Below are 72089 nucleotides of genomic sequence, written 5' to 3'. Positions count from 1 at the left end.
TGTTATAAGCTGTCACATCATTGAATGACAATATCACCATGTAATTAATCAAAATATATGAATTAAAAAATAAAAGGTCGTAACCAGTGGGGGGCAACTTTTGTTTTTTAGAAGGTTGTAAAAAGGAATTCTGAAAAGGAGTGACCAAGGTCTGAATAAAGGAACCGAATTGTCTGCCTCCCTGGGGGCAGGAAATTACTGTCTCCTTCAGAGTCATTGCAGAGTGGGTCTTCATTAAAACCTAAATCCAAAACTATTTTAACTCTAAACCCTTTAACAGTAACCGGGCCCACTCCGCAGTGACTCTGAAGGCAAGAATTTCCTGCACTCCAGAGGGCAGGAGATCTGATTCCCTGAATAAATCCCTTTTCTTTGTAACTTTAGGTAGTTGGCACTTTTAAAAAAAAGAAGTAAAAAATAGTAGAAAAAAGACTTGATTTGGAAAATAGCGCCTATAAAGAGCATTTTTCTTGTTGCATGTCCCACAATGAGTCATGCCCTCAAAGCGAAGCCATTGATTTTTTCTTTGGATGAAATACTTTTGAACTTAATTTTTTTTTCCAATTTTATCCCTCTAAGTAGGAGGCTATTTTTTTGCAAAACATTTGATATTTACATAATTATTTTATATCCATTTGATATTTATATAATTATTACTCACATAAGAAACTTAAAATGAGTATGACTAATATAACATCAGTGTCATTTTAGTCTATATAACACCAACTCCAAAATTTATCAAATCGAGTTTAAATGGTGAATCTAAACCGTTCAAACTAATTTACTTTATGAGTGATGCGTTTACATACAAACTTTCTATATTTTTGATTTATTTTAGTATCAAATCAAGCGGCAAAAATATTGAAAAATGAATGTATTAAAATTAATTTAAAAACTCACACATTTGATCGCTTGACTTTATACCAAATAAACTCAAAAACCTATAAATTTTACATGTAAACGCACAACTAATGAAGTAGATCGGTTTGAACGATTTGGATTCACTATTTGAATTCGATTTGATAGGTTTTAGAGTTGGTGTTATATATACTGAAATGACACTGATGTTGTATATATTAGCCATACTCACTTAAAAGATTTAGATATGTCCATGAAGTTTGGATAGATTTCAAAATATTAAGCTTTTCATAAATAAATTTAAAACATTTTGATGGTATAACTTTATAATATATGCTCAGTCAGATTTTAAATTAAATTAAATTTGATATGGATTCTTTCTAATAACTGAGATTACATCTATAAATCGACTTCTTAATTTAAATAATATTTTCAAGATTTAAAATATGTATCATAAAATTTTCATATTAAGTGGTATTGCAAAACAATAGCACTTAAACCTTGGATTAAGATAAAACCAACCCAGAAGACCAAGCTCAGAATACAAATTTAAAATATAAAACCACAGAAGATAACAAAAACATTATAAATATTGAATCTCTTGACAACAGAGTATATATATATGTGCACTTCGTATTTAATTTTAAAAAAAAAGGTTAACATACCGTCTCCATTTTTGTCAAAGAGAGAGAAGGCTTCTTGGAAGTCACCAATCTGCTCTGTGTGTAGCTTCTCCATTTCCTCTATTTGTTTTAAGTACTTGGTGTGTCTTCTTTGGTTGTGACAAAAAAATGTTGGGGTGTTTGTTTGAGAGAGAGAGAGAGAGAGAGAAGTGTGTGTTGAGGTCTTGAGGAAGTAGGAACTGGGTTAATATAAAGAAAGGAGAGAGAGGGAGGAGAAAGAAAGAAAGGGACTTTTGAATACTTTTGAATTATTCTAAGTCAAATCTGCGCCTTTATGATGGTGAGTAGAGGCTAAGGAATGGAACCCATATCCAATTCGCATCCCCTGAAATATCTCAAAATTTGAGGGATACGTGGAAAATCCAAACCGTTCAATTTTTTTCTACACGACCTTTAAAGCACAATAATACTGGACCAAAATTTTTTGTTAATCCTTTAAACAAATAAGAATATACAAGTATATTAAAATGTGCTCGGAGATCAAATTTTATATTTTCAAAGTTAAACAGTCGATTCAAACCGTTCAATATTCAATCTATATTAAAATACGTTTTAGTTTTTACATTTTCAAAGTTCAAACAATCAATCCAAATCGTTCAATATTCAATCTACGATAAAATGTGTTTGGAGACCAAATTTTATATTTTATTAAATTTTTTTACTATTTATTAAGTGAGTTTTAAAATCGTTGTTTTCAATGATCTAGAAATGTTTCAATGTTTATTAAAATCAGCGATTTTAAAACTGACTCAATAAATAGTAAAAAAATTAAAAAAATGTAAAATTTGGTCTCCAAGCACATTATAATATAAAGATCACATCTAATGGTTTGGATTGACCATTTGGACTTTGAAAATCGAAAAACTAATTGGTTGCACCACGGTTCCGGAACAAAATAGCACTTCGACCTAAGTGCTTACGGGTCAAATTTTAGTATTTGATATTCAAACAACAAATCCAAACCGTTAGATGTTCAATTTATATTAAAATGTGCTTGAAGACCAAATTTTACATTTTTTGGTCTCCAAGCACATTTCAATATGAAGATCATGTTGAGCAGTTCGGATCGGTCGTTTGGATTTTCAAAATAAAAATATAGTGTCATAGAGCACTAACTTATTTTACTCCATAGCTCCCCGTAACCCATCCCTCTCTCTCTATATATATATATACACACACACAATATTGTATAAAACTTCATTAATTTGTAAATTTGTATCTATATATATAATGAGCTTCGATGTCAAATGGTACTTAAAATTAATTTAATTGTTAGCACGCTAATATCCAGCAACACAGACTTATAATCTTATATTTTTTATTTTTTAATTGATCTAAAAATATTGTTAAAATTTCAAAATAATTTTATGAGTAGAACTAGGGTGTTCTTAACTTCAAATTCTATTGACATGACTTTAAACTATGTATCCAAAATATTGAAATCAATCTACTTCACGAGTGATGTGTTTACATACATAATTATATATTTTTTAATTTAATATAGTATAAAGTCAAGCAAATTTTTTTTAATTAATTAATTATAATGAATTATTATTTTCTAATTTTTTATGGTTTGACTTATACTAAACTAATTAAAATTTTATAGATTTTGATTTTACATGCATAACTCGTGAAGTAGATAGTTCGGCTTCAACTGCTTAAATTTGTTGTTTGAAATCAATATAATATGTTTCAAAATAAAACTCATCAAAAAACGTAATAAGCTCAAAACGACTAAATTTTACTGTCAAACATACTCTAATTTTTAATTAATAGTGCTTGAACTACCTTGAGCTAGTGTTTTTATCTCGGGTAGGGGCCAGGCATATATACCCGGGCACGGGCACGGGTAGAGGTCGGGCACGGGTATGATGGGTAGACGGGTATCTCGGGTAGGGTATCCTGGGTATTTTTTTTTTTTCAAAAACCGTGCCCTGCCCGTCCTATACCCGTGCCCGTTGTACCCTTGAGGGGCAAGGCGGTCCGGTCCGGTCCGGTTTATTTTTATTTTTTCTTTTTTTTTAACAGTGCCGGATGGAGGGAAGGGGGGAATTTTGAATTTTGATTTTTAAATTAAAGTGGGTCGGGTATAGGGGCAGGGCACGGGTACGGGTACGGGTACGGGTATAGGGGTACGCGGGTACGGGTATGGTCGGTCCGGGTTGGTTGGGTTTTTGTCCAAAAAAGGGTGACCGGCCCGTTTTTTGCCCGTACCTGTGTACCCGACCTATACCTGGGCTCGAGAACAGGTACCCCGGACATAGGGTACGGGCGGGCAGGGCACGGGCTACCCGCAGCGGGTATAATCAATACTCTACCTTGAGCCAATAAGTCTACAAAAGTACGTAAACGAAATGATATGAAAATTATCAACATGGTTTTGACCAAGATTGGATTATAAATTATTATAATGACTAGTGTTTCATTAATGTAATCATCATTAATTTGTTTCCTTTTGACATTTCCCCTAGCTATATATCATAGCATTTTAAAAATATTTAATAGAAGAGGCCCCTCTATGCTCCAACCAAGGGACAGCTGGATGGTACATTAAAGAGAGAAAATGTGGCTCTTAAAGTCTGATCTCATGAATTAAGTACTCATATTGTGTTTTCTTTTATGATAATTTTTTATGGTGTCGGTGCAATTTATATCAAGATTTATTGAACGGATCTACTGCATTTATTTTTACTAACTATGTGGATAGAATAATTAAAGAATGAGCATTGTAAAAATGCCTAACAATTTTTTGCATCCAAAAAATGCAATATAATTGATTAATTGCCTAATCAAAATTAAACTATTTACAATGCAATTTAATCATTTAATTAGAGAATACACATACACAAACGCAATCACTTGGTGTACACATATTAATAAACTAGAATGAATTTAAATTCATTATTCCGAGCATAATTCGAATTGATATCATAATGATAAATTTGAATTATTGAAACTGATTTGTTGATAAATGATAGCTTCCATGTAATATTAATTTATGAATTTTCAAATTTTAGTCAAGCAATTTAAAAATAATAAAACATTGAATTCATCAAATAAACTTCTTAACCTTAACATTATTTTTGCTACTTTGAGAATATACTAATTGCATGAAAATTTACAAATTTAATATATAAATGTATCACTTGCAAAGTAAATTAAATTTAATAATTCTGATTTGTTGTTTGAAAGTGATTTACTACCACATAAAATAATCAAAAAGAAACTGAGGGAAACAAAAGAAAATGATAGACATTGTGCAACAAATTAAAGAATCAGTTTAGATAACTGTACCACCTCTTTGTATTCAACTTCTAGTACTGATGAAATTGTATATGTATGAGATTTTTTTTATAACTTTTTACTTCAAAAATAAATAAATAAACAACCTAATAAAATAGTAATTGCCCATGCTATATATATTTTAAAAAGTGTCTCAGAACATTGACTAGTTACCATGGAGTTGGGGTCATCCAAAATGATGAAAGAAGTTCATCCTGAACTTTTTCATTGTAAAGGCAAACAGATTTCTTTGCAATATCATACATACCAATATAATGATCACGATCGTAAAGGTGACGACGATCCGTGAAGTAGATGCAATTTGCTCGACCACTGAGCCTTTGTGCTGGTAGAGAGAATGAGCTGTTATTTCCTATGAATAACAATTGATCATCTATGGAGTCTATCTCAACCCATTTATGGTGTGTTTTATAACAATGAGGATAAGGCAAATAGATAATCGGAGGCCATGTCTCATGAGACAGCTGATTGCATTTCTGTAGTGAATGAACATCAAAGCTATATTCTCCATATATTCTTGAGACTAGTAGTAGGCGTCCCGATGCCATGACCAAGTTGTTCCTACCATAGTAAAAATTACATGTCTTTCCCATAGCAATAATTTCTATGAAATTTGGATCTATAATGTTGCAACACATTAAAACACCCCAACCGTCAACAGCATACAATTTTCCTTCGTCATATATAACATCACAAAGTCCTGGTAAACAACCTTCCACATTAGTCCATTTTTTATCTCCTATCTTACAATAGTTGAGTCTCCTATATCTTCCAACTATTGCAGTTATGATGCAATCTTGTTCCGATATTGCCGGATTCGTTGATAAGATTGCTTTGCATATATAACTAGAGCCTTCAATAACATCTGGTTTACCATTGCGAAGTAAACGTATGATTAAAGTGTCGACCGAGGGAAGACATATAACACGCCTCGTCAATGGATTTAACAGACTTACTTCTCTATCATCAATACCTTCTAGAACAAGCCAACCCCATGAAGATCCACAAACCCACTTGTTAGCTGCCTCTGGCATAAACATTTCATTACTTGCTAGGAATTCTCCACTCATTTTAATAAACTTCCGTGAATGTGAATCTGGATTGCAAGTATTGAGCAATAATATTGGAATTCCGAGTGATATATTTCTAGAAAGACAACAGAAATGATTGATGTACATCAAACGCCACGATTTGCAAACTACACTAAATGTTATAAGATCAACAGAGCATACCCTTTTCATAATCTCATCCAATATGTCATCAGGAAGATTAGCCCAATCGCTCATGGGCAATGCTAAACAACAAATTTTGAGTTCTTATTAATATTTTATCTTGACTCTAGCTTTGAATGAATTAAACCATAATTAAGAAAAATAATTGAACAAAACCAACTGATTTAAAATGAGAAAATGAACATAATAAAAATAATCAAGGAAAAAATCTCACGTGGACTAGAGGATGACTTGGTGGCCAAATGCTCGGCGCATTGGAGTTTCTTTTTCCACAATTTCAGCTTTAGTTTTACTAGCTTGAGCATTAGTTTTAACATGATTTGTTGGTGCTCCTAAAATTTGATAGGCTTTAATAATACAGGAAAGAGAATTATATTCAGGTATCAAGATAAACAAAGTTTTTGATAGCCTTGTTAATAAGGCAGCAATCTTTGCTGCAGATTTTGTTTCTATAGAATAATTTTCCAATTATGTTTTGACAGCTAATATTTCCATTTTAACCTTTAGACCATGTACAAGCTGTAGGCCTATATTAAGGCGTGTAATATTTCTTCTTCAATGCAATATACAAAAGAGAAAATGTTTTTGTCTACTGAGTTTTGTCCACCATTTGTCCACAGATCTTATCCACTCTCATTTAACTAATTTTAACGGCTTGATTCCACCTTCTAACGGATATTCAAATCTTTTTCCAAATTTCGCTATTTAAATATTCATTATTCTTCCGATCTGATCATCTCTTTCTTTTTATAATCTCATTTTCAAAACAAAACCTCTTATCTCTCCTCTCTCTCTCTCGCCTCTGTTGATTTTGCTTTCAATTTACCATGGACGAAGGAGGGACGATTTGAATTTACCTTCTCTCCTGAAGCTCTGATCGTGCGGTGCGAACCCCACTATTGTCTTTTTTAACTTGACGAAATGAATCTGATGGCAAGGAATCTCGCACCTGCTTTGCATTTGACTTTGATTATTTTGGTATCAGCGCCTGTAACAAATTTTTTTCCTTATCCTTCTCTTTTTAATGCTTTTTTATCTTATTTGGCCATTCCTCTTTCTGCATCTCCCTTTTTCTTAGGCCGATGGACCTAGACTGATCGCCTCTTATCTCTCCTCTCTCTCACCTCTCTACTGATGGCCGCGACGGCAACGAGAGTGGATAAGAAAGAGATAATCGGATTGGATCGGAAGAATAATCTGGATCGATCGCGACGACAACGAAATTGTAATTGTTGTTTTTTTGTATTTACCTTCTCTGATTCATTTTTCCTTTGCAATGTCGATTTTAATTGAGATTACTGACTCGATCTCGTTTTTTTTTTACATGATCGCAATGAAACCTTCAATTGTGGAGCGCGATCGAATAGAAGTTGTTTTTGTTGAAGATCACGGCAAAATTCAAATCTAGTAAGTTATTTCTGTTGAATTTGTTGTTTTCGTTGTATGCAGTAATAAATCTAGCATTTCAAATGAAATATGGAGGAAATAGATGATAGAGAGGCGATATGGAGTATTGATCTGTTAATTTTACTGTATTGTCCCGTTAATTTTACAGTATTCATCTTGTCATTTTACAGTATTCGTCTTGTGAAAATCTGGAGGAAATAGATGATAGAGAGGCGATATGGAGTATTGATCTGTTAATTTTACAATATTGCCTTGTTAATTTTACAGTATTTATTTTGTCATTTTTCAGTATTCATCTTGTGAAAATCTGGAAGAAAGAGATGATTTGTTAATTTCACAGTATTTATCTTGTAATTTTATAGTATTCATCTTGTAATTTTACAGTATTCATCTTGTGAAAATCTGGAGGAAAGAGATGATAGAGAGGCTTCTTACTCATCCAAACAATGAACACAAGAGGTTTTTAATGTAAAAGTTATTTGCCCATAGTTTTTTTTGTTGCTATTATGCTATTCTGAATGTTGCGGTGAATATTTTTATCTTGTGTTAAACAGATGTTGTTTTGTGGTGAACATATGTTGTTTTGTGGTGAATAAATTTTTTGTGTGATGATGGATGTATGTATAGATTTAGCAATTTTAGAGTATACATGGTATTATTTTATTGCAATTTTACAGTATACATGATTATTTGTAGGTTGTAGTTTAAACTAAAATGTAGCATTTGTTACATTTTATCTTATAGTATAGATGGTATTATTTTATGGTTTAGTTTTAGAAATTTTACAGTATACAAGATTCAATGAAAATTTACAGTATTATTTGAAAATTTTATAGTATACAATATTCAATTTTACAGTATATATTTTACAGTATACAAGATATAATTGAAAATTCTACTGTATATAAGATTTAATTTTTACAGTATACAAGATTCAATTGAAAATTCTATTGTATACAAGATTCAATTTTACAGTTCTGCTGATTCAATTTTACAGTATACAAGATTCAATTGCAAATTTTACTGTGTAGAAGATTCAATTTTACAGTATGCAAGATTTAATTAAAAAATTTACCGTATACAAGATTCAATTTTACAGTATACAAGATTCAATTTTACAATATATAAGATACAACCCAATGCGGACGCTAATAATTAACTTTAACTGCCAATAACCGCTAATAACTAACTCTAACTGCCAATAACTTCCTATAACTGTAATTTCTGAAGTACAGTTTGAAAGTACATTTATTTTGTCCTATTGTGCAAGTTGCAATCTTTTTCTAACTATAATGGGACCACTTCAAATAGTTGCTGGATGTTTTGTAATTAACTGATATATTGTATGTGATATATTGTATAATTATACAGCTTGTAGAAGTAATTTTACAGTATTCGCTCAAGTCAAAGCTGTGGACAAATGGTGGACAAAAGGCTGTGGACAATTAGACGCTTCCTATACAAAAATCTGAGAACGAAAACCTAAATACAAAAATCAAATAGCTTCTGATTTTATTTGTCTTAAAGAAAAGAAAAAAAAGCAAGATGACACCTACTAATATAAAAATATATTTACTATCTTGGGCCTATCTAATAGGCTCTAATTTTAGAGAACTATTTGAAAGTACTTCAATTGTTTTTTTATATAGCACGTTTATCATAATAATATGGTCTTCATAAATTATATATGTTCATAGCGTATTGCATGCATTGTCATGATTTCTATTATTCTAAATTGAGGAGGGTTCCAATATGCCTCATGTCTTTCATACTTTATTATATCTCATATTTTATATTTTTGTTATCAAAGTCTAAATTGTCAATCCAAACCGTTCAATATGATATATATACTAAAATATGGTTAGGGATGAAATTTTATAATTTTTGAAATTTTTTTACTATTTTTTAAGATGAGTAGAAAATCACTATTTTTTGAACGGTTCAAAAACAGTGATTTTGTACCTATCGTAAAAAAATAGTAAAAAAATTCCAAGAAATTTCATGCATATTTTAGTATAAATAATATGTTGAACGGTTCGGATCGACAATTTAGACTTTGAAAATGAAGATATAAAATATGAGGTATGATGGAGTCTGGCTAGCTAGTATAACATCAGTGTCATTTCAATCTATATAACACTATCATCAAAACCTATCGAATCGATTTTAAACGGTGAATCCAAACCGTTCAAACCGATCTACTTCATTAGTTGTGCGTTTACATGTAAAATTTATAACTTTTTGAATTTATTTGGTATCAAGTCAAGTGGTCAAATGTGTGAGTTTTTAAGTTAATTTTAATACATTCATTTTTCAATATTTTTACCGCTTGATTTGATCTAAAAAAACTCAAAAATATAAAAATATTGCATATAAATGCATCACTTATAAAGTAAATTGGTTTGAATGGTTTGAATTAGTAATTGAAATTCTATTCAATCAATTTTGAAGTTAGTGTCACGTGACACTGATGTCATACTAACCGGACTCAGTATGATGAGGTATGAAAAAGATGAGGCATTGGAAACCTCCTCTTCTAAATTTTACTACAAGTATTTTGACAAGAATATGACGATGCAAATCTGAATTGTTTGATATTATTAATTTAAGCTCACATGAATCTCTTTCATGGATTTAAGATGATACTGTCTGTACTTTATATATATATATATATGACATATTCTAAAAATGATATATTAATCTCAAATAATGGTATACTTTTGTTAAAAAAAATAATTTGACAATTATCATCTTCCCAATTAACTATGTAATCAATGAAAATGACAGTCGACTGTGTATGGTATAAAATTTAAAATATTTATAATTTATGACCTTTTCATCTGTAGAATGTTTTTTATTAAAAAAAAATATTGACACTTAATTAAATATTCATAATACCAAGAAGTTTACTATTTTATTTTTTATCCTACAAGTATTATTTTATTATTACGGAAAATATATAATTTTCCATAATTAATTAATTATTGACACTTAATTAATTATTAATAATATATACCAAGACGTTTACTATTTTATTTTTTATCCTACAAGTATTAGTTTATTATTATGGAAAATATATAATTTTATAAATAATTCAAATTTATAAAATCATTTTTTCATAAATAAATAATAGCAAACTTAGTGATATGAAAAATCACTAATGATTTACAAATAATATTATAAATTTCCCATCCAAAATTGGTCCCTTACACGGTCACACCTCACTCGGTCACTCCCCATTAAATGTGATGAGGCGACTCGCTGTCGCTATTCACGTGTCAAGTTTGACTCTTAGCAGCCTTTGCCCTTTGGAACAATTCACAGCTAACAAAAAATAATTACTGTGACCAAAAACACCTGACATCATATATACATATAGGTGCTCAATCGATCTCCACCGTCCGATCTGGATCTTGCTCTCTTAGCAACGGATGGATTGAGCGATGGGCGATGGCTTTTCTCTTGGATTCCGTTTTATTCAACGGGAAAGGAAGCAAAGACTTGAACGGGTCACTTGTACGAGGTGGACCAGGTCTAATTTTTCTTGCAATAATTTTGTTATGGGGCCCCCAATTGCAATTCACATTCTGTATACGGAGTATCCCCTCCGACACTGCATCTATATGAAGAAAATTTCAAACTAACAATTTTTCCTCGGGTCGGCTATAGATGCATATTTGTGTTAAGTTAAAATAATAAACTGTCTGAATCTCATTCAATCAGATCAGATATTGCAGTGGATCTGAATTTTTATATGACTTGATTTCTTGTTGAATCTATTTTCATATTTTTCTTTATTAATCTTTTATCTGCAAATATCTTATAAATGGTTTTCTTTGTCTAGTAAAAATTATATCAGCTAAAATTAGTCATAAAAAATATAATTACTTATTTGATAATTGGGTTGTTAAGAAATAATTTTAGGTATTTGATATATAATATTAAAGCAAATCATAAATATAATAGAAGTTTCAAACGTCAAACAATTATTGCAAAATATATCTTATTTACAAAGTTTGGAGAAAATGAGGTTTTTTTTCTTACCGAAGTCAATAGTTTATAGTAAATTAATTTTACAAAGACGTGAATAGTAAAAACTGAAATATAAATATATAGAAGTTTCAAACGTCAAACAATTATTGTAAAATATATCTTATTTACAAAGTTTGGAGAAAATGAGGTTTTTTTTCTTACCCGAAGTCAATAGTTTATAGTAAATTAATTTTACAAAGAAGTGAATAGTAAAAACTGAAATATAAATATATAGAAGTTTCAAACGTCAAACAATTATTGCAAAATATATCTTATTTACAAAGTTTGGAGAAAATGAGGTTTTTTTTCTTACCGAAGTCAATAGTTTATAGTAAATTAATTTTACAAAGAAGTGAATAGTAAAAACTGAAATATAAATATATAGAAGTTTCAAACGTCAAACAATTATTGTAAAATATATCTTATTTACAAAGTTTGGAGAAAATGAGATTTTTTCTTACCGAAGTCAATAGTTTGTAGTAGACTAATTTTACAAAGAAGTGAATATTATATATGTTTCTTGCAAGTCATAAATATACAGAAGTCTCAAACGTCGAACAATTATTGTAACATATATAGTCATTACAAAGTTTATAGAAAACAAGGTTTCTTTTTACAGAAGTCAATAGTTTGTAGCAAACCAATTTTACAAAGAGGTGATAGTAGAAACTGAAAAATAAATATGAAAAATATGCTCACATAAATAAAAACTCAAAGTAAAAGTATAAATAATAACATTAATAATATTTTTTGATGTCCGTTCGGAGCTATTTGATCCGATGTAAGACTCGTGCGGACAATTTATAATTAAATATGTTCAAGCAATCTAAACCGAAGCGCGACTCTTAAAACATATTGAATGATTCCAAGTGAGCATATGACTGAATTTGGGGCATTCATATTCTCTGTATCTTTTTTTTTTTTAAATTTCCACAGAGACTACAAAGTCGTGAGAAGAAATCAAACACTTAACTTTTAAGTAACCAATAATCTTATAACTTTTTGACAGTGAACTGTGCTACCTCCTTTTTCTCTGCATCAGACCATTCAAATTTGTCAAATAGAAAGGTACATGTGCAACTTGGAGCGCAGTAAGAATTCAGCTTAAGAGTTTTGCATTGTAAACAACGCCTCTAGGCTCTAGGGATTTAGCCATCTAATTAATAGGTCCAAGTGTTTGAATTTTGGTCTGGACCATCGGTCTACAGTCCACTAAAAGCAAGACGCATCCGCGTATTTGTGGAAATTAATAGTTTAATACTACTTTAATTTGAGTTTCTATTCTTAGTCTTAAATCAAAATAAAATATTTAGGTTCACAACATTTGACTTTATAATATATGAGGAGGGTTCAAATGCCTCCATATTTTTGTGCCTCCATCTCTCTCTATCATTTTCAATGTTCAAACAGTCGATCCGAACCGCTCAACCTAACCTCCATACTAAAATATGTTTGGAGACCAAATTTTATATTTTTAGGAAATTTTTACTATTTTTTTAGATAGGTACAAAATCAGTAAATCTGAACCATCTAAAAACAGTATTTTTGTACCTATCTAAAAAAATAGTAAAAAAATTCCTAAAAATATAAAATTTGGTCTCCAAACATATTTTAGTATAGAGGTTAGGTTGAGCGGTTCGGATCGACTGTTTGAATTTTGAAAATGATGAAGAGAGATGGAGGCATGATGGAGGCACAAAAACATGGAGGCATTTGAACCCTCCTCATAATATATATATGTAGTTCTGTCTCTTGAAAACATCAAGGGTTGACTATAATTTTCTCTGGTAAAAATTATCTAGATTAGATGAAAGAACTGTAATTTTTGGGTCTTAAAAGGTGGATAGTCAAAATTTCCGAATTTTGTTTCTTGGCTGTTAATAACAATCAAGGTACTTCCTATTAATTCTTAGTCAGCAGAGGAGTACTGTCTTTTTCCCTTAAAAGATAAAAAATATATTTATATTTCTAATTTTTTTATTTCAAAAATTATAAAAATATATGTATGATTAAAAAAAATTATAAAGTTATGTTTCAACCTGGAAGTTTTCTCCACAATATGCTTCTATTTTTTATGCTTTTTAAATAAATATAAATATATACTTCTTTTTTTTGTAAAATATATACTTTAGTTTTGAAAAAGATTATAAAATCAGTAGGGTTCAATTGTATTATATATGTCTTTCATATCTCATATGTATCCCACGTTCTAATTATTGTTTTCAAAATACAAACAGTTAATCGAAACCGCTAAATATGATTTTTTATCAGATTTTGGACCATCCCAAAACAAAAACAGTAATTTTGTACCAACTTAGAGTTGATCTCCTTTTCATACAAATCAATATATAGAGCTAGCAAGTTGTATAAAAAAAAATAAACAATTTATTAAAAAAAATTTGGTCTGCAAATACTTTTAAAATGAAAATCATGTTGGTCGAGTTAGATTGATTATTTGAATTTTAAAATAAAAATAAAAATGTGATGTACGAATAAAAGTATAAAAAACACAAAGCATTTGAATCCTATCTTACAAAATTATGTCTCCCTAAACTTTTTTTTTCCACCGTACTAAATATCGAATTCGGATCCCATGAAGTAACTTAATATTTGAGTCTTGATCCAGACCGTCCAAGATTTTCTAATACAAATTTTAAAGGATCCGAACCCTTCAAATACGATATTCCGAATAGGCACCGGACACGTGTGAACTTAGAAATTGTGTTACTTTAAGGGATATCTTGACTCCACTTCTTTGTTGATTTAATGTGACATTCTAGAACAAGTGAAGGAAATAAAATTATGAGATGGTTCACACTTGACAGAGACTCTTTGAATTTTGAACTATTTGCACGTGAAGTTGGTCGATCATTAATTTCAAAGGGATGCAAATATGTGGAGAACTAAAATCTAGTTTTATTTTCATTATTCTTTCTCAAAATTTCAACTTGTATATGTATCCTTTTATTAAATTAATAAAATTATTAAGTAGCTGTCTTTGATCAACTTCAAAATATAAAAAATAAAGTAGAAAAGATAATGTGCATGAAGCTATAACTATTGCTTGAATAAATTTAGAGATATATGATTCTAATAATTAGAAACTATCAAGGATATTTCGAATAGATCGGACCATGGGATAATTTTTAAGAAAATTCAAAGTTACATGGTCTACTGGTATTGGACACGTGCCTACCAGTGTCGCCGGGAATGAGGCGTTGAGTCCGAGGATTGCTTATGTGTGCGCGAGAGGATGTAGCGGCGTCAGGGAGTGAGGTGGCTTCGGTGCACGAGATGAGGGGTTGGGCGGAAGAAGGGCGGCACGGCCACACGAGAATAGCTTTCTGGCGATTAAGGGAGAAATGGTTCCAGCCGATGAAGAAGGTAGAGCCGGCAAAGTTGCAGTCGTCAGAGAGAGCCGGCAACCCAGCGAGAGAAAGCGAGAAGAAGCAGGCGATGTGGTGCGGATTTAATCTCTCTGTCGGGTCTATATTTTTTTAGTGGACTAAATTTGTTTTAAAAAATTTTGTTAATTTATTGGACCCTTTAATCATATTTCAACGACGGACAAGATCCAACGGTAATGCCGCCCATCGAAACCAAAATGGTTCCGATAGACATCAAACCCAAGCTACTCCCTTAAAGAAGATATAAATTTTATTTATAGACTCAAAATTAAATATCGATAAGATCAAACGTTTGAGAGTTTAAATACCTCCATTTTATATGTATCCATGTTTTCTCTGTTTTATTTTTATTTTTAATAATATATTTTTTAAAATTTATATGTCAAAATAAAATATTTACATATAATTATATTATTTTCTCTACATTCACATAAAAAATTATCAATTGTTAGTGGGTATTTCTTATTGTAAGTGAATGCAACTAATACATTTAGAAAGAAAAAATAATAATAATAGAAAGTTCATTTATAAATATTTAGTGTTTATTTTCAGAATTTCAACTCAAAATGTGTGGGTCAAGAGATTTGTATTAAAAAAAATAATGACAAATGATTTATGTTGGTTGATTATTCAATGTTCAATTGCACCATATTAATTTGCAAATCGTCAAAAGCCTACTTGAATTTTCTTATTCAACTACATCAAATTTCAATTGCTAAAAGTTTTGACATCATTCATGATTTGTGATTTGTGAGGTGTAGACACAAAAAATTCATGATTTGTGATTTCATCAAATAAGTTTCTTCAGCTACAAGCAACAGAAAGTAGAATTGTTAAAGGGTATGACTAGAAATGTAAATTACATCACCTATTATGTCATGCTGTGATCAAATTTACTTGGTATATATTGTACTGTGTGATGATTAAAATTTTTGAAAATAGTCATGGCATGTTAGTCACGATATGATCTAATTACGTTGTGACAAGAGTGACTAATCAAGTTTGATTATGTTTTTTTTATTTTATTTAGTTTGAAGTTTATTTAAGGAGAAAAAAAACAAAAAAAAAACTAAAACAGAATGAAAAATATAGATTCATGAAATAACATTATAGAAAAATAGTTATGTAAGAAAATAATTTTTTTTATTGTGTCTTGTGTTGTGCCTACCATGACATTTTTACATTCTTACATTTGACTTTTTGTCATGGTATTATGTACCAAAGCAGTTAACTTTTAATTTTGAATTTGGATTTTGCAATTGGTTCAGATAAATCCTATCACGTGCGACAACGGCCCCTCTCACATGACACGCGGTTTCCTGCACGCGTATTTGAGAATTGACATTTATTTGGCAGCCATGTGTACTCACACGAATGGCAGGCTTTGTTAATTTAGTATTATTTTTGTTTTCTTTTAATTTATAAGTACCATGTATGCGCTGTTTCTAGTCTGGATTATTGTTATTATAAGCAGAGCAATAGACTTAAGGCTATCACTTGATCTTCCTAAAAGCGGCCATTTTTATTAATATCCCTGAAAAAAAAGAAAATTTTAAAAATAACCCTGTTCCTCATTTTTTTTTAAATATGCCCTGACCGCCTGGACCAGGGGCGGCCCAAAACACCAAGTGAGGCGCCCCAGGGCCCGGCGGCCCATACCCCAAGTGAGGCGCCACCCCCTGGGGCGCCCCATTAGTAATTTGGTTTTTTTTTTTTTTTTTTTGAGAAATCTTAGTATTTTGATTTGAATAATTTTGTTGAAAAAAGTGTTGGGTTTATGTATATGTGTATGTCAAAAAATAAAATATTATGTATATGTGTATGTGTATGCCAAAAAATATAATATTTGATATATTTACGAAGTGATGTCGTAAATTTTTATAACTTTAATTTTTATTTTTATTTCTTTGGTGAACTATATGTATAATATACACACATACACATACACACATGCACATACACATACACATACACATATACACATACATATATACACATACACATACAAAAAAACTCACACATACACATACACATACACATACACATACACATACACATACACATACATATACATACACACATACACATACACATACACATACACATACACATACACATACACATATACCAAATAAATCAATTCGCATAAGCAAAATAGCAAGTTTATCTGCCACCACGTCTGAATAAACCTAACAAACGACTAGTTCTTCTGGTACCAGTGGCAGGTGCGGCATTACTTGTAGAGGCTTGGCTACTAGATGATTGGCTTACAGGAGGAGGGGGTTGTGTTCTACCGGTTGCTTCAGCGACAACTCTGGCATTTTCTCTTTCGTTGTGTTCGTTTATTGCATCTAAATGTAACAATGCAATTCAGTTAGTAATATAATTAAAGCATAAATAAATTTTGTACAATTCTACGTACCTGCCCTGCGCCTGTCGGAAACAGAACGGCGAGCCCGATTTCCCGACGGTCGCCTACCACCCATCTCGTCCATGGTCATTATAATACGCTTGTGTCTCCTCCTTCCCTTTCTTATCCATCCTTCTGAAGGTAATATTCTATCTCCGACATATGTAGGCCACTCATGCTGATCAGGATAAGAATGGAAAGATCCACCCCAAGTGGAAGCAAGGTAATCGGTACGGTACATGTCAGCAACATAGTGATCCTCACAGTAGTTCCTCACTCGGCATACCGCCATCACGTGACTGCAGGGTATGTGACTTAGCTGGGGTCCTTGGCATGTACAGGTTACCGCCCTGGCATCTCCGAATTTAACCACGTACTTGCAAGCCCTCTTGACAAACGCCATAGTGCCGTCTGGTTTACGGGTGGTAGGAACGTACTCATTTGGATTTTGCACTTCGAATTCTGTTCCATCGTTACCCATCGGGATCACGGTCATGGTTGCACCTTTGTCTCTGTGTCGTCTTAGTTTCTCCTCCACCCTTGTTGAAAATGACTGGTTCATCCTTATTAATTCTGCGGCCTTAGCACGCCGTTCCTGAAACCAGGCATTTAACTTGTAGAATGTGTCCTCTACAACTGCAGCCACAGGCAACATCCGGCTCTGCTTGAATACTGCATTCAGCGACTCGGATCCGTTGGTGGTCATAATTCCCCAACGCCAACCTCCATCCCGGGATTGATATATTTTCTCGTATGCTGGATCTTCGTTGACATCTCGGGGATTATTTTTCCCCACATTCATTAAGTAGAGATTTGCCTTTGGCATGTACTACATAGAAAATAAGGAAATAGAATAATGTAAGTAAACAATTGTAGTAAAAAAAAATTGTTTTCTTAAAGTACAATAATATATGTAAACAATTGAAATGCATGTACCCTTGCAAAACTGCTAGTCATCTCTACCACCCTTCTCGGCTTTTTCTTTCTGCAATTCCATCTAAATGTATCAGTAACCCACGTGTCGCCTCCGGTTGCCTTGGAAAGGTTCTCCGCAACGTGTTGCATACACAACCTGTGCACACACTGGCCAGTACGTGTTGACCAACCGTAATCTTCACGATCAAAAACATATTTTATTCCTTTGTGCTGGTCTGATATCACACAGAAAAACTTCCCTTCCCCAATCACCCGTCTTCTTAAAAACTGCATAAAGAATCCCCAGTTCTCGCCGTCCTCTTTACGAACAATTGCAAACGCCAAAGGCAACAGCTGGTTCTCAGCATCATATGCGCATGCTATGAGTAGTCTCCCCTCGTAACGGCCAGACATGAAGCATGCATCAATGCTGATAACAGGTCTGATGTATGGCACAGCCTGGATACAAGGACCAAAAGCCCATGCTATGCCCTTGAATTGTTTAGCTCCCTCTATTAGTACACCGTCTTTATCAAAAAAAGGGCCATGCCATCGCTCATATACGGTGCCGACATTTGTACTTGCCATGGCCTGGAGCAATGGTGCCAGATAGCCATATGAGTCCTTCCAACTACCAAATATCCTGCAAATCGCAAGTTCACGACCTCTCCACAGCCTGTTGTATTTTGGGATTACATATTTGTATTTGTGTCTGACGGTCATAGCCACCGCCTTGATGCTCATCGATGGATCCAACTTAATGTCCTCCTCAATTGCATCGGCAATTAGTGATGCTGTCAGATTTGAATGGTCTGTCCTTGTGGACGCAGACTTGCATGTATGAGGTGGTTCGCACTTCTTAATCATCCATGCTTCCCCTGAACCCGCAGGGGTTGCAAAAAGGCGGAACTCGCAGTGCGGGTGAGTTGAACAAAACACAACTAACCTTGTTCGGTCCCTTTTGTGTATTATACATTCCCAGTTGCCGTGAACATGAGTCTCATATATTTTCTTTACAAGCTCGTCTACGCTGGTATAAACTTGCCCTGCGGCAAGTTCTTTGTTGTATACAACACGAGGACCAAAGAAACTAATGTCTGCCTCTTCGAAAGCTGTGGTGTCGTTGAATGTGGCAACCGGATACTTATTCCCCCGACCTCTAATCGGGAATTTTTCTGCCCTGGACAACCCTGCTACATTTGCATCACCATCTGATAAGTCATCATCTTCCCAAACCCCTTGGTATTCATCCCCCGTTTCCATTTCTCTTTCTGGTACGGCATCAATAGCATCAACATCAACATCAACATCATTTCGATTAACGGGTACCGGTCCTGACTCTGGCATAGTTGGAAATCTAGGGATTATGGGTGTCTGTCTGGGTGGTAGTGGTAACTCTTCAGTATTTTCTGGGGAGTTGTGGTACCCCTGGTTGTCATTACCGGGGCTGTGATACTCCTGGTGGTACCCCTGGTTGTCATAAGGGGATTGCTGGTGGTACTCCTGGTGGTCATAAGGGGAGTGCTGATGGTACCCCTGGTTGTCATAACCTGAAGGTCCAGCCCCAGCCGAACTTGAAGGTCCAGCCCTCGTGCGGGGAACCCTCTTCGAATATATGTCCATTACCGGGACCCCACAAGCTACAAATTGAGTATACACAACTCTCCACAAATTGGCATCTGTTATTGGAAACTTAACAAAGTAAGGTCTACCCCCCCCCCACGTGAGTTGTCAATCCGTGTAGCCAACTCTATTTCATACCTGTTGGGGTTTACATATGTCTTTTCGTATATTAGCTGCTTCAGTTCCTCAAATGTGGTATTTTCATTAATCTCGAAGCCAAATGCGACTTCTTTCGTGTAATGCACGCCATCTTCATCCCTTTCTAGCTTGCCGCCGACATACAGTGCAACTAACATCTCTTCTTTAACAAACTACATTTTAAAAAAAAAATTTACAAGTATTACATGACATAATAATGGGTACATTAATAAATGACTAATTGAAAAATAAATAAACAAAATTAAAAAAAATTACAATTTTTCTACAGTAGGTGTACAGCAATTGCTACAGTAATTGTACAGTACGCTGCAGTAAATACCAACAATAATGTACAGTACGATACAGTACAGGTCAACAGTAAATGTACAGTACGCTACAGTAAATGTCAACAGTAATGTACAGTACGCTACAGTAAGTGCAACAGTAAATTTGGAACAGTAATTACTAATTATTATAATTATAATTACTAATTATTATAATTATAATTACTAATTATTATAATTATAATTACTAATTATTATAATTAAAAAAACATACCTATTTTCCCCAGTTATCGCCTCCAGAGAAGATCTGAGATCGGGAAGTGACAGAGGCAGAAAATGCGTTTAAATCACAGGACTAGTGGGGCGCCCCAGGGGGTGGCGCCTCACTTAAGGTATGGGCCGCCGGGCCCTGGGGCGCCTCACTAGCTGTTTTGGGCCGCCCCAGGCCCAGGCGGTCAGGGCATGTATGAAAAAAAATTAGAGAGAGGGGCATTTTTAAAATTTTCTATTTTTTTAAGAATATTAATAAAAATGGCCGTCCTAAAAGCATTGGATTTTATTTTATTAATTCAATACTGTTGGATTGATGAGTGCTAACAGTATTTTAGATTTTTCGCTTTCCTTTGATCTCCTTATATCTATTTTATTATAGAAAAAAAATTATAGCTAGTCTGTTTTGTCCACTCACCACACCACTCATTTATTTATTAACACACAATATTTATATGTTATCGGTGTATATCTCTTACCTTTGCAAAGGTAGTGTAAAGACGGTGACACACTTATTTAGTAAATGTGCTTTCTCTCTCTCTTTATTATTCTTTGCAAATTGTAATGCTATCATTGCTTTTATATAGATTATAGTAAAACAATAATTGTCAGAATAAATATCCTATAATAATGTTGCGAAGAGTTATTATAATTGCTATATTTATATTATGGATAGAGAGATGCAATTGAATATTTATAGACAATTCTTATTCTATTTTTAATTTGGTTGGTCAAGTATTATTAGAGACGTAACTTTTTCATTTTTTTCATTTTTGATTCTAGCTCAATACTCATTTAGCAATTTCATGTTTTTTTAAATGTTTAATATTTTCACCCATATATATATATATAGAGTTAGGCTGGGGTGCTATGGATAGCATAGTGGCCTCCCGTGCTACGGCACAATATTCAAGTTTTCAAAATCCAAACGGTCGATCCGAACCGTTCATTGTTTAATCCATATTGAAATGTGCTTGGAGACCAAATTTTACATTTTTTGAAATTTTTTTGCTATTTATTAAGATGGTTTCAAAATCGCTGTTTTTATTAAAATTCTGCACCACTGGAAAACAGCGGTTTCAAAAATGCTTAATAAATAGTAAAAAAATTCCAAAAAATGTAAAATTTGGTCTCCAAGCACATTTCAATATGGATTAAACAATGAACGGTTCGGATCGACCGTTTGGATTTTGAAAACTTGAATATTGAACCGTAGCACGGGAGGCCACTATGCTATCCATAGCACCCCAGCCTAACTCATATATATATATATATATATATATATATATATATGAACTATACTTTAATTGAAACAAACTATTATTTCCTTCCATAATATATATATTTGTTTGTCTTGTGAGTTGTGATAAACTAAAAGTGTATTAGATATTTCAAGGTTTTACTACTATTTCAATTGTACTCCACCAAACACTCATAAAACCACATCAATTAGCACGTTTGAGTTTTCCGGATCCTCTGTATTATCTCACCGTCTAAATTTGAATCCGGATCAATCTGAACCAAATTTATAATGCACGGAATTTCTTGATAATTTGTGCTAATATATAATGAACGGAGTGGTAAGAAACTCAAACGATGAGGTATCTTAGGTGATATGAATTCCTGCTGTATGGAGAGGTCTGAAAACCTGGGCCTGCCTCTCTACCTTTTGATTCATACAAAGCACTTGAAATGGCCCAATTGAAGTCCATCCAAGCCCAACAAGCTATCAAGCCTGCTCCGAGTCATACTAATAAATTTACATGAGTAAAATAGGCTACCATATCAATTGATACGTGTGTACAACTAAAATTTTAAACTACTAAACATATAAAAGAAGAAGAAGCCAGATCCAATGAAAACATGTCAATAATTGCTGGGGCCATGAGAGGGTTAAGTTCAATGTTATTCTCCTCTAACGTATAAATGGACCCAGATTCCTTGCATACCCACCAATAATAGTGCTCCAGGATGCCACACTCCTCTCAGGCATTTCATCAAACAGTGCTCTAGCCTCATCGACCAGACACCTTCTCGCCAAACCAGTAATCATTAAATTGTATGAATCAACATCAAACTCCACACATTCATCAAACAGCACAGACGCTTCCATTACATAACCGCCTGTAGTATACATATTGCCATCATGGAATTCTGCACGTAGACATCACCAGCCAACCCAAGCTTCACCCCCATGCCATGAAGCATACATAGCCATCATGGCATTGTGCAACGAGCCTAACCAAGAGTAACCCAAAAAAAAAGAAGGGAAGGTGAGCCTATCGGGCACCGTCCATGGCCAGAGCATTTCAACAAACAGTTCCAGTGCAAGGTCTGGAGTGGAAGACATAGAGAAGGCCCTTATTAAAATATTGTACATGAAGGTGTTAGGGTTGGGAACGTGGGAGAAGATGGGGAGAGTGTAGGAAAGGTCGCCGGAAGGGAAGGTTGTGGTGAAGGAGATGAGGCCGCTGGTGGTCATGAGGTCTCGCGCGATGCTGGTGCGAATGAGGTGCATAAGCATTTGGCTTCTAGAAGGATGAGAGATGGATGGTCGTCGGAGATGAATTTGGATTGGATGGAGAATTCTTGCAAATTTGGAGCATTTTCTCTCGTCTTCTCTTAGTCTGTGGTACATATTTGCTAAAGAATAATGTATTGGAGGATGTGCATGTAAATCCATTGAATGATATTCATTTAAATTTACTGGGCTTTATATGGGCCTTGTAACGGGCCATCAAAATTTTTTATACCGCCGTTTTTTTTGCTGACAGTCGTGAGGAAAAATATCCACTTATGTGGTTTCGGTTTAGGAAAAAAAAAATCCAGTAAAAATATTAAGTTTAAAAAAATTAATATTGTAAAATAAATTTATATTCAATAAATTTTTGGCACAATATATATATTTTTTAAAATATCGAGTCATTTATAATAGTAAAAAAGATACGATTTGTCATATATATATAGACAAGCACAAAAAAAAAGTTAGATTTCTTTAAAAGGTATAATGTACTTTTAAGTATATTAATCACATATCTCTATAAAATAAAAAAAGAAACATATTAATTATATGAGACTTCCGATCAAAATAAATTGAACGGTACTGATTAGTGGTTTGCTAAACCCGTTAGGGGTTGAACCCGTTTTGCCCGGCCCGTACCCGTTATCCGTGGTACCCGTACCCGTTGCCCGGGTACAAACGGGTAGACGGGTACGGATAATAAACGGACCGGACAACATAATTTTGAAAAAAACCCGTTGTACCCGTACCCGTCTACCCGCCAACCCGTACCCGCCTACCCGTACCCATCTACCCGTACCCGTACCTGACCCGTTACAAAATTTGAATTTCAAAATTTTTTTGGCGGCACCATATAGAATTCAGATCCAGTGCAATACCTGACTTTGTAGAATGAGATCTGAGTCATCAATTTTAATTTGGCATGAATCTCAAAACGGACCCCTATATCTAAACTCCATCCGGGATGTCCTTTAACTTGGCACGAATCTCAAAGCATAAAAATTCAGAAAAAAACAGAAAGGAAAAAAAAAAAAAAAAAAAAAACCCGCCCGTACCCGGGATACCCGTACCCGTCAACCCGCAACGGGTACGGGTAATAAACGGGTAGGGTAGTGGTTTTGGGAAAACTACCCGTCTACCCGTTGCGGGTTGTACCCGTACCCGTCCTACCCGTCTACCCGCCCTACCCGTTACCCCTAACGGGTTACCCGGAACGGGTCACGGGTAACCCGTTAGCAAACCACTAGTACTGATCATAAATATATAATGTGACAGAATTAGAAAAATTTTAACTTGAATTCTTTTCTTGTATTTTGAATTTGAGTTTATTTAATAGGAAAGTAAACCCAATTGTTCTGCATAGTCATTTTGATTTAAAATTCAGCTATTTACTGTAATATGTTACAATTATAATATACTTATTTCTGTTCTGCCCAGTCATTCTGCTTACTTAGCTCAGAGAATCAAATCTGGAAAAATTTCAAAAGTACAACATGAACATAAGAAAGAAAAAAAAAGAGCACTCATTTTACAACCTAGATACATCTATTATTGTTTGTTGTAGAGAAAGGGGAGGTAGTACAATTGGTTAGGAAAAAGTTCTAGAGTAGATTTCAAAAAATGTCTTTATAACAACTAACAAGGATGATATTAATTATTTCTTTCGCTCTTTAATTCACTAGAGAACTTTTGGCAATTCCAGAAACCCAAATTCTAGTCCGGCCGCCACCTCCACCTCCGCCACCCCGGCCCTCCTACTCTGATGCCACTATTCTTTCTTCTCTCGCCTCTTCCCTTTGCACTAGATCATATCGAAAAGGAGGGCTAGAGAAAGAGAAGTGAGTGTGTGTGAGAGAGAGAGAGAGAGAGACACACATGTTGTGAGAGGAGAGGGCGCAAGGAGGTAGATGGTGCAGCTAGTATGGCTTGTCCGGTGGCAATCTCCTTGCGAGTCTTCTCGTGTTGACAGCAGGTTCTGATGCAGTTGCTGAGATGAATCTGACGGGAGCAATCAAATTTCTCACAATAGAGAAATTAAAAAGTTAATTTGTTTATTTATTTATTTAAGATATCTTGAATTGTTTAGATTAATTTGAAAATAAAAATATTAATCCATTGTAAGGACCAATTCTTCGCGCTATACAATGAGTAAAAAGAAATTATCTGAAAATAAATAATATACATAGTTTTTTTTACGAAAAATTAATCACAATTCTATCTAGTAAAGATGTATGACTATTGAGGATTTTCTTCCATGTTCAATTAAAAATTAATCATGTCGAAAAAGTTTATTTTAATTTTCTTAGCACGACAGTATGAATTTTATTTTCACTCTCTTTAAAACAAATTGAGAAAATATTATTATCTATCGCCTTTCTCTTGATAGTCATGCATTCCTAATTATTTTGTGCATGCACAAGATAGTCTGATGGGAGTATCTATAATTAATTAATTATGGATGATTTTTTTTTATTGAAGCATAAACAAATTAAACAGTTCATTTGACATGCCAACGTATTATAAATTTTGGTTTTGAAATATTTTTGCATAATTATTATGCAATTTGTGTGACTTTTTATTGCTAGTCTTGGTGCTGGTAGAAAACAATTTTAGCATATTTGTGTGAAATATTTTAGTCATGGTGTAAGTAAATCCCTGCTCTACAATTAATAAACGAATTCTGACTTGTAAAATTAGTTACATCTCATAGCACTGAAGTTAATGTTACAATTTAACGATTTTAACTTGTGCGAAAATTAATTTATATCTAAAATTACCAGAATTTTATATCATTGTGCATTCATATGATAATAATTCCTCGATCTGATGCCGAGCTCTTTTGGCAAAATCTCTCCATTTGTTGTATTTTGTTTATCCTATAAATTTAATTTGATTTTAGCATTGGAGGTTTGAAGATTTTAATTTGATTTTTGAAGCAGTAGACAAAGTAAAACTCATCACTGTATTCATGTACCAACACTAGTCAGATGTACCTGTATTGTACCAGTTGTCTAGTATATAGCTATGTCAAGTAAAAATAATACAAACAGTGTATTATTTATTTGACTCTACCAAAGAAATAGACTAATTTCAGGAAAATGTGCAAAAAATCACATTTTTTTTAACCAAAATGCCCGTATGAAACATATATTTTATCAAAAGAAATAGAGTAAATAAGAAATATAAAAAAAAAAATCTATAGAAATTAGATCACATCAAATTGAAGGTTTCTCCTGTCGAGCGACTGTGGGAAGAAAACAATTCTTAACCAAAAGAAATTCAAGTGTTATCCTCCAAATCCAATGCTTTGTCACCTTTCTCAGCGGAAAAAAAACACCATAAATTGTTTGTTTGTTGGGTGCAGATATTAACAGCGCCATTTTTACTTGGCGCACCACAAAAGTCACAAGTAAAATAGTATGATGTATCAGAATTGTGTTATAAACACTGCATAGATAACAGTAAGCAGCTGCAGATCAGAAAACTAACCTAAGATTATAACAATGAACCCAAAAGGAAGAAAACAAGAAAAGAAACCATAATTGCAAAGGAGAAAGATCCAAATTATTACTGAGACGTTACAAAACATACCAGAATCTAACATATAAACAGCAACCTGAACAAGCAATAGAGCATTTTTCAGTTTTTCGAAAAACATAAAACCACGCAACCAACTAAACGAACATTTTACACCAGCCATAAGACTATACACAAGTTCTCCTCCATTGTTAACCCTAAACCCAGAAAATAAAAAAGAGAGAATGATATTACCATATTACCCCCATCTTACCACATCCAAATTCAGAAATAGAGTTGTCTGCACTGTGCAACAGTCCCCTCCTGAGGGCAATATGGACATTTAAAAGCACGCGTGCTGTTCTTTGACAGCTTGAGTATACTCTGCCTAGACAGCACATGCCCGCATGGCATCAGCATAGGCGGGTTCTCCTCACTCCCCTGCTCTCGGAGCACAGGGCACACAAACACCGAGTGAAACTGGTACTCCTTGGGAAGATCAAGCGGCACCGGCAACTGCTTCATCTCCTGCCACTCCTGCTTCTTCGCTTGCATCACTGCTGCAAGCTTTAGCAGTGTTGGTAACCCCTCTGCACCTGCTGCTAGTGTCACTGCTAACGGGCTTTCAAAGGGCTGGCCCATTAACCCGCAAAACTGACGCACCATCTCAGTTGCTAGTTCTTCCCAGTGAGATGGTGAGGAGAGATCACCATATGGGGATTGGTCAAGTCGGTCTTCCCAAAGAAGGCATGCAAATACCTTTTGTATCTCGGCACGGTGTTCATTCGCTAATGGGGCTAAGTGGGTTCGCGCGTATTTCAAGGCCTCAACCCGTTTACCTGCTTTCAGCATCTCTACGTATTGGAGTTCGTGGAGTTTGAGTTCGAGGGATGAACCATACTGGAGGAGTTTTTCACGGTTTTCTGCAACCCAAGCGAGTGCGGGCCCAAGGTCGTGAGATAGTTTCATGGATTGGAGGATTGAGTGCATTTCTAGAAAAGGGGATTTGAGGATGTCGGATTCGGACACTTGGGCCTCACTTGAAAACCTGTCTCCTATTTCAAACTGACCCTGCCGGTAGAAATGAGATGCAATGATCTCGTTTATTGTAGGGATGTCCATTTCGACATCTCGGTATGCCTTGGAGATATCGGTTGTGAAGGTTTTTTCTAGAAGCTTAGTGTACCTGGCAATGGCAAGGTTGAGTTCCTTCTGACAACCCTCAAATTGGGCCAGAGGAGTGATTTCGTCAATTTTGGTTTTTAGTTGGGCTAAAATGGTAGATTGGTCAGAGTTGGTTTCTTGGAGGTTGGTAATTGTGAGTTCAATTTCTTTAATCAGTTGGTTGATGACTTCTTGTGACCGAGTTGCATATTGCACTTGTTTCTCTGCCACCCGATCAAATGATTCTCTTATTGTGTCAACATCCATGTTTTATTGGTCGTGTCCTGCAAAATCATAAAATTGAATATGGTTTATTCTCAAATGCATGTATATGGTAAAAAATTATATGGTGGTTTCTCAAAACCAAACTATTGTACTATGCATAGCACGGATTGGTCTGTGCTACGGATCAATATTTTCATTTTCAAAGTTCAGATAGTTGATCTGAACTGTTCAACGTAATTTCCATGTGAAATTCTAACTATCTAAAAAATAGTAAAAAAAAAATCATAAAAATATAAAATTTGATCTACATGTAAATTTGTATATGGAGATCATGTTGAACAGTTCAGGTCGATTGTTTACTTTCAAACTGTAGATATTGATTCATAGTACGGACCATTATGCGCTATGCATAGTATCATAGCCTCGCCCCTGTTACATTACCAAAAAGTAGCTTAAAACTTCAATATAATCTGTGGTTCTGTTAAGAACTCTAATTAAACATAGTTCCCAAAAGAGAAAAGGCAGGAAGTACGGGAAAAGAGCCCTACTTCTAAAATTGCATTAAATAAAAAAAATGTGTTGAATCATTTTAAAATAAGTTCTCTGTGACCTATGATTTTTTTATGATTATAACTTAAAACATTACTTTCAGGTTCTACACCCCCCCGCCCAATGCCCCTACACACACACACAGATAAAACACTGCAAAACAGAGAAAAGCTAGCCTAGTGTGCACTATTAAAATTGTTACTGTTAAAAGTTTGGGTTAACTGTACAAAAACTAGGGACAGTACCTATTACGAAGTCACCCAACGAGCAACCTTGCTGCACTTTTTATTGATAAAACTTACATTCAATCATGAGTTGACCCACATGTAGTGACTCCACAACAGGGATTGTACCAGGGGTTTTATAACAGATAATTTGGCTCCAAGAAGACCAAAGTCTAAGAAAAAAAAGACACAGAAAAGACAGCCAAATTCTACACATATCATGTACATTTGAGACAAGGACACAACATGAGAAGATCAAATTTTATACATGGATGTAATTCCTGACAAAAAGAGATAAATGTCTAACAGGATTCCTCCATGCAATGTTAAACAAAGAGACACGCAAGGCCTAACTCTGTCCCCAAGTAATTATTATCTCAAGTACCTTGACAGTAGACAACCTGAGCCATTGATTTGCATTGAGATCTGTCCCAGTGCATGTCTCAATGCAAGACAACACTACTGTCCTTGAGGAGTTTAAATTCTAATTCTCCACATCAGTACACTTAAGATATAGAGGAGCCAAGATCCAATTGTAAGAATTCCAAACACAAATATATAGAGAGAACGAAGTTAAATTTGCAGATTATTCTAGGCTGACCCTTTGGGTGTGTTTCGATTAGCAAATATGGACTATTCTTTGTTTGTCTTTTGTGGAATTTTTCACTATTCTACTAACCCAACAAAATGTTGGTTTAGCTACTATTCTCAACCTTGGGGTTAGCTCTATTCCTTGTTTCATCCAAATGTCACTTAATTGATCTTATCCATATAAGGTATATCTTTTGCTGATTCTTCTAATTCTTCAGGATTTTTTTTGTTCTTTTGATTTTCTTGTTTGTACTCCTACACCAGGAAATACTCTACATATTGCTTACTAATCTCATCTTACTATTATGAACTGAAAGAAGCTAGTATTTTTACTAGAAATCTCTAATCAACCTTCTCATCAGAGGTTTTCAGGCCTGATTCCACCTCAGTCTAGTGACAGAAAGTGTCTACCCCACTATTCCAGTTATATATCTCTATACTACAAAGTGAAGACATAGACAGTAGCCTAATTTTTCTGAAGCTAGTGCCAGAGACGGAGCAAGGGGGTGGCGTGCGGAGCCCACTACGCCCCCCCCCCCCCCCCCCCCCCCCCCCCCTCAAATCCTATTGTTTGTGATGTTTCTTGTTTACAATAAAGACCTTGTACCAAATCAAGCTATAATTTGAAAAATTATCTACCTATCCGCAGCACAGGATCCGATTATTGCGAGAGTTTTCAAATCGACTAAGTGCGATTTGGTTTTGGATGAAAGAACGATTCTTTGAATCGAAAGAAACTCACAGTTCAAGTTACGCCGATTGCTCCTTCCTTCTAGTTCGTTTGCTTGCGACTGATTCGATTGATTCTTCAGATTTGCTTTTTTTTTTTTTTTGGGTTACCGACTCATTCGAGGTGGATGCGATTGATTGATGATCGGAAAAGAGATTTGGGGAAGCCAAGTTGTAACACAAATTTTCAGTTTACATCCAAACCGTTCAATATCTATTTAGCACGATTATTAAAGGAAACGCGTGCATTCCAGCACGACCAGGTTGGCCCGAATTTCTGATCGGACGGTTCATATTTAACCTCAAAATTTGGGTTACTATTTCTTTGAAATACTTTCAATAAAACTATATTATGAAATATTAACAGATTTTGCAAAGCCAAGAAGTAACACAAATTTTGAGTTTTAGATCCAGACCGTACAATCTGTTTCAGCACGAAAATTATAGGCATCCCGTGCATTCTACCACGGCCGGTTTGAGCCGAATTTTGGATCGGACGGTTCAAATTTAAAGGAAAATTTTGGGATACTTTCGGTAATCTGGACAAGAGAAGTAGGTTTCGATGAGTAAACGGAAAAAGATGGGTTGTCGGATGCAGCAATTGATTTGGGCCAGATATTACCTTTTTTTTTTCTTTTTTTTATTTGGGCTATTTTTTTTTTCTAAGATCCCTGTTTTTGTTTTTTAGTTATTTACAAATTAAAAAAAAATGTGTTTTGAATTATTTTATCATGATATAAGTTTAAAAAAACCTATATTATGCAATATGAATATATCATGTTTTGGGCCGTTCATTAAGAGAGTTTGGGCCAGATATAGTTTTCCTTTTACTTTTTTTTTTCTCGGATCTCTTTTTTTTTTTAGTTATTAACAAATTTAGAAAATTGTATATAAATTAATTAAGAATAAGTATTTGATATTGTAGGATCTAGCAATAAAAACTTACAAAATTTAGTATATGTCATGTTTAATATTATATAAATTAATTACTTCATGGGGGAGGGGAGGTTGGTTGGACAAATTCTGAGAAAATCAATGGCTTAATTATTAGATGAAGAAGGCAGGAGAGGAGAAGAAGGGTAGTGAAGCTGAGAAACTGCATCTTTGTGTAGGGGTGTTCATTGGTTCAGTTCGGTTGCTAGGCAAATTAAAGTTATAATTTGATTTTAAAAATAGAACTGAATTGAACCGATTTAATATTCCAATTGAATCGAATCGAACTAAAGTTTTATTTCAGTTTGTTTGGTTCAAACCAAAATATATTAATTTTTATATTTAAAGCAAATAATTTATAATAAATCGGAGTCTATTAAGAAATAAACCGAAGTATTTAAAGCAATTAATTAAGAAATAAGCCGGAGTATTAAGAAATAAATCGGAGCATACCAAATTCATAATATATAAAAGTTTAGTAATTAGTTCAATTATTTCAATTTTCAAAATTTTTAAACCGAAATTATAATTCAATTTTAATAAACAAATCAAACAAAACCGATCTATCAAACAATTCGTATTTGTAATATATGTAAAGTTGAGGACTAAATTGAAAATTTGGTATCTAATTAATTTCAGTCAATATGAAGGGCGTTGGTAGCCTTTTTTTTTTTTTTTGTTGAGAATTGTTAGTAGCCGTTTTTATTCCAAAAATAATGAAGAGGCTTTTTCTTTCTGCACATAATGCAGAAATTTAATTTACTAAGCAAAAATGACTTTCTAATATTTAGATTATAGATATATATCGTCAATTTTGCAAGGCAACTAATTTAATTTCAGAAAATAAATATAATTTACGTTGAAAAAAGAAAGAGAAGAAAAAAAAATAGTAAAGAAAATGCGATAATTAACTTGTGTCCAACTGCCTATCAGAAATTTCAATCATGCATAAAATGGACAAGAAAACTATTTATACAATAGTCCATCCAATAAAGAAAAAGGAAAAAAAAAATTGCAGGAAATTAAACATTTAAAACATGCATATATACATATCTTTGCTCAAGCCTGAATTGGAAAAATAAAAAAACCCATTAATTGAAACATACCCTATTTAATTAAGGAAATATTTAAGTGTCATTTAAATCTCTCACTAGTGGAAAATAAGGAATATCGGTTATATACGCATATTAGTATCAGAATATAACCGATCCTGATGAAGGCGATACTGATACAATAAGAATTTGGAGGTAAAAACAACATCGGAATGACATTTCTGGCAACCGGAGCAGAAAATCGAGGAGAAAACGGCACATATAAAGGTTGGTGTATTGTTGTGAAGTTACCAATTATATCAGTAATCATAATATTTGATCTATTTTGAGGTACAAACGGAGACATCGGAGTAGGTCGGGTGAATCGCAGATTATATGGAGGCACATTTGTGTATGAAAATTGACTCATTTCTTGCATCATCAAAAATTTAATTTAAAAAAAATATATAAGTGAATGAACCTTACAGTGCAGAACTAAGAAATTTCATAATTCTTATCCAGAGAAATAGTATTGTGTTTTATTATCAAAACAATTATTTCTCTGTGTTTCAGGTAGACTGGTATCAAAATAAGTAATATGGTTTTTACTCTGTCATTTTGTGCAAAAAGAAACAAATCTAATTGGATTTTGAACAAAGTTTGAAATTGTGAAGAAATAAATATAATAGTTATTTAATAAATGAGATCAATTTTAGGAATAAAAGCAACATGCAGCTAGCTTGTCATGTGTATAACAAAAATAAAATTTATGGGTGAAATAATATTATAAATTAAGTACCTGAAGCTCACATTTAAGAGCATTTATGTGAGAAATTGTCTGATCTAGAAGAGAAGCAATGTCCAACTTAAATCAAGGAAAAGTATCAAATTAATAAACAATATATTCATAAGAAATTAGCAAATAATTTGTGGAGACATTAGTTACTTCAAATCCATACCTTTTGAGAATTTGGGATGAGCTCTCTCAAAAGCTTTAATTTGGCTTGAATTTGGGATGAGCTCTCTCAAAAGCTTTAATTTGGCTTGAAATAAGAAAATGATTAATAATTTATTTAAGAAACTTCCAACTATATATATTGCAATTTGAAAAGATCTCTACAAACTTTAATTCCCTCATTAATTAATAACTTTGGCTAAAATATGTAGCTGCAACATATTAAATTGAAACCTAATATATTAAATTCAATTGTGGTGGTTTAATTTCCTTCACACATTCCAAGATATAATTTGAACAAAAACAAGAAAAAAAATTGTGGTACTTAGTTTTTTATCCATGTTTAATTGCAGTTAAGTAATTAAAGAAATAAGTGATTTACTTTTCACTTAAGCTGACAAACAAAAATAACTTACATTGACTTAATTAAGATATTGTAATAAGGACAGATTGTTTTACAGAAAATAGAAAATTTTCTAATTTCTTTTTTCTTTAGACGTTGTATTTTAAATAGATATTATTTCACAGAAATAAAACCTGAATAAATAAATTGTTATTATGAACAACGAAGGCTTTCCTACCTTTCCTGAGAGATTGTGTTTCGGTTTTCTTCTCTCATCAGACTTGGTGACCTGAAAATGCATAATCCAAAAAAGTTTAATAAAAAATTGCCCTCCTTTTTTGAGAAATAAAATATTAGCAAAAGAAAAAGTAATTTTTTAAAATAGATCAATTATATATATGCATAGTATTAGTTACTAGTGCAACATGACACTGAAATACTTTATCAGACACTACAAGAATGAGACAGCATCCGCAATCAATACTGTCAGCATGTGTGAATGCAAAATATAATATCATTTATTACATGTATTTAAACAAAATATTTCTGTATACCTTTTTATTGATTTAAGTCGGTATGTGTGAATGCAAAATTTTAATATCATTTGTTGTCAACCGCAACCTAGCTAGCTTCATACATCAGGTGAATTTATTTTTATAGAACAAATCAATTTGGTTCAAATGAAAACAACCGGGCTGTTCGGTTTTTTCGAAAAGAGAACTCTACTGTACCATTGTTGCGGTGGAAATATTAGGGGTGAAAACGGAGCGGATACGGAGCGGATAATGCTAATACCATATCCGCATCTGTCGGATAATAAGCGGATACGGATACGGATACGGATAGTAAACGGATATCAAAATTCAAAACCAAATCCGCCTTAAACGGATACGGATACGGAACGGATAGTCCACGGATACGGATTCGAATACGGATATAAAACGAATAATGGTCGGATAATTAAGATATATGAACTTCTAAAATACAAATATTAATTAAAACATTAAATATAAATATTAATGAACTTATAAGAGATGAAAGATAATCTATTCATATAATATATATATATATCAAATAAGTGTATGGTAACAAAAGATGTTGTGGTGTAGTGGTTTGAAGCTTGGTCTTAAGGCATTGAGATGGGAGGACATGGGTTCAAATCCCACCTATAGCAAATATTTATTCCTCTTTTATATGGGTTTGGCCAAATTATCCGAATCCGGATAATCCGGATATCCGCTCCGTTTAGGACTCCGAATCCGTATCCGTATCCGGATCTTTTATGGATTTCCGAAAATTATCCGAATCCGTATCCGGGAATTATCCGAATCCGGATTATCCGGATTCGGATTATATCCGGATACGGAGCGGATATCCGCCGGATAATCCGGCTCCGTTTTCACCCCTAGGAAATATACATTTCTATATGTCATTTGTAGAATTTTGTCCTTGGTAGCATTTTGTCCTTAATTAGCAGACATTTCTATATTTCATAGCAACCAAACATTTGCTTCTACTTTCATTAGTACCATTTTGTCCTTTTCTTATATCCCTCACAAATTTGGAAATTGTATTTTCCTCTCTAAAATTCATACTATCATATTTATTTTTCTAAATTTTAAAAGCTCACAAATTTATCTATTTTATTGTCATCTCTATCAAAATTTATTTTAAATTTATGAAATACCCATTTTACCCATTATTTAAAAATAAAAATGTAGCAAGTTTTAGCTAATCTTTTGGTTGGATGGTTTTGGAGGGCAAATAGGTCATTTCTTATTTTTGACGCTTACATACTAACATTTTTCGTGTTAATGTTAGTAGTAGAGAAATGACTCATTTGTCTTCGGAAAACCGACCAATTAGAAAACTTTCTGAAACATGCTATTATTTTATTTTCTAATGAAGTATAAAATGGGTATTTCATAGATTTAAAATGAGTTTCAGTAGATAATTAGACAATACAAGAGTAAATTTGTGAGTTTTTAAATTTAGAAGGGTAAATATGATATTATGAACTTTAGAGAGATAAATACATAATTTTGAAGTTTCTGAGAGTTGCACATGAAATTCCCTCAAAAAAAAAAATCCATCATGTGCATAATTGAGGCACTAGAGATATGTAAATAATTCGAAGCAAAACACAAATTATATCCTATCATAATTACAGAAAACAATATAGAAATGATAAATTAAGCTAAAGAGCTTGCTCCAAGATGAGGATCATCGATGATTACCACCGCGTCCCGGGCTTCTTTAGACCGTTCAGAGCTCGCCGGCGAGTTCTCCTTTTCATGATCTTGAGGCGTTGTCGGTGAATCGCAGAAAAGGCCTGAGAAGCTGATATCACTGAATTCCATTGTCAATGGGAGGTCCAGAATATGTATGTGTGTATGTGTGTGTGTGTGTGAATTAAAGAAAAGGTGAAGAAGGATGTATTTGAGACTCTATATATAGTGGGTATATATGCTCTATACATATTTATATTTATATTTATATATATGGATAATGATATGCATGCGCCAATCAGCAATTAGAGTTTGTTTTTGGCTCTTACAAATTAATATATATAAAGCAGTCAATCTTTAACCAATGTATTTTTTTCTTTCTTTATTATTTTGTAAGAAAGATGAAGATATGATATTTTAAATTTCAATATTTATAAAAAAAAAACAAATTTAGATTTTAAATCTGATACCTCTCAGAGAACATTAACCTAGCTTTGTCATTACTACATTAAAAGTTAATTTCTTAACGTTGTGTCGTTAATAACATTTTTTTAGAGAGTGTGCATTTAGTCCCAACAATTAATCATTAAATCAGATACAATAACAAGAAATACGAAGTTAATCATTAAACCAAATATTACACCATATTTGACGTAATTAATATGTAAATTTGGAAGAGAAGAAAAAATCTTAATTTCTTCCCTTCTCTCCAAATCCCAATACATGCCAATTACAGATTGATCATCAATGGCTACATAATCTTTTCTTTAGTATATTTTCGTTATTTATTCCAACGGTTATAAAGCCTTAATGCATAGTCATATATTACATTAGTGTATTTATACTCGGGCGGGTACGGGTACCCCGGGTATACCCGGGACGGGTACGGGTACGTCTCGGGTACGGGTATACTCGGGTACAAGGGTATACGGGTACGGGTATGGCGGGTATAATTTTCAAAAACCATACCCTACCCGTCCTATACCCTTACCCGTGTACCCTTGACGGATAAGGCGGGTACGGGTACGGGTACGGGTAGGGCGGGTACGGGTATTTTTTTTTTTTTTTTTTGCTGTTTTTTTTCTGGTTTTTTTTGTTTTTGTTTTTTTGTTGTTTTTTTTCTGGTTTTTTCTGATTTTTTTGGGGGAAAAAATACAAATTTTAAATTTTGAAATGACATGAACAGTGGTCGGGTATACGGGTACGGATACTCGGGTAGTCGGGTAGGGTATGGTCGGGTATTGATAAAAAAAACCGGATCCGGTCCGGTTTTTGCCCTTACCCGCGTACCCGAGTACCCGACCCATACCCGGGCTCAGGCACGGGCGGGTAGGGTAGGGTATACCCGTTAAGGGTATTGTTAATACTCTATATTATATGCGGCATGGTGACGACGTGTGTTCACGTGCTATATCATTCGAAGGAAATATGAGAGCCGTGATTTGAACCATAAAAAAGTACTTGGACTTTCTTTTGTGCAACAAAAGTTTTTATAATTATGAAAAATATACTACATGAAACTAATCTTACGGTATAAATGAATTGTTTTTCTTTGTTCTTTGTATTGGCATATGATTAGGCTAGACATTAATTTTTTGGCGTCATAAAGTAGATACATATTTTTTATTTGAAATTTTTTAATTCAAATTAATATCAAATTAATTCAAACCGTAGATTTTATTTATTTTAAGGGATAGTTTCATATATACCACTCAAAAACTGTGAAATTACGTATTTACCATCCAAATTTTTGTAATTACGTATTTACCATCTAAAAATCTAATAATTCACATATTTACTCAATTAATCAAAAAAATGAAATTAATTAAGTTTAAGAGTAGAACTAGGGTGTTTTTAAGGTCACCAAGTCTCTTGGTGAACTTAAGTCTAAAACCCATTGAATCAGCTTTAAACGACGAATCCGAAATGTTAAAACCTGTCTAACTTACGAATGATGCGTCTACATGTGAAAATTTTGAACTTTTGTATTAATTTAGTATACAGTCAAGCGGTAAGGTTAATAAATTAATTTTAATGCATTCATTTTTTGACGTTTTTTGACCGCTTGATTTTATACTAATTTAATTCAAAAGTTTAAAATTTTCACATATAGACGCATCACTCGTAAGGTAGACGGATTAAAACGGTTTGGATTCGTCGTTTGAATCCGATCTGATGGATTTTAGACTTGAGTTCACCAAGAGATTTGGTGATCTTAAGAACACCCTAGTTCTACTCTAAATTTAATATTATATAAAATATAATTAATAAGTTATTTAGTCTCTTCTCTTTGTCCGCCCTTTCTCACGCAAAGATTTCCCTCCCGCCTTTTTGGACTTAACTTTCCCATTTCTGCTGAACCTCTCCCCTCATCTCGTTTCTCCCACTGATACTTAGAGAGAAGGGGGTTAGCAAATTCGAATATTAGGATTCTAGTCACAGCTTGAATATCTAAAAACAAGATAACCACTTCAACTTTTCCAACAAAACAACTTAAATAGAATTTGACGCTGATATCACAACCCGTTATCAAAGTAGTAGCTGAGTTTAAGAACCTATGTTTTGTTACTGCCTCAGTTTATAATATATGTTTTTAATCTTTTATATTGGGTATAATATGAGTTTTGGATATACTTGATATATAGTTAGAGTAAGGCTACGGTGTTATGGGTTGCATAGATGGCTATGGTGCTACGGCTCAATATTCAAGTTTTCAAAATCTTAACGGTCGATCCGAACCATTCATCTTGTTCTCCATATTAATGTGTTTGGAGACCAAATTTTATATTTTTTGAAAAAAATTTACTATTTTTTTAGATAGGTAGAAAATCACTTGATCTAAAATTTTTTGCACCATTCAGATATTTGATTTTCTACCTATCTAAAAAAATAGTAAAAAATTTCCAAAAAATGTAAAATTTGGTATCTAAACACATATTAATATGAAGAACAAGATGAACATTTCGGATCGACTGTTAGGATTTTCAAAACTCGAATATTCAGCTGTAGCACTGTAGCCCTCTATGCAACCCATATATAGCACCGTAGCCTTACTCATATAGTTATATATATACTAAAGTTATATTTAGTAAATACGAGAGTTATTAGATTTTTATATGGTAAATATGTAATTACAAAAATTTGTGAATTGTTTTATATAAACAAAAAACGAGAATATCAAGCTAAATTATTTACTGATATTTGTTATATTCATGTGAGACTTTAATTATATGCAAAATTCATCTTATGTAAAGAACATTTATTATAATAAATTGTATTTTAAATATAATAGGTGTATGAACCATCCGAAATTTAATTTCCATTATGTGTATAGTATATTAAGAGTAGAACTAGGGTGTTCTTAAGTTCACCAAGTTTTTTGGTGAACTCAAGTCTAAAACTCATCGAATCAGCTTCAAATGACGAATCCAAACCGTTGAAACCCGCTTACCTTATGAGTGATGCGTCTACATGTAAACTTTTTTAATTAATTTTGTATAGAGTCAAGTGGTCAAAAATGTTAAAAAAATAAATGCATTAAAATTAATTTATTAACCTTTTAATTTTGACCGCTTAATTTTATACTAAATTAATTCGAATGTATAAAATTTTCACATATAGATGCATTACTCGTAAGGTAGGCGGGTTTCAATGGTTTAAATTAGTCATTTAAAACTGATTCGATAGATTTTAAACTTGAATTCGCCTAAGAGCTTGATGGACTTAAGAACAGCCTAGTTCCATTCGTATATTAAACTCAATTAGTATATTTATGTTTAGCGTGCAAAGCAAAGAGAGAAAGGATACAAGATAGCGGGTGCGGCGAGCCCATGCGCCGTAGCATCCACCGTAACATAGGGACTTGAACAGCATAGGATTTGAGGGAGTGACAAGTGTCGCATCCTAGTGGTGACACGTCAACTAGACACTGAATAAATAGCAGTGACACACCTGTTTAAATTCACGGGAGACGTCTCAAGTTCGTATAGACTAGGTGGTGACACTGGTTTGCCGCGCGCACACTTTGACACAGGATATAATTTTTTTTATTTATAGAAACTATATTATACAAATAATATCTCCATTTTATTATTAAGCACGTTAGGTGTCTGATCTGCCAACGGCTACGATTGAAAGATGAAATTTCGGATTTGATTTCAGCCCTCCAATTATATAATTTGTCTTCTTTTGATTAAATGCATCTATTATATATATATAAATCTAAACTTAGTTAAAAACATACTCATTACATGCGCTGCCACACGATATGTTACAATTAAAATTGAACAAATTCTGAAATTTAGCAATATATTTATTCATTTCTTTATTTCTTTGTTTTTACATTTCTCCTCTTCAATTGAAAAGACTTCACATTCTATTTTCGTAATTCTTTGTTGAGGAGGGTTCAAATGCCTCCATTTTTTGTGCCTCCACCATGCCTCCATTTTTTAAAACTTTAATAACTCAAAATTTAAAACTTAAAAGTCAAAATAAAACCGTTAGATGTGATCTATGTTATTTTCTCTATGTGCTCATAAAAAATTATCACATTTTAATTTTGCTTTTATGTGAATCAATAAGTTCAAAAATCAACGTCTAGAAATCATCCATATTAATGCATTTTTTACAAGCTCTTAACGACAATTAAAATAAAATTGAAATGTCATATTTTTTTACACGTGCATAAATAAAATGACGTAGATCATATCCAACGGTTTTATTTTGACTTTTAAGTTTTAAATTTTGAGTTATTAAAGTTTTAAAAAATGGAGGCATGGTGGAGGTACAAAAAATTGAGGCATTTCAACCCTCCTCTTCTTTGTTTCCTTACTTCTTCTTCATTTCTATACGGATCATAATGGAAATCAATTTTTTTTTATTTCCTTATTTCTCTTTCTTTGTTTCTATACATATTGGTGTGTGCAATTTAAAATATATTTTCAATATATAATATATCAATGTGTGTGTGTATTCTAAATTAGAAACAAAGAAGAAGAAGAATACAAAATTAGAATGTGCAAGTATATATTTCTCTTATAATATGTGTGTGTGTGTATATCCTACACATACACATGATAACATTTTTTATTTATGTTTTTTTATATCATATTATATGTCGATATTGAATTGTTGTATGATATTTGATATTAGATTCGAATCGAGCTATTATTTGATATTATTGGTACTTAAAAATAAATAATCATCACATCATCAAATTGTTATTAGAGATCACAATTAAAGTTAATTAAAAATACAAAATCATATAAATTTTCTATTAACATGTGTCTTAATTTTTAGATAATTATTATTTTCATTGATATATTTGTTTCTTATAATATATCCCGTTGCAACGCACGGGTATAATACTAGTAGAACATTATATATATTGTCTTGATATTTTAATTTTATAGAAGGAATATATTTTTTTTATTTCTTTTGAATAATAAATAGGAATCGGAAAATAATTCGGTTCCTTTATAAATATTTTGTGGTGTTTGCTCCGTAGGCGGTGTGATTTCTAATAAAAAATTTCTTTCGGGGCATTTCTGTGAGATCAAAGTATGGATGCAATACATCTAATATTCTGTATTATGTTTATGGAGGGTTGAAATGTCTCCATTTTTTGTGGCTCGATCATATTTCTATTTTTTAAGAGGAGGGTTCAAATGCCTTCATTTTTTGTGCCTCCATCATGCCTTTATTTTTAAAAACTTCAATAACTCAAAATTTAAATTATAAATTTCAAAATAAAACCATTAGATGTGATCTATGTTATTTTCTCTATATGCTCATAAAATATTATCACATTTCAATTTTATTTTTATATGAATTAATAAGTTGAAAAATCAACGTCTAAAAATAATTCACATTAGTATATTTTTTTACAATCTCTTGATGACAACTAAAACAAAGTTGAAATGTTGTAATATTTCACATGTGCATAGATAGAATGATATAGATCATATCCAACGGTTTTATTTTGACTTTTAAGCTTCAAATTTTGAGTTATTAAATTTTTAAAAATTGGAGGCATGATGGAGGCACAAAAAATGGAGGCATTTGAACCCTCCTCATTTTTTAAAACTTTAATAATTCAAAATTTAAATCATAAAAGTTAAAATAAAACCGTTAGATGTGATCTATGTTATTTTATCTAAGCACGTGTAAAAAATTATGACATTTCAACTTTATTTTAGTTGTCATCAAGATCTTGTAAAAACGTACTAATGTTGATAATTTATAGACGTTGATTTTTCAACTTATTGATTTATATATAAACAAAACTGAAATGTGATAATTTTTTATGAGTACATAGAGAAAATAACATAGATCATATATAACGGTTTTATTTTGACATTTATGATTTAAATTTTGAGTTATTAACGTTTTAAAAATGAAGACACGGTGGAGGTACAAAAAATAAAAATGGAGGCATGCATTTCAACCCTGCTCATGTTTATGTAATTTTTATAAATAAAATGTTCTGAATACCGGAGGCAATGTGGAGCTCTTTCTTATATTTTATTTTATTTATTGGTGATCAGAATTTAATGACGTGGTGACCCGGTGCTGTACTGAGAAGCAGCCACGTGGCACCAACCTTCATTATCTTGGTAATTTTAATAGTTGGTATTGCAAATTCAATTTAAATGAGGCTAAAATTTTAAAAATTAAATATATTTATGTTATTAGATGTATAGATAGTTGAAAAATTAAATTTATTATACAATTTAAATATGATTTGATGACACAATTAGAACTATAAATTTCAAAAATGTTGAAACTTCAAGTAACTTTATATACAATAAATGTAAATCATGATTTATGTGCACTATTTAGATAATGTCTATACTATTAGATTTAAATTAAAACTTAATTTTTCCAGATCTTCAATATGATTAAAAGATAATTGTCAAATGTCAAATCATTCTTTCTTTTATTTTTCCTTTCAATGTAATATTCTGATGGGAACTACTTAATACATTGACTGGTTAATGCACATTTTTGGGAGGGCACACAGTTTTATATTTTGTCCAAAGTTTTTATTTATAGTTATTAACTTATCACCCAACTTATTAAAATTGATTAAATTATTAAAACTGATCATTATACTTCAAATATAAATTAATACATGTAATGAAGTAACAAAAACAGGTGCATCATGTAATCAACAACACTGAACTGGAGATTGAGCAGTGAAGGGCTAGTATATATTAAGTGAATTTTTATTTTTAAGCATATAGTTATGAAGGATACAAATGCATCTCAATATATAGTTAGTGGGGGTGGACATTTGCATACTTACCACTTTGTAAATAATTCTTTTTTTATCAATATATTTGTTGTTGTTAATTAAAAAAAAAACAAATTGGAATACTGCTTTGTGCTATTGTGCAGTGTAATATGACTAGTTGGGCCCATATAACTATTTTTTTCTCTGGTGAGGATTAGCCACTAGGCCCACTGCCATAGTATGAATGCCTACGGTTTCAACTTATTAAAAAAAAAAAAAAAAATGGAAATCCGCTGCTCTCTAAATAGGAGAGCAAACCCTGTTATTCAGAATATAATCATTCATCTAATTGTTTATCTGTGTTAAGATTCGTGCAAAAAATTCAACAGTTAAATTTTAAATAGCAGAATTCTACTCTCCTATTTAGAGAGTAACAGAATCGGATCCTATAGTATGAGCTGGGTTATAGTGCACAGGTAATCACTGAGTAGTTGTTGCGCATATAGAGCCAATTCTGATGGGACCTTTCATCTTTTGTCAATGTTAGCATCCGGTCCTCAACTTTCAGACAATTTAACAAAAGCACCTTTGTACTAATGATCAATAGGACGTAAATATGTGCTCTGTTGGTAAATTTCACTTGCCGTGTTGTGTTATGATTAAAATTATAAACAATAATCACGATTGGTTTGTTTTAATCATGATGTGATCAAATGTTACATAATAAGTCACATTTGATTATGTTCATCTTGTTTATCACATAAAAACAAAAAATAAAAAAAACAAACCGATAGTTTTTAAGAATTTCATTAGCATTACTATATTTGTATGTCAACTAATAACATAATTTTTTTTATAAACTACCGGTATGTTATTCACATCTTTTCTAGTTGCAATATAATGTGCAAATATTCTTAAGGTTGTGCATTAAATATTTTTAGCTTTGATAGTGTACAGTTGTACACCAAAGTTTTGAAGGCAATCTTTTTTTTTGTATTTTTAGAAATGTATTAGATATTTTGTAATGAATCAGAAAGATGAAAAAAATTCGATACAATAGAAGAAACCGAATTGATAATTCATATTTGTAGACATTTCTTGTGGACAAAGATTGAGATCCAGATACAAACTCTGACAAATTGAATTAATAATTTGGTTCTTTGGAAAAGTCTAAAATGACCAAATCAATTATTTTCTTTCTAGTCCATTGAAATTCATTTTCATCTTTCTCCTTTGCATCAAAATATTTAATATATTTCTAAATTAAAAAAAGTTATGTTTTGAATTAGCAGGGATAAAACAAAATTGGTAAAGAAAGAAAAATAATTCTCTTACTCACCCCTAACACTTTAAATAATAGCAAGTTGCATGTTCCATGTGCCGTGACCGGTTTCTCAACCAACTACTACACTTTTCAAAGAGAGAGAAAAGTAAAATTGAAAACGGTCTTCAACTCTTCAAGTATTCCTTCGAGTCTCTCCTTCTGTTTCTAAGCAATATTCTTTAATGGCGGCTTTCAAACGCTGACGCAGAATCAATGCACATATTCTTTCAGTTTGTGGGACCCACACCAATCATCACTCTTTCGTACTTCCGCTTCCACTATTATATAGAGAGTAGAAGAGAGAGAAGGGATTGATTGAATGAGATGGAGGCGAAGGGAGAAGAAGCAACCGTGTCCGTCGATCAAGGCAACGCTGGGTGGGACCCACAATCTGACACCCGTGGCAAACATCGAATCTCCGTTGAGCTCAAGCGGTTAGAACAAGAAGCCCAATTCCTTGAGGTACTAATTAATCCTTGAACTCTGATATCTCAATTGAGACACTTTTGTGAAGGTAGTATGTGAAGTCTGAGTTTCATTTTGTCATTTTTCTTTGGTTGATTGGTGGTCTATATATTGCACAGCTAAGGTTAAGTTAGAAAAGGAAAAATCAGAATCGGAATTGGGATCGGGATCGGCCTTTTGACCGTGGAATCAAAATCAGGTAAATCGGTTGGAATCAGCCGAATTTGATCGGTTTTGCTAGGAGCTTGTTTTTTTTAAAAAAAATAGAAAAATAATTTGTTAACAATTTCTATTTGAACAAATGATTACAATCAAATAATCCATTAAAATCCATTGAGAAATGAGAATTTCGTTGTTAATCCTTCGAGTTGCCTTGATGACTTTTGGTTGCTCAAAGAATGGAGTCCGCATTGTCTGCATTAACTCAATAGAGCATCTTTTGAGTTAATACATATCGGCCATCCGATTGTAAACGGAGTCAATTCGGCTCTCACCTAAAATATAGAGGTCTTTAATATTAGTGCATATTTAATTCGTACTAATCTAGAAACTGATCGGACGGTCCAGATGTATTAACTCAAAAGATAATCTTTTTGAGTTAACGCAGAGGATACAAATTCCAAAGAATGACTTATTCATCCGCCAATCTCAATTTATATAAGCTAAAATTCACGAGCTTTTGTCAAATCCATTTAATCACAGATGCTAAAAGTGACTTTATTTTTCAGTCAAACTACAAATGATGTTCCTTTCAATTTGTTATCACTCTAGAATATAAGTACAACCGGTTCACTTTAATTTACTTTAGTCTAATCAGAAGAAAAAAAGACAACATAATGCTCAATTCATGATTGAATGGACTGGATTCAGTACAAATTACAACACTTATATTTACATACGGTACGTTTGGATCATAATCACTCTAGAATATAAGTACAACCGGTTCACTTTAATTTACTTTAGTCTAATCAGAAGAAAAAAAGACAACATAATGCTCAATTCATGATTGAATGGACTGGATTCAGTACAAATTACAACACTTATATTTACATACGGTACGTTTGGATCATGTAAGTAATAGTGTAAGAATAACGATTTTTGAGTTAGTGGTTGAGAATAATGCTAAATCGAGTGGTTTGAGAATAACACTTAACTTTATACTATTCGGATTAGTAAAAATGTCATTTGAATTGTATATTTGAAATAATAATGGAGAGAATGAATAAAATAGTGATTAAACTAATCTAATATTAAAGTAATATTATGTTACATTTAATATCAGTGTTCTAAATAGCTAACTATGGCGCTATAGCTTTTCCGGACCATAAATGCTAAGCTATGAGATAAAAGTGCGCTAACTCAGCTACGACCGCTATAGCTATAATAGCCGACCGCTATTACCGCTATATGCGATCCGCTATAGCTACCGCTATGCTACATTGACTTTTTTTTTATAATTTATATAAACTTCTGTACTTCTATTCTTATTTCTAATGCTACGTGATCTTCTACGATAAGTATGCTAAACCAAACTATGTGCTTCTGTTTTTATTTGTGATTTATTCTCTCATTCTATATCGAGAAATATTCAAATGTTAATTCTTCATATTGATTGCTCTTCGCATAGTATTTATTTGTAAAATTATTATCGTTCGTTTCAATTAAAAGTTATTTTGATTATTATTATTATTATTATTATTATTATTATTATATATCAAATGTTTAAATATGTATATTGACTTTATTTACCTTATAAAATTAATTGCTATTTGTTTATTATAATATGTAATACTATGAAGTATGAACTATTAAATAATGTTACTTTTTAGATTTTTTTTTCCTTCTTATTTACGTAATTGATAAAAAATATAGACTTAAATTAGCTGTCATTTAGTTGTTACATCAATTCTCTAATATTGATTATGTTGATAATTAGTAGAAATATAAAATATAAAATTTGAAAAGGAAAAATCACTATGTATGATAGCTTTCGCTATAACTACGCTATTCACAATAGCTTTTTTTTTTGTCTACCCGCTATGCTGCTATAATCGCTATTTAGAACCTTGTTTAATATTTAAACTATTTTTATATTATATTTAATATTTTGACGAATATTATATTACATTTAAACTAATATTTTTTGATACTAATATAATATTTCATTTAATAGTAATCCAATATATGTAATATTATATTTATTTAATGCTAATTTAATATTTTATTTCATACTAATCTAATATTTGAACTAATATTATATTAGCATTAACATCTAAATTAATATTATATTATATTTCATGTAATATTTTATTTAATACTAAAATAATATTTAAAGTAATATTATATTACATTCAATATTTAAATTAATATTATATTATATTAATATTTAAACCAATATTATTTTATATTTAATTTAATACTAATGAAATATTTAAAGTAATATTATATTATATTTAATATTTAAACAAATATTATATATATTAAATATTTAAATTAATATTTTATTTAATATTAATCTGATTTAATATTATAGTTATTTAATACTAATTTAATATATAAATTAATATTATATTACATTTAATATTTAAACTAATATTATATTACAATTAATATTTAAAATAATATTATATTACAATTAATATTTAAACTAATATTTTATTTAATACTAATCTAATCTATTATATCATATTTAGTAATAATCAAATATTTTATTTAATACTAATTTAATATTTAAACTTACTCTAACCGAGAGGAATCAAATATTTTATTAATATCACTAACCCCACTAACTCTATTCTTGCTAACCCACCATTTCTATGAATTAGTAGAATATAGCTATTCTTGAACTAACATAAATTGCTAATTTGTGATTTGATCACCAAGATTTGAGAATAGTGGAGCTAACGAAAGATTAGCTCTATTCTTGGGTGATCCAAATGCACCTGTATAATTATATTTTCTAGCTGCAAAAGGTAGTATAGTGTGGTAGTAGTTCGCTTAGTTGATAATCAAGAGGTCCCTTGTTTGAGTCATGCGGAGGACAAAAATTTTAGAGTGGTATATGCGCTTTTCGGCTGAAATTTGTTGGAATCAGACCATTTCACCCGAAATTTGACTAAAATCGAACCATTTTGGCCGAAATTTGACTGGAATCGTACCGTTTCTACCGAAATTCGACCAAAAAATCGCCTATCATGTAACTTGACCTGAAATCATATTAGTACAGTCCAATTCCGATTCGGATCGACTAATTCGGCTCCGGAACGTCTGATTTTTTCTTCTATGTGTAGAATTACAAATTTGTTGGCATTATTACGCCAGTTATCATCTATGAACATAATTTTGGTGAAATGTACTGGTACCGAACAAAAATTGTTTACCAGAATTGACTTTTTGTTTTTAGTATATACCCTTCTGTTTTTCTAAAATTATGAAATTTTGTAATTGTTTTCATTACTTGTGGTTTTGCCATTATTTCAATCTTATAAAGTAGTAGCCAGCCTAATTTTTTATTCTAATTTGTATGCATAGGAGGAGCTTGAAGAGTTAGAGAAAACAGAGAAGGTTTCTGTTGGATTACAAGAGTATGTGATGAATGAATTTTTTTTCTGAATTATTAAATAAAATTACCAAGCTAATCCCTATATGTTACCATTTATTGATTTTGTATGCCTAGAGGTGCTACTTTTATCTGATTATCTGAATCCAATTCAGAACCGACCTAGATCTGATTAATTTGGATAGGGTATAATTTAAAAATATAACCGGTTAAATTATCGATGCAGTTACAAAATTAATAATTTAATATCTGATCTAGAACCGATATTGTAATTTATAGAATATGAGTTTGATTTAATTATCCGACCCATAACCGAACCCGACCTAATACCCATATAAATTCCCAATAAAATGATCATCTCATTCTTTATAATTATTTAATATAAAAACATATATTAATAACTATGAAAAATCAATTATTTGTAGAATTTTTTAAAATACAAATCATAATATATATCATATCTGAATTAATAATTATTTTCTTTAGTTGTTTTAAATTAAATGTCACGCCACTCATATTTTATCTATTAATTTTTTGAATGAAATTTATTGCTCTCTTCGCATAGGTTATTTAAATCAAAGTCACGTTCACCTTTTGGTTATAACTTTCCGATGCACATAATTCCTTGTTGATCTGTTTGTTCTATCATGTACCTGCTTTGGATCTGGAACCAAAAATTCACAAACAAGTTATAAATATCTATTAACCATAATCGAAATATTGGATCGAAATATCTACAGATATATAGGTATCCGGATCCCAACCTGACCCGATTTAAAACTAATAAGTATATGGATATAAATTCGGACCCAAATACTTTTAGAGTACAGATCCAAATATCATAGTATCTGAATCATACCCGACCCGATAGCACCTCTACGTATGCCTACTCTGCTTAAAGGAAGTGTTAAACATTTACATTTGGGTAAAAAAAATGCAAAAAAGACAGAGAAAAGAAAATAAATTTCCTGCATCAGTCAGCTACTGGTTTTGTTGTTATTGCTTTTAATTAATGTATATTTTACGATATTTTAAATTTTTTGTTTCAGGTTGATATTCAAAATTGAGAGCCAGCCGGATCCTCTACTTCCAATGTAACTGGAAACACCTTCCCTCATTTAAGTAACTTTTTGTTTATACTTTTTAGAAAACCACAAAAGTTGCCTAATATAGATCAGGTTACACTGCATAATTTGGGTCAAGATTCTAACAGAGCAGTTTTTGCTTCATGCAACTTACAGACTGTAGAATCAAAACAACGTTGCATATGGTGCATGCGCTACAGGAAGACAAAATTGCTCTTTCAAATTCTTTACCCGATATTTTATGCTTTTTCTCAAACAACAATGAGGATTACTTGTGCAATTTTTTTTAAGAATAAATAATTTTGTCCTGTTACAACCATGCATATACATAATTTTTGTTTTCAGTTCAATATAGCTTTCAAATAAAAATATTTTTATTAGGAATTTGATTTTTTGGCAGAACAACTGGACCGGCGAGCCCAATGTGGGACCAGTGGTTCGAACGGCCCAAACAAATGCATAAATGCAAATGTTGGATTTTCTGATGTCTTCATTAAAGAATTATCTAGCAAATGCATTATTAGAAGAGATCTTCATTGTACAGAAAAATTTGACTAATTACTCTTAGTAATTATTGATTTAGTGGCCTGTTACAATACATGTAAACTTCGATTAAAGTAGCAAAATATTTTGTTTATATATTGGTGTTTTTTTTTAAACTTTGTAGAATAAGATAACTTTAAATTATGTTGAGGCACCGTTAGTAAATTTTTGCTTATGTAGTAAAAAAGTTTCCGTAGAAATGTTTCTACAAATTAATGGTAGTTTGAATAGAAAGTAAAACTTATTGGGTCTTTACTTGTGAAATTATAAAACATCTCAGAAAAACATTTCATGACTACTGAAATAAGCAATAATTTGAAAACTATAAAATTTAAATACAAATAATTACAATAAAGGAACAAGTATATAAACAAAATAACATTCTTGTTATCCTTCTAAACTGACAAGACAGGCACAAGCTAGTATTTATATGATTTCCATAAATTAATATATTAATTTAGGTGGGTATTTTTTCTTCTATAAACTATATAGTGTACACTACATAGTTTATAATATGATTTTTTGTTGGTTTACTCCAATAGCTTAATCATAATTTGATGAATTTGTTTCTCAACTTATTACCTACATATATATTTTATTATTTTTCATAATAACTTTAAGCTAATTGATTATCTGCCACAATGTTAAAGCCAATATTATATAATACTTGAGTCCAAAACATATGAAACAACTAATCAAGGCTCTCGTCATCATACAATTTCAATAACATCCCAAACATTTGTTTTTGTATTCCCATAAATTTTGTATGACCATTCAATAATTTGAGAAAGTTTAATATAACAGGCCGTTGGGCCCAACAGGAATATTCTCAAGCTGGCCCATCTTTCTGATTAATTATATAATTACATATTAATAATAATTATGAATAAGAAGATAGTAATTATAGAATATTAATATATTACAATATTATTATAATAATAATTTAATATATTAACAATTTAGGATATTAATTATATAATTATATATTAATAATAAGATACTAATTATATAATATGAGGAGGGATCCACTTACAACAACTTGAAAGTTACAACATCTTACAACATCGTTTTTTTTCATTTTCAAAGTCCAAATCGTCGATCCAAACCGTTAGATATTCAATCTATATTAAAACGTGCTTGGAGACCAAATTTTACATTTTTTGGAATTTTTTTGCTATTTATTAAGATGGGTACAAAATCGCTGTTTTTTAATGGTGCAGAATTTTAATAAATACAGCGATTTTGTACCCATCTTAATAAATAGCAAAAAAATTCCAAAAAATGTAAAATTTGGTCTCCAAGCACGTTTTAATATAGATTGAATATCTAACGGTTTGGATCGACGATTTGGACTTTGAAAATGAAAAAAATGATGTTGTAAGATGTTGTAACTTTCAAGTTGTTGTAAGTGGATCCCTCCTCATATAATATTAATATATTAATAATAACTATAAAATATATATTATAATATTATTATAATAATTATTTAATATATTAACAATATAAGATGTTAATTATATAATTATATACTAATAATAATTATTAATAATAATATACTAATTATATACAAATAAAATATTATTATAATTATTCAAGTTAGGCCACGACGTGGAATAAAATTAAACTACCATGTGAGGTGGTTTAATTAATTAGGCCGGCCTAAAGATTAGCTTATGCCATTTTAGTCCTGCTCAATTAATACTTATTTAGTGGAATAACGAGGTCTAAACTCCTTATTCCACCCTTTAGGCCACAACCGAACATGAGGAATAAGATTTGAGATCCGTTAATTAAACACAACACTTCCGTTAATCAAACAGTTAATTATACTCATCGCTGTGCTCCCAATTCTATTCTCTTCAAATAAGTATTCCAAAATTTGCAATTTCAGAGAGCTCTGAATCCTGATTTTTAAATAATTATAGTTTTGAATATACCTAATATAACATTTAAGCTTCAACTCTATCCAAGTTATTATTAGATCTAGGTTGGTCCGTTAGACTTCGCTCCAAAAAAAAAAGTTTATTTCATAATAAATTAAATTTAACCATGATAGTTTTTAGATAAAACCTTACATTAAAATAAATTTTCGACATAAATAAATATTATTTCCAAAACTCCAAAAATATATACAAAAAAGATAACACGATTAATTGTATAGAAAGTTCCTAAAAAAAAAAAAAGATAAACATCATAATCTATAGCATCAAATCAAATACAAATAACAAGCAATAATATAAACCAACAAATATATAGAACCATGCAACAAATTAATTCAAGTACTATCATTGCACTTGTAACATATCTATTCAAGTACAAATTATTTCCTCTAAGTACCCCCTTGTCTAAACCTAACTTAATTTATTTCTAAATGTCCCTTTCATTTTCTCTCTTTAACCAGCCTCAAATTTTGTATAGAATCCAAAGGGTTTTGTCCAAACCTAACTTTATTTTAGAAATTAAGTATATAATTTAACATAATAAGCGAGGTTTCAACATTATTACAGAGGAAACATGCTTTATTTTCCATTGGTCTTCTCCTTGCAGCCTAGATGTGTACCGATACCAACCATGTTCTACAGTGAAGGTTGACTAGATATTGGAAGTTAGGAACAATCAGCTTCGAGCATCTTTATAGCACCCTCCTCTATTTTCCATTCCTCTAAATTATCTACGTAAAGTAGCAATCGTTGCAAGCGACCAAGACCTCCCTGGAACAAATAATTTGTTTTCCATCAACTGCTTCAATTCCTCCATTTGGTTTCAGTACCCTAAGGTTTGGTAACTTCTGAAGTTGGGGCATTGGGTCTTCTTCAAAGCAAAAGTGCTCAAGTGTTAGCTTAAGGAGATAGGGTGGGAATAGCATACAATCAACAACTTCTTTCCTTACCCATGTGCCTCACACCAGGCTGAATGAGTGCAAATGCTTGTGGTTTCTGAAGCCTGAGATGCAATATGGAATTGTTATTTACTTAAGCCTGTCATTTCTAAATGTAGAGAACCCATATGATTTAGGTTGCTTAACAAATTGATCAATGGTTCTTTTGCAACATCTCCAGGCATAACAATTGCCAATTTACAAATATTAGGAAAATTAGGCAGTTGTGTAACCCAGTCTTGTCTAGCTTTCACCTCCTTCAAGGTTAGTAAACTTTGCAATTCTGCTGTTGATGGTGGTCCCTTTGGAATTTCTTCACACCTTAAACAAAAATAGAAGTTGATGTGCCTTAACTATTTGTGTTAGTTTTGTGTTCTAAAAGTCATCTTTTGTTGATTACTTTTAAATGTCAAGTTTATAAATTAGATGTTATATACATTTTGTTCCTTTAGTTTAATGTTTGATTTGGAAGTATTCAAGAAAATGGTTTTCGTCTTGAACCATAGAACTCCAAAATCAATAAACATAAACTCTAAAATGTTTACAATTTTGATAATTAGCATGAAACACTAATTATCACAAGAGGATTGTTGTGTTAGTTAAACTATAACATTATAGTTCTAGAAATATTGATAAAATATTATCATTTAATAACACGAGCGTATGAAATGATTCATACATTGAACATGACGGCCTAAATGAAACATTATATGTATTGTGTTGGTGTCATTAATATTTTTATTGTGTCTACGAATTCTAAGATATGAGACTGTATCTTTTTCACATGGAAAATGTATAACACAATTACTATTAAAAGTTGCTTATTGAAAGTAATCATAAAAGTAGTAGTTCTTTGTACATGGTTTGTGTGGGAGAAAAATATATGTCAATAGTATTATTGCTCCTCATTTATAATGAGTAATGATATTGCTGGGCCTTTGATAAAGTAGAATTATAAATGCCTACAATATAGTTGAAGTGCTGTCAACTATATATTTATAATTTAATCAAGAGAACAAGAAACAACTATATTGCAAAGATGACACTATCCTACTTTGAATATTATTCACAATATCATGAAGCAAGGAATGGACAAAAACAATGTTATTCAAAACATTGCTATAGGATCGTGTTTGGAGACACTACTAGAGTACTCCAAACACCTTTAATTGGAGTGTTGTATTAGGGTTGTAGATGCCCAATTATCTTGCCATATAAGGACACAACTAGAGTGCTCCAAACACATTCAATTAGAGTGTTGTACTAGGGTTGTAGATGCCCTATTATATGGCCATCTGGAGACACTTCTGGAGTGCTCCAAACACCTTCAATGAAAGTATTGTATTAGGGTTGTAAATACCCTATTATATTTCCATCTGGAGACACTACTATAGTGCTCCAAATACCTTCAATTAGAGTGTTGTATTAGGGTTGTAAAAGCCCTATTATCTAGCCATATAGGGACACTTCTAGAGTGCTCCAAACACCTTCAATTGGAGTGTTATATTGGGATTGTAAATGCCCAATTATATTGCCATATAGGGATACTACTAGAGTGCTCAAAACACCTTCAATTGGAGTGTTGTATTAGGGTTGTAAATATCCTATTATCTTGCCATATGGTGACACTACTAGAGTGCTCCAAACACCTTCAATTGGATTGTTGTATTACATTTGTAATGCCGTATTATCTTGCTATATGGGGACACTTCTAAAGTGCTCCAAACACCGTGAATTGGAGTGTTGTATTAGAGTTGTAAATACCCTATTATCTTGCCATATAAAGAAACTACTAGAGTGCTCCAACACCTTCAATTAGAGTTTTGTATTAGGGTTGTAAATGCTCTATTATCTTGCCATATAGGGATACTACTAGAGTGCTCCAAACACCTTCAATTGGAGTGTTGTATTAGGGTTGTAGATGCCCTATTATCAGGCCATCTGTAGACACTACTAGAGTGCTCCAAACACCTTCAATAGGAGTGTTGTATTAGTGACGTAAATTCCCTATTATCTTGTCATCTGGAGACACTACGAGAGTGCACCAAACACCTTCAATTGGAGTATTGTATTAGATTTGTAAATACCCTATTATATTGCCATCTAGAGACACTACTAAAATTCTCCAAACATCTTCAATTGGAGTCTTGTATTAGGGTTGTAAATGCCTTATTATCTAGTCATATGGAGACACTACCAGAGTGCTCCAAACACCTTCAGTTGAAGTGTCTCCAGATGACAAGATATTAGGGTTGTAAATGCCTTATTATCTTGCCATCTGGAGACACTACTACAGTGCTCCAAACCCCTTCAATTGGAGTGTTGTATTAGGGTTGTAGATGACTTATTATCTGGCTATCCGTAGCCACTACTAGATTGCTCGAAACACCTTCAATGGAAGTGTTGTATTAGTAATGTAAATGCCATATTATCTTGTCATCTAGAGACACTACGAGATTGCACCAAACACCTTCAGTTAGAGTGTTGTATTAGGGTTGTAAATGCCATATTATCTTGTCAGCTGGAAATACTACTAGAGTGCTCCAAAGGCTTTCAATTGGAGTGTTGTATTAGGGTTTTAAATGCCATATTATCTTGCCATCTGGAGACGCTACTAGAGTGCTCCAAACACCTTCAATTGGAGTCTTGTATTAGGGTTGTAAATGTCCTATAATCTTGTCATCTGTAGACACTACTAGAGTGCTCCAAACTTTTTCAATTTGAGTGATGTATTAGGGTTGTAAATGCACTATTATCTTGCCATCTTGAGACACTACTTGTGTGCTCCAAACACCTTCAATTGGAGTCTTGTATTAGTGTTGTAAATGCCCTATTAGCTTACCATCTGGAGACACAACAAAAGTGACCCAAACACCTTCAATTGGAGTGTTATATTAGGGTTGTAAATATCCTATTATATTGCCATCTGGAAATACCATTTGCTTGGAGATAGGAAAACGAACACAATAAATAGTAAATGCATTTTAAAATAATTATATTAATAATTCTTGAATAATCTTAGGCTTTTGACTAAACAAAATACCGATCGTTGTACGTCTACCGTTGAACGAAAATTTAAACAGAGTTTTTGAGGCACTAAATGATGTTTTTTTGAAATTATGATACTTCATATATCTAGGGTATTCCCCTGGGTGATATTCAAATCCGTCTCATCCCTCCTTTCGAAAAGTGATCATACGCGCAAATCTGACTTTTATAGCCAAAGTTATGGTTGTTTAAAGTTTTTCTTAAGCTAAACTTTGAAAATTCATAACTAACTGTAGAAAAATCCAAATAAATTGAAATTATGTCAATTCTGTGTATTTTTGAATGCTCTACATGCTGGTGTAATCACTTTTGCAGTTTGGTCCCTGTATCAATCCATACTTGCTGATTTACCAGTAAAGGTCAAATTTAATGTTTTTAGTGCATTGCACTATACCAGTGGTCTTTGCCTAGTGCTTGGCTGTTGAGTTTGAACTTGGTACCATACTAGAGGTCAGTCTAGGGTGCTTGTGCATGGACAGAGGTCTGAAAACGCTAGTGGCGCTATTGCGCCACTATAGCGCGCTATTGAGTGTGGAATTCAGATCCTAAATACCTGAGGTTCAATTATAAAATCTGAACCATTTTTTTAACTTGGCACACGCATCTTGAAACAGACTCTTATATTTTCTTAAGACATTGAATTTATTTCGGTAGAGAATTAATCTGGACTGTCTATATAAATTGCACCTCAGGTCCCATAATACGGATTCTTCGAGTGTGGGACCAAAATGCAAAAGTGATTTGAGTAGCACATGTGACAGTCTGAAATGCCTAATAGGATCCTTTTGCTAAGAATTCAGATCCTAGATACCTGAGGTTCAATTATAAAATCTGAACCGTTTTTTTAACTTGGTATGCATCTTGAAACAGACTCTTATATTTTCTTAAGACATTGAATTTATTTCGGCTGAGAATTAATCTGGATTGTCTATATAAATTGCACTTCAGGTCCCATAAGATACAGATTCTTTGAGTGTGGTGTTCCGGTTTGCTCTTTTATTTTTTTGAGTGGTGATTTGACGAAAGTAAAACGTTGATTTGACAAAAGTTAAAACAATACATGTGAGCTGCAGATTTGATTCCCATGTGTGTATCCTGTATAAATCGTAGTAAAGAGTTACAACATAACTTCATAAATATATCAAATGTCTTATTTTTTTGGTATACACTCTAAACAAGAGAACTTTTTTTTCACAAAATTATTTAAATCAAAATATTAATAGCCACTGTTATCAGGTTCTATAATATTATTGTACATTATGTACTGAAATATTTATAATAATATTATTATTTTACTTCATGTACTATTGTTCGTTATCAAATGTCAGGGCTTAGTGTTTTGGAAAACAAAAGGATCTTGTCTCAACTCTCATGGGTTACGCTCTACAATAAATTCCCACAAATTACGCCTTTGATTGAGTTCGGATTTGGAATTTTCCTACATCTAAGATCATACAAATCAGACGCATTCAAAGAAAAGTTTAGATGTCGCAACACAAAGCTATACATACAATTATGGATGTAGATACAGCTAGAGTGAAAGTATTTTCATAATCATACCCATCAAGAATTGTCCCTATTCATACGTAGGGGCAGACCTAAATGGTTTCGGGTGGGGGAGCTGTTTTTTTCGGATTTTGAGTTTTAGGGGAGATCGGAACGTTCCGATCGACTTTGCATTCCTCGGAAATTTTTTGTCTCCCTCTGAATATTTGATTTGTAATTTGGGTTACATTTAGAGTTAAAATAAAAATAAATTTATTGAATTATGATTAGTAATTAGAATTATAAGTTAAAGAATCAGAAATTACAAGTCTGAATATTAAAAAATATTTATCGAGTATCTAATTAGTTAATGGATTTAAATCCGATTTGATATTTTTTCCCCCCTCCCCCCCCCCCCCCCCCCCACGAAGATCCTGGGTCTGCCCTTGTCTATACTCTATTCATATCCATTAAGAATTGATCTCATATTATCCTATTCTTACTTGTTAAAATTATCGGCTAACAAAACGATACCGGTGAATAACAAATAATACCAATACAATAATTAATTTTATTATATTTTACAAATTAAATATCAAAAATTATTTATTTCACACATGTGTAATTATATTACTAATAAAAAATAAAAATATAAAATCAATGCCAACTAAATTGGTGTTTTTATTAAGTAAGAGAATTGAATAACATGAGTATTTCTTCGAACAAATTCAATTATTTAACAAAGTAACAAAACATGTAAATAAAAGTAATGATTAACATTTTTCTTATAACAAAAAATATATATAAAATAACAGAAGTACATAATTAATTGCTGGTCAATTAAACATTATCATATGAAATATCACACAAATAAATTTATCATTACTAATTACAGTTCAAAAATTATAATATAATTTTATTTTATATAATTACACAGGTAAATTTCTCCAGAGGTCACTAAATTTTGTACTTTGTCACAAATTAGTTACTCAACGTTGATTGGTCTCAATTAAGTCAATCAACTTTTTATTTTTTCTAAAATTTGTCACTCTATAACTTTTCCATCCAAAATGCTAATAAAATATTTTCATTCTGTTAGTATTTTGGACGGAATGTGAATATTCTGCTAGCATTTTTGACAGAAAAGTTATAGAGTGACCAATTTGGAACAAATGAAAAGTTTAGTGACTTGATTGGAACAAATCAAAGTTGAGTAATCAATTTGTGACAAAGTACAAAGTTTAGTGACGTCTAGCTATAGGATAATTGATACGAAATAGCATTTATATGCATGTATTCTTATCCGTTTAGCTAACATAATATTTTTACCTATATATTCATATCCAATAAACTAACAAAAATAACTTTATCAATATTCTCTTTATCGAATATGGTATGGATAGAATAAACGGTTAAAAAGGTATCATTTACATCCCTACACAAAATATATATGTTAACAGAGTTGGTGTGAATTATTGGAAATTTAAAAATTATTGGATTCGAATGTACACTAATTCTAATCAATTACATCTCAATGTACACTTTAATATGGATTCGAATCAATTATTGGAAATTTAAAAATTGAGATAAAAATGTGAGATATAATATAAATACGAAAACCACGTGGCATTTTAATCTACTAATTCTAAATGGGTCAACAACAAATATTCTAATTTGACTTGGGCTGACTTGCGGTTAGAGAATCGAACGGTCTCAACAACTCTTTCTGAAAATGAAATAAATTAATAAAAATTTTATTTAGGAAATCGAATAAACTCAAATCTCAACTAGTTGATAAGAACTAGAGTAACTGCGTGAGAGACCGAGGGAATAAGAACTAGAGTAGCACCATTCGGCCTTGGGGGAAACACAAATAATTAAGAAGTTGCAAGTCCGAACAAATTTTTCATTTAGTCTAGCATCTCTACTACAGTAACTGCACTAAACATTTCTTCTTCTTTTTAGGGAAATGAGACAAAAAGAAATTTAGTAAATATACAACCAATAGAATGTGTTGTGCATACCTCTCATTTAATCATATATATATTTTTATTAAGCTTGATTTAGCAAGATGTTAAAAATAGTAGGCTATATTTGACAGTGTATATTAAAGAAGAAGAATTTATTATTTAGTATAAAGTATGTTAGGAGGTATCATTTATAGGGTTCTGTCTCTATGTAATATATCTCATTTATACTCTATGTAATAATGAAGTTCAAAAATATAATTACATTTTCTCATAAAATTATGTTTCTTGTTTCTCTCTAGTTTCTCCTTCCGAAAAACCTTAGAGAATGAATTAAGATAGAGTCTAAGGAGACTTAATTTGTAGATAGAATCAAAGGAGACATAATTGAGAGATATAAATGACTTAAGATCCGGACATATAGATCAAAGGTGATCTTGATTCTCACTTAGAAATCAATGTTTGAAATAATTAAACGACTACGGGAGCTAAATGACACTTAGGGTCTGTTCGGCCCACTAATGGGAATGGGCATAGGCATAATGCATATTTATATTTTGATTTGTTTATAATTAATAATGCGATTGCATATTTGTGAAATGAATGAGTTTTGATAGTCTATTTGTAAAAAGTAATAAAAATAACTATTATATTAGTATAATTGGTTATTAATCTGCTACAGTTTTGTTATCCGATAATCTTAATAGGTAAGAGTAGGATAAAGTAAGACTAATTCTTAATGAATAACGATAGGATATTAGTAAGGTTAATTCTTAATGGGTATGGATATGAAACTACTTCTATCTGAATCATATCATACCCATTGACACTCCTAAGTTGACCTATCTTAATTTTTGGATACAATAGAGTGAGTTTAAGCAAATGGAATTAATTTTACACTATTTATATCATTTTACTCCAAGCTATATAAATAAATAAAATACAAGTATAATTTTTTTGAAAAATAATCTAACACGATTCCTTTGAAGTGGCGGAAGTTTCTCCCTATAAGGAAAGTTAGTTGAAAGTAATCAAAATTTTAGAATTTGGAGTTTAATAAGATAGCAATAAGTATCATATTGAGATCTGTAGAGTAGCACGATCGAGGCTTTGACCTCGTGAACCGAACGATTGTAAATAAAATATAACAAAAGATACCACAAAAGAAGGATGCGAATTAAAACTCAACCACGAAATTATTCCCTCGACCCGAAGAATAGATTAGATAATTAATTGCTAGTATAAACTATTCCAATAGCACAAAGCAAGGCATCATAATAACGAATTCAAACGTTAAAAACGATCTACAGAGTATATATATATATATATGGTATTTCTTATTTTACTTGTGTATATATATATGGTGGACTAAACTTTACTTTTTTTGAAAAAAAAAATACAACAATAAAATCTATCGAACTGGTTTCGAACGACAGATTAGTTGTAGCTTCATGCATTAGATGCATGTGTCTGATCGTGTGGAGAACCCGTTGGTAGCCACCTCAAAAAAGAAAACGATCTACTTCACAAGTGATATCTGTATTTGCAAAATTTTCAAATATTTGATTTCATTTAGTACAAATCAAACGGTAAAATAAATGCTAAAAAATGAATGCATTAAAATAACTCATAAAATTTCATTTTATTTTTACTGCTTGACTTTGTACTAAATTAATTTGAAATTTTGCTTATAAATGCATCACTTGTGAAGTAGCCAAACAGCTTCTACAGCTAACGAAGTCAGCGTCTGAATTTTGATCCGAGAGCCTGGTTGTTGTGGGACGTGCTTATCCATTAAGGTGAGACCCACAAACATTTCCCCTCTGTGAAATATAAGAGCATCTACATCCGTGAAACTCTTGGAGTTTCTAAATAACTGTTAACTAATTTTTAGAAATTTTGTCTCTGAAAGTTTCTAAACCCCCACATCCCTGAAACTAAAATTAGAGTTTCTTAATTGTCACATCAGCAAATAAATTAAAAGAGAGAAGAATTTCTGCGAATTATTTGGCCACGTCAAAGTTTATAAACGGTTTCTTATTAAGAAACTTTGGAACAAAGTTGCTAAATAAGAAATCCATCTGCATCCCTGAAACTGGTTTAAAAACTGCCACATCAGATTAGAAACTCCAAGAGTTTCAGGAATGTAGATGCTCTAAGTAGATACAATAAGTGGGATCCATGTAGTCAGTTAATATGAGCAATGCAGTAAATTTTTAGTTAGCTAATATAATATGTTGTTAATATTTATTTTGTATTTTTTTTCTATCCTGGAAAGTTTACGGTGACTGCTGCACGAATGCATATTCTCTGTATTAACTCAAAAAGAAGCCTTTTGAGTTAATGTATCGGAACTGTCTGATTGGCTTTAAGATTCATACCAATTAGAACCGCACTAATATTAAAAACCCTCTATATTATAGGTAAGAGATGGATCTCCGTTTACAATCAGACGGCCGAAATGTATTAACTAAAAAAAACTCTTTTGAGTTGATGCAGAGGATGTGTACTCCTGCTGGACATGCATCAGAAAATGAGACTAAGGGCTGATTTTTTATCAATAATATAAAAATAATTCAGAAATCAAAGCATAACACTAGATTTTTAAAATTCCACTTCATAACAAACAGCTTACAGCTAGCAAAGTCGAGGGTTGAATTTTCATCCGAGTGCCTGCCTGAGTTGTGGCACGTGAATAACGTGTGATCTCTTCGTTTTGTGTGTCAGCAGAGGGACTGACAATCTCGATTTTCTAGCCGTAGGTCTGCTACCAAAAATTTCCCACAAAATAAAAGGGAATTTCATGTATATATACCCCTAAAAAAACCTAAAATTAAGTATTTCTGCTTTAATCTTTAAAATTAAGTTTTTTCTCCTCTAAACTTTTAAAACTCACAAATTAACTTATTTTATTATATTTTATATTAAAATTCACATTAAATTTATAAAATACTCATTTTATCATTTATTAGAAAATGTCATTTTACTCTCGGTTTTATAAGATATCCATTATATATATCCTTTACCATTCATAAAATGTCATTTTGCTCTCGAAAATCAAATACCCATCATACCATTTATCTTATATAAAATACATATTTTACCCTCGAAACTGATCGAAATGTAAGACCAGGATTTTTTTTAAACAAGTTAATTTTTTTTTATGCTTATAGTGCAAGATAAAATAGACATTTTATAAATAAAAATGGATTTTAATATAAAAGCCAATAAGATGATGAGTAAATTTGTGAGTTTTGAAAATTTAGAAAAGAAAATATGTAAATCCAAAGTCTAGTGGAATTATTTTTTTGTTAGAGGTATATGAAATCCACCCCCCCCCAAAAAAGATATCTCGATTGTCATGCGATCGATGTCAGCCACTCAATATTGTTAGCAGTATGAGTCAAACAGAAAAGCTGTTTGACCCTTTATAAAATGAGATTTTTGAGAATCTAAATCTGTTTTATATCGCTGGCAAAGTGGCACTGTTATAAAGTGATATATTTGATATATTGAGAATCTGATATTATATTTTGATTTGTGAATTATTTTTCTTTTTATGATATAGATAAAAAAAATCGGACCAAAAGGTTCAAAAGTAAGGTGTCAGGCATTATATCAATCACTTCTTCTTTTTTATATTAAATCTCCCTAAATATTCTGGGAGAATCTCATGTACAAAACTGTCAAAATTTAATATTTTTTCTTCTCAAATTCAAAATATTATATTTCTGCCTATAAATTTTAAAAACTCGCAAATTTATTCAATATATTATTATTTCTAGTAAAATTTATTTTAAATTTACAAAGTTACCATTTATTACATTATTAAAAAAATAAAATAAGTAGTATGTGTAAGAAAAAAGTTTGGTCTGCTAATTGATCAGTTTCTTATGTCAAATAATTCATATCACATATACATGGTGGCAATTAGACATACACTTGTGTACATATCACTGTAAGAAATAAATCATTTGTCCTTAAAATGTTACATATATTTTTTTGAATAAAGGGTGAAATAAATACTTCATCAGTATTTTTTTTGAATGTTACTGGATTTAAATGTTAACTAATGATTTCATTGATTTAAAATATATATTTACAATGAGTCAATTGACTCTAATTTCTAAATCTAAACTCTTTTACAACGAGTCGAATATTAATTAATAATTTCGTAAATGTACTACTATCATTTAATTCTACCTATTTATACTCTTAAACACTATATGTAATACCTAAGTTTCCATTCCTCTCCACGATCGGATCCTCTTTTGTCCGATAATTGTCATACTCAGATTGTTGGATCTACTCATCTTCATGCTCCAATGGCTGAATCTACTCACCGTCTCTCTTGTGGCATGCGGTTCATGGAATCAGGGGCGGAACTAGAAAATATTGGAAGGGTTGGCTAAAAATTAAAATGTACAATTGTGGTAAGTGAGGTTTGAACCCAAAACATCTCAATCATAAAATAGAGTTTTAACCACAAGCCTGCAACTAAATATATATCATTTATTGAGAATAGCTTGACTATATAAAAAGTTAAAAATAGATAAAATTTAATTAAATTTGTATAGTCACTAGTGGAGAAACTGGAATTAGGATCAGCCTATCTGGATTGGTTATTATCAAATACCAATACTAAAAACTATCAGGATCGGTTCTTTATATTAACCGATCCTAATGTATGCACTATTAGGATCGGTTCTTTATAATAACCAACCCTAATAGTATTAGGATCGGTTATTATAAAGAACCGATCCTAATAGTGCATACATTAGGATCGGTTTTCTAAAATAACCGATCCTAATAGTATTAGGATCGGTTTTTTTGAATTAACCGATTCTAATACTATTAGGATTGGTTGTTATAAAGAGCCGATCCTAATAGTGCATACATTAGGATCGATTTTTTCAAATTAATCGATCTTAAAACTATATTTGGCGCTAGTAGGGTTGATCTTTTTCATTTGGGGCTACTAAATTTCAACTTAGCCAAATTTTTTATTTCACGTCTCTCTCTCTGTCTCTGTCTTTCCCTTTCAAAGCCTCAGACCTTCGTGTCTCTCTCTCTATCTCCGTCTCTCCCTCTCAAAGCCGCTCTCTCTCTCTCGCGCCTCCAGCTCTCCCTCTCCAGAGGGTCTCAACACTCCCCACCGCCTCAACTGGATTTAGGGTTTCTCTCCGACCACTTCCCACCGCCTCAGACCCTCTCAGCACCGACTTCGTGAGCCGAATCAAACGCAGGATCACTAGCAGTTTGATGATGCCTTTTCTTTTCTATATTTCTTTTTTTATTTTTGTTTAAAGTTTTTACATGCATTTTTGTTCTTGCAATTGCAGCAAATGGTAGATGGTTCAGTAAATATGAAATATTCTGGTAAATCATAGATCAGTTCGGAGTGTACACTGTAAGTATTTTATTTGATTTTTAAGTATATCCTTATTAGTTTCTCTCAGTTTTAGGTTTAATTCTTGTTGTAGATTTGGTTGATTGTCTGTGCTTGTGTCTGAATTAGTCTTGTTTCATAATTAGCCTCAACTAATTGTAACTTACAATAGTACTATACACACCAATTAAATATACGCTCTCCATTAAAGTGCTATGCAATTGTTTTGGTTGCTAATATAGCTTCTCTGTTGCTTATGAATCTAATCTGATCTAATCTCCTTAATAGGTATCCTTATGTGACTGACACATCGGTTATTGCAATGAAATACAAAAATGGTGTTATCATGGCATCTGACACAGCTGGTTAAAAATGGACACATAAGTATCTCGGCACGGTAATTAATAAACTTTAAATGATGTAAAACAATTTAGAATGTGATAATTTGTAATAATTTAGGAGTTTAATTCTATAATGTGGTGTAAACTTTGCATGAAAATGATATTTTGGTAATAATTTAGGATGTGTATGACATTTGATGATTGATTCTTATTATGCAAAAAATAATATTTTAGGATGCTGGTATGTAATATTAATTTTTTTTGGATTTAAATAGACTATCAATATATAAATTCAACAATGTATTATATCTGGATTTACAAAATATTGGTTCTGCAAAAGCAAAAAAGAAAAGAAAAAAAGAATCAAGATCGGTTATTTGAAATCAAATAACCGATCCTAATAGTACCATTAGGATCGGTTATTACAAACAACTGATCCTAATAGTTAGACATTAGTATCGGTTATTTCAAATAACCGATCGTAATAGTTGGTCATTAGGATCGGTTATTTTTAACAACTGATTCTAATGGTACTATTATGATCGGTTATTACAAATAACCGATCATAATTGAAACTTTTCGTATTAGTATCGGCCGGATCAAGATCGGTTAAATTCCGATACTAATTTCAGTTTTTCCACTAGTGAGTATAATTAAAATATTAGAATCATAGGGGTGCCTTAGCTAAAAGTGCGTAGCTAAGTCCTAGATCCGCCCGTGCATGGAATGGACAGCGAATCAGTGACTACCAAGGAAATGAGATCGTCGGTTGTTGCCAGAATCACAAGCCGTCGATATCCATGCTTCTACCCACTTAACTCCTTTAAATCACTTAAAACGGCTTCTCCACATTTTTTCGTTCTTCTTCACCTACCTAGCCATGTTCATTATTGAGAAGACAGATATGGGCCTAACTAAGAAGTGACGAATCTTGAGTTACAAAGCATAATTGCTAATCTTTTGAAAAATACATTGTCCCAAAGTTTTTAACACAATAATCTTTTATTTTTATTTTTCAAATCTAGGCAGAGACTAACACAAGAATCGTGGGCACTAATAAAAGAATAACAACCAACTTGAAACAAATGAAAATTTGAAGACAATTGGTTCTACAGAAAAGCTCAGAAATCAAAACTCATAGTTTTACTATATAATAATACTCCCTTTCATTTATGCTTAAACTGGACTTGACTCTGAAGGCACTAGAAATATTTTACTTCCTGCAACTTAACAATAAGAATTTCAATTATCGAAAATCTAATTAAAATTGTACACATTTTTTCTACACAAAATAAACAATCAACCCCTCAACCAATCATGTTTACTTCAAAAATGGAGAACAGGCAGGGCTCTCCTACCCACTCCAAACTCATTCCAACATCATAGCAAAGTCAGAGAGAAGGAGAAAGAGAAAGAGAAGAAGAGAAAGACGATTTTGAACGATTTTTTGAACGACTACAAGTAATTTTTTTTAAATTACTTTAAATTATTTTGTAATTACTCATTAATTACTTTTAATTACCCTCTAATTACTTTTAATTACCCTCTAATTATGCTTTGATTAGTCTTTAATTAGTCTTTAATTAGCTTTTAATTACTTTTTAAATTGTTGTGACTTATTATTTAGAATCAACCGATTATTATGTAATCGTTATTTAATTTCGTTTTAAATATAGTTGTCAAGGAAAATTAATTCCACCAAGAACAATATGAGGATTAGTTTTGCTAGGTGTCACCATGAATTTGCACCTAGAATGTCATCGATGTCTTCTTTTATTTGTAGGAAATTAATTCCTTCATGATTTTGACCATATCATATATCAAAATTCATGGTTTCGCATGTAGAATATTACCATAAAAATATACCATACCCAATTTATCTTGGAGAGCTTATACATGATTTTGACATTTTCCAAGCATATTTAACATTAAAAATTGCTAACTTTTCAAATTTAATTTAATAGCAACTTTTTAGGGTACAACAACCTCAGAATTGGAAGGGTTTTAAACGAATAATTGAGAAATAAGTTAATAAATAGGTTCTGAGAGATAAAGGAGCAGGAAGAGAACTGGAGAGTGTTATTGTTGGAAAAAGAAATTCTATTTCATGCTTGGCACTGATAGTGAGAGGAGAGGGTGGGAGAGAGGCTTGGCGATTAAGGGTTCAGCGAGAGGAGAAGGCGGGAGAGATGTCAGGAGGGGAGGAGGGAGGAGGTACAAGCAGACATAGATTTCGTTAGGGAAAGGGGGCTGATTCAGAGAAAGTATTGTATTTCTGAATTCAATATTTAAAATAATTAAATAAAGAGATAAATAGATAAAAGAGGATAGAAAAAATAATATAAAGTTTTGATGAGGATATTGAATATTATGTTCTTTTATTGGAGATATTGACTATTTTGAGATTTTATGTGGGCACACTATAAATTTTCCCCTTTTTAAATGTAGCTAACACTTTTTCTCAAGGTGATCTTAAATTAAATTTTAGTGAGCATAACTTTTAAACCTATAAAATTGACATCAAACTATGTGTCGAAATTATGGAAACTGATATATTTTGCATAAAATCGATTGGTAAAAGAAGATATAAATTATTTTATAAATTCACCGAGGAACATGTACATTAGATCTTATCTTTTTTTGAAGGTCGTACATTAGATCTTATTTCATTTATATTTTGAGCATTTATTAATCTTCTCTCTTTGTGAGCTGAACAGGTAAACCACCCTTCATTTTGAGAGTAAAAGAGAGATTATGCTCAATCACCCCCCCTCCTAAAGGCCTTATCTGAAACCTTTCGAGCACACATGCTGCAATTGATTTCATCTGTATGTAGGCCATTTCCTTCCCCAAGCACATTCTTGGCCCGGCATGGAAAATGGGATACCTACAATGAATGCCCTTGCTTTAGTCTATTTTCAATTCATGCTAATGATTTTTTTTTCTTTTTAAGTAAAGATTAGATGTTAAGCTATCTAATATTGTCTAAGATCCATAAGAAATTATTTATCTAGATTTTGAATCGGCAACCTCCTATACGAAAAGCAAATGTACTTGAATCTTCAAATGAAAATGTACTGGACCAAATTTTATATTTTTGTATTTTTTATTTTTTAGATAGATAGTCTGGATCATCTGAAAGTACCAATTTTCTACGAATCTAAAAAATAGTGAAAAAAAATAGTAAAACGTAAAATTTGATCACTACATATCATTTCTATATCAAGATCAAGTTGAGTATCAACTATTTATAATTTGAAAATAAAGATATGGATCCATAGAACAGACTGATCTGCGCATTTCAAAGTATCATGGCCTCACTCTTTGTATTAATATTTATTTGTTTATTGATTGAGTTAATACATTACCTGAACGGACTCTCAGGTTTAAAAACCCCATTTTCATCAAGCCACCTTTCTGGCCTGAACTCCGTGCAGTCCTTGCCCCAAATATCCTCCAACCTACCCATGGCATATGCATTATAAGTAACAACCCATCCTTTCCCAACAAAAGTTCCATCTGGCATCAAATCATCCTCTTTGCATGATACTGTATTCAAAGGTACCACTGGATAGAGCCTCATAGACTCTGTGATTGCCGCATGTAGGTAGTTCAACTCTCTCAGGTCGTCAAAACTAAATGTCTCAGTCATGATTCTACTTGAAATGCGCACAAATTTTATCTCGTCTATAATTTTCCTCTCAATTTCTGGCCTTGTCGCTACCTTAAATTTATGTACAAAATGAAAAACAAAAAAAAATTTAGTAACATGAATAAATTACCTAGTAATGTACTTGTCAAGTTTTGCCACTAAAATTAGAACTTGTTTATCTGAATAGAGCAACAAACAAAAGTACCAGCCAAAAGAACCATGTAAGAGCCGTAGAAGTAGTCACGCGTCCGGCAAGGAGAAAGTTGGTTACAACATCTCGAAGAACAATCTCATTTTGATTCTTATTGGATGCGAAACGGGAAAGCATATCTTCTCTACCATCCAATTTCTTTCCCTCCAGCATACGTGAATGAATGATCTTCATCGTGTGCCCATGGACAATGGATAATGTTTTCTTCAGACGGTTCTCGGTGCCAATGTTGAGGAACTTCTTGATCTTCCATAAATGTTCAAATGGTACTAAATGACGGACTACTGATAGTTCCTGTATAAAATTTGTAGGTGTTAGTCCAAGACACACGAAATAAATATTCCAAGGGGTTCATATTGGTATCAGTATATAAATGATTCAATATTCAAGGTACCATGCATTTCATATATAATATAACTGTTGGTGGGGTTGATCCGATGGGCATTGGACCAAATTCAATCCAATACCTAATCGAAGTAGTCCGATCAGCATCAAGATTCGTGTGCAATTCTTTTGCATGAATCTTGAAGTTGTTAGCACGAATCTTGATGTAAAATCAGATGGCTCCTACCGGGCATCGGACCACCCTCCTTTCTGTTTTATATAGGTACTTGCAGGTATTTCCTTATTGGATTCATGAATTGGCTCTCATGTAATTATAACCATGAAGTAACTGATATACTTTATTGTTGCCTATCCAATTCCTAATACTTAAGAATTAACACTGTTTCCTCAATTTGACTTGCGAGTATGGTATATTAGTTATAACTTATATATATACCATTGCATCAGATAAAGCAGCCATAAACTGCTTTGATGAACTAGTGCCACTGAACCATTCTTCGGTGAGGCACGCTGGGTCCTCCCCAATGACCACCCTACAAATGTTGTCAAATGCAAATCTTTCGAGCACATCCTGCATCTCGATCCTAACCCCTTTCTCTGCAGCCTGGTTCAAAATTGGCAGAAGGCGGTTTGAAATCTCAAAATGAACCGTCTCAACCACAAAGTTGCGCATCGACCCTTTACTGAACTCCAAACTGGCAGTCTTTCTCTGCCACTTCCAGTCGTCGCCATCTGAGTTGATAATACCATGACCGAGAAAATCCTCCATCATCAAGATCGATCTCTCAGGTTTCGGGTAGTTTATTGAGTTTAGCTTGAGCATGTGCTCTAGATTTGCCAGGTTAGCAGTAAAGATGCCATTGGTCGTACCGATGCTGGAGAATCCAACAGTATGAGTTTGGCTTTGTAATAGGATCTCCGTCACCCAGTCAAGGAATCGGTGGCTGTTTCGGATGAAGTGCGGAAGGTGGCCGATAACTGGGTAGGATTTGATGCCATGGATGGAGGGTTTCTTGGTGGATCGCCGATTTTTGGAGTAGAGGTAGAGGAGAAACGAAAAGAGAAGACTTAGGAACAGTGATTGTACTGTGATTGGGAGGTTCATATTTTTGTTTCAACTACTCTTTGCTGGGGAAATGGTCATTCTTTTGGGGTATATATAATCAAATTTGTCTAGAACTATATAATAAGTGAGGTACATTTAATGATACTGATGCAATTCCCAGATAATTTTAAATATGAATAAATTATTAACTGACAGTAACTATATATAGGGTTAAAGCCTCAAGGCTTATTAGGTCTTTTTTTTTTTTGAAATCCAGGTGTACAAATAAAATAGATGTGTTTACAACTTCAAAAATCTAAAAATTAAAAACCTCCCTTTCTCTCAGAAGTTTATAACTGAACCTCGACAACATTTCAACCACATTGAAGTCTCCTTCTTAATATCCCGCGCGAACATATTACATCGGTCTTAATATCAATACTAACTATATATAAACGAGCTCTTATCACTTCGGACTTATTAAGAGTTTTATATATTTTGTTTAATAACTTCCATAAAAATTAGGGTAAGGTAAGTGATTTCGTAACGGGTACGTGATTTCGGGTTGCTTCAATTATTATTTCTGTCATTTTATAGTTAATGCGTTTTGTACGTACAAGAAAGTAAAATATATTAAATCAGCATTTGATTAAATTAACTATGTGCTTAGTGTCCGAGCAATAGATTTTATTTTAATTACCCCCGCGTAGTGGAAACAGAAAAATGTTAAGATTGGACTTTGGAGGGGTATTTTCATAAAAGAATTAAAAAAAAACTATTATCTGAAAGTGGCAATAAATGTAGGAATAAGTGTGGTAAATAACGGTATGTGTTCATCGAATGGACAGGGTATTGAAAGCGATTAATTAAAATACGTTCGATTGATCGGAATTAAGTGGACGATTAATTATTTTCATTAAAATTATTTGTATATATTCATAATTTATTAAAAATGATTTATTTAACTTATCAAACTTATTAAATAAATTTGACTTATCTTAATTCTATTATATAACATAAGACTACGTACGCTTATTTCTTCTCAACAACAAATACACACTTTATATATGCAAGTAGCACATTTATTTAATGAAAAACTAAATTCGAGAATTACGTTTTTTCAAATAATAATAACATATTATTTGAAAGAGAATAAACATTCAAACATAAAATCACTAAATTTGGTTTATGATAACAACTTAATTTCACACATGTCAAATCATACTAATTGAAAAAATTACATCAGGAAGCAAAATATATGCTATATAAATAATAGAAGAATTAGTCAATTTCAAAGTAACAAGAAAAAAACATATATAAAAAATAATAGATGGATATCCAAGCACAAATAAAACTACAATACATAATTTATGAAACTTATTGCCACACACAGTCACTATAAAAAAAAACAATGTGAAATAAATATTCACTGGAATAAATAGGAATAAACATAAATAAATGGGAATAAATGGATGACTAAACGGGAATAATCTGCAAATAGATCTCCAATTAGTATATTCGTAACGATTTGGCTGCTCGTTAATGATTAAACGAGCATTTAATTAGTCGTTAAGGCAGTTTTTTACAACATTGGTAGGAATGGTGGCATGTTACCTTATTGTTCCCAAGAAAAAATATAAAAGATGTATTCTTGACCAAGAATATTTTACAGCTGGCTTATTAAGCATGCAAGTCAAGTCACTACTAAAGAATTGTGTAGACTATTATCGGACTAAAAGTGGTTCTACTAACGGATTCTCCATTGTTAGAGACTAAAACACGATAGAAGATTATCAACGTCTTCTATCGGCTCTGTACAGAAAAAATATATATATTATGCTATCGGTATGGAACCCCATACCGATAGAAGGAATTTTGAAATTTCTACAGGTAACGGGTACCATACTGATAGATGTGAAAAGCTCTTCTTCTATCTATGTTTTGTAC

The 72089-nt window shown here is 31.9% G+C and overlaps 5 protein-coding genes and 1 pseudogene across 8 annotated transcripts in view; 1 reads left to right on the top strand and 5 right to left on the bottom strand.

The window, feature by feature from the left end:
- The window catches only part of LOC144545105 (calmodulin-like), a 2644-nt gene extending 947 nt beyond the window's left edge, over positions 1 to 1697 (bottom strand). Inside the window, exon 1 of the mRNA XM_078293681.1 lies at positions 1524 to 1697. Within this exon, the coding sequence (XP_078149807.1) occupies positions 1524 to 1596 (73 nt within the window). The 5' untranslated portion in view covers positions 1597 to 1697. The remainder of the gene's footprint in view (positions 1 to 1523) is intronic.
- A 3296-nt stretch (positions 1698 to 4993) lies between these two features.
- Positions 4994 to 6130, bottom strand: LOC144544797 (putative F-box protein At5g55150). The gene has a single exon (XM_078293349.1). It carries the CDS (start codon positions 6128 to 6130, stop codon positions 4994 to 4996), a length of 1137 nt encoding a protein of 378 aa, XP_078149475.1.
- Positions 6131 to 22320: 16190 nt separating this feature from the next.
- On the bottom strand, positions 22321 to 23208 carry LOC144544738 (pentatricopeptide repeat-containing protein At2g42920, chloroplastic-like; annotated as a pseudogene).
- A 3417-nt stretch (positions 23209 to 26625) lies between these two features.
- Positions 26626 to 30252, bottom strand: LOC144545106 (protein RMD5 homolog). 4 transcript variants are annotated; one of them, XM_078293683.1, is made up of 2 exons: positions 30095 to 30252; positions 26626 to 28047 (listed from the first exon to the last, which is right to left on the bottom strand). In XM_078293683.1, exon 2 carries the CDS (start codon positions 28028 to 28030, stop codon positions 26885 to 26887), a length of 1146 nt encoding a protein of 381 aa, XP_078149809.1. In that variant the 5' UTR covers positions 28031 to 28047; positions 30095 to 30252; the 3' UTR covers positions 26626 to 26884. The 4 variants fall into 4 exon arrangements, with proteins under 4 accessions (XP_078149809.1, XP_078149812.1, XP_078149811.1 ...); XM_078293686.1 differs by having other exon boundaries at positions 29992 to 30196; XM_078293685.1 differs by having other exon boundaries at positions 30091 to 30196.
- A 14098-nt stretch (positions 30253 to 44350) lies between these two features.
- Positions 44351 to 49877, top strand: LOC144545183 (guanine nucleotide-binding protein subunit gamma 1-like). Its single transcript, XM_078293774.1, has 4 exons — positions 44351 to 44591; positions 48126 to 48178; positions 49203 to 49247; positions 49639 to 49877. The coding sequence occupies exons 1-4, from the start codon at positions 44454 to 44456 to the stop codon at positions 49721 to 49723; spliced, it is 321 nt and encodes a 106-aa protein (XP_078149900.1). The 5' UTR covers positions 44351 to 44453; the 3' UTR covers positions 49724 to 49877.
- Positions 49878 to 67546: 17669 nt separating this feature from the next.
- On the bottom strand, positions 67547 to 70224 carry LOC144545129 (cytochrome P450 CYP94D108-like). Its single transcript, XM_078293712.1, has 4 exons — positions 69534 to 70224; positions 68747 to 69046; positions 68258 to 68613; positions 67547 to 67776 (listed from the first exon to the last, which is right to left on the bottom strand). Exons 1-4 carry the CDS (start codon positions 70200 to 70202, stop codon positions 67578 to 67580), a joined length of 1524 nt encoding a protein of 507 aa, XP_078149838.1. The 5' UTR covers positions 70203 to 70224; the 3' UTR covers positions 67547 to 67577.
- Between the last annotated feature and the right edge of the window lie 1865 nt (positions 70225 to 72089).

The sequence above is a fragment of the Carex rostrata genome, chromosome 27, assembly GCF_964058835.1.
Source record: "Carex rostrata chromosome 27, lpCarRost1.2, whole genome shotgun sequence".
NCBI classification, from domain to species: Eukaryota; Viridiplantae; Streptophyta; class Magnoliopsida; order Poales; family Cyperaceae; genus Carex; species Carex rostrata.
Note: the sequence above shows the minus strand (reverse complement) of the source record. Positions and strands in the feature narration are given on the sequence as shown.

Excerpts from the sequence above, each read along its gene's own strand:
- LOC144544797 (XM_078293349.1), bottom strand. The coding sequence starts at position 6,130 with ATGAGCGATTGGGCTAATCTTCCTGATGACATATTGGATGAGATTATG.
- LOC144545106 (XM_078293683.1), bottom strand. The coding sequence starts at position 28,030 with ATGGATGTTGACACAATAAGAGAATCATTTGATCGGGTGGCAGAGAAA.
- LOC144545183 (XM_078293774.1), top strand. The coding sequence starts at position 44,454 with ATGGAGGCGAAGGGAGAAGAAGCAACCGTGTCCGTCGATCAAGGCAAC. Across the intron at positions 48,179-49,202 it reads GTTTCTGTTGGATTACAAGA|GTTGATATTCAAAATTGAGA; the intron begins GTATGTGATGAA and ends TTTTTGTTTCAG. Across the intron at positions 49,248-49,638 it reads CCGGATCCTCTACTTCCAAT|AACAACTGGACCGGCGAGCC; the intron begins GTAACTGGAAAC and ends ATTTTTTGGCAG.
- LOC144545129 (XM_078293712.1), bottom strand. The coding sequence starts at position 70,202 with ATGAACCTCCCAATCACAGTACAATCACTGTTCCTAAGTCTTCTCTTT. Across the intron at positions 68,614-68,746 it reads TTACATGGTTCTTTTGGCTG|GTAGCGACAAGGCCAGAAAT; the intron begins GTACTTTTGTTT and ends CATAAATTTAAG. Across the intron at positions 67,777-68,257 it reads AAACCTGAGAGTCCGTTCAG|GTATCCCATTTTCCATGCCG; the intron begins GTAATGTATTAA and ends CATTCATTGTAG.